The following is a 65,750-nucleotide window of genomic DNA, read 5'->3' as shown; positions in this document are numbered from 1 at the left end:
GTTTCCTTCGCTTGGGGAAGACGAACTCCCAAATCCAACAACGTTGCAGCCTCCTGCACATACAGATCCTCATTCTGGTACAGGTTGAACAGCTGTTCCACCGCGGCAGAGGAAGAGGCAGAGTCGGTGAAGGCAGAAGCCGCTAAGTCAGAGGGCAGGGGAGGCTCCAGGCCGAACTGAGAAAATGTTCGAGAACTCTCGCCAGAGGGATCCCGCAGCCGGTTCACGAAGCGCGCCAGGGTAGCAGAGAACGCAGGCGCATATATGGGAGCAGAAGGTAGCAAGTCAGATCCAATCCCAAGAGAAAAATAGGGAATGACTTTCTCTAGCACCGGGTACCACCACTCTGGCTTCTCTGGAGAATGCGCAGGGATCCCCATCCGCTTATTTATCTCCTCATCCTGGAGGTTATCCATCAGGGCTTTGAAATTCAAAGTGGCAAGTTGCTCCGGGGTGGCCCTCGCCATCTCCAATGCCTTGGAAGCTGTTTGCTCTATCACATAAGCAAAGAGGGGTCCAAAATCCGCCAAATACTCGGGAGTCTTTTTGAAAGCCTCCAGAGTACCTTCCAGCATCAACCCCAGGAAATGTTGACCCCGCGGAGACAAGAAATACTCCAGGCGTTGATCTCGAGCCCCCAGAACGAACGCGCGGTTCTGAGCTTCCACAAGTATCCTCTTCCAACCCCGCCTGGCTTCCCTGTAGTCTCTTTCATAACCAGCTTTGAACTTGGTTAAGCTTTCGTGGCTCTCCTTTGTGGCTCTCAACAACTCGGAGGCCAAGGACGCTCTCTCCACCTCCACCTGAGCTAATTTATCTTTCAAATCAGCGATCTCCGCTTCAGCTTTACTCAGACGCTCTACTACCCCGGCGACATCATCATCACGCTTGGCGATGTCCGCCTGTTCCTTCTCCCGTTCTTTCTCAGCCGTCTCGTAGTCATGGAGGCATTTAACGGCCCCCCACATCCCCGACTCCACCTGCAAGAAGATAAAAGGGGTTCCGACAAAACCGTAAAAAGGTTAGTAATTTAAAAAATTCTTAATAAAGAGCATAAGATGCAGGATACCTGAAGAGCCAACCGGCAGAGCTGAGTAGCTAAAGCCGGTCGGGTCAGCTTCACCATTTTCTCTTGGTCCTTCGAGTGGACACGAGCTATCAAGGCGTCAATCAATTCCTGCCCCGATAAACTCGAAATCGGCCCAGGAACAAGATCCTCTGGTTCGTCAGTCGAGGGCACCACAGCTTTGCCCTTACCCTTTCCACCGGCAGAGGGGAGAGCCTTGGAACTACCAGCTGACTTCTTCGCTGGCCCTTTGCCCTTGTCCCCAGTAGGAGGGAGAATCTTCACACCACCAGCAGACCTCCTCGCTGGCTCTGAGGACTTGCCAACCTTTTTTAGGCCTTCCTGCCTCTCCTTCTCACCCACAGAGATCAGGGAACCTCTCTTCCTCTTCTTCGAAAGGTCGGCAAGGGTGGCATCGGGAGCCGAATCAGGCGAAGGAACCTCATCGGTAATATCCACGACTTGGATATCTTCTTCACGGGTACCAGCGGCATCACCAGCACTGGAGCGCCTACTTCTGTGAACAAGAGCCCCCACATCAACTTCCTCCGCATCAAAGGAGTGCGAGGCTTCCACATTCCCCTCGGGGATTTCAACTACAGGGGGAATGGGGATCAGTTGGGAACCAGCAGGCTGCTCCGAGGGACTTGTTCTGGAGGCAGAACCGCTTGGGCCATGTGCTCCGCTGCCAGCAAGAGAAGGGGTGTCAGGCAAATTGTCCCCACATTTCGATCTCCAAGACATATCTGCAAACCAAAATTTCACGTCATTAAAAGCAGGGTAACAAAAGCTAATGTGTTTTCTAATGTATATTTTTTACCTATTGATCTCGCTGGATACAGGGGAAACAGACCATTATATGCCAGAGAGGAATTGTTCTCGGCCAGGTACTTACAGTCTAGAGTCTGGGCTTTATTCATAGCATTAAGGTGAGTTATAATACTCTGGTCACGGGTAGAAGGGACTTCGGGAGAGGCTGGTTTATAAGTAGTGCGACTTGTATGCCATTCCAGCTCCGAAGCACCATAATCGCGCCAGTTGCCGAAAGGGGTGCGCACATAACAATAATATTCCAGGAAGCCCTTATCCAAGGAATTCAGGGAGGAAAGAAAAGTAGTAGGATATTTAGGGTGAGAGGCAAAACTGTACAAGGGATTGCCTTGCATGCGAAGGGTCTGGGTTTGGCAAAATAGCTTGGCGGTGTCCCCAACACCGTTGGCCCGGCACAAAACATGGAAGGCATATAACCTCCGGATAGCAGAAGGAGCGACTTGAAAAAAGGGGATGTGAAAGTAATTACAAACGTCAACCAGCAAGGTAGGGGGAGGGAGCCTTAAACCAGCCTCTATCTGGGCTTTCCAAACAACTATTAACTTGTGGTGGTGAAGGCTCTCGGGAGGCGTTGAATCCTTAGAGAAGGCCTCGAACTGCAAACCCGCAGGACGCCTACATTTGCTTTTCAATTTTTCCACCTTCGCGACACTAAGGCGGGATAGAGGAACACGTTTGGGGGGTTGGCGGGGCTTTTTCCCTTTTTTCCTAGGTGGAGAAGGAAGGTGTGCAGTTTGAGATTCGTCAGAAGTAGAGGGGGAAGGAAGATTTTCAGGATCTTGCCGCGATGGGGAGGAAGATGAAGGGTCTTGGGCAGAAGGAGAGGGCGAGCGAGAGGGTCGAGGGGCGGAGGTGCAGGCCATGATGGGAGATGTCAACTCTAGGGTTTCTAGCACGCTCAATCAGAGCACCAACAGTTATACCACTACACTACGATTAAATACAAAATTGCAGTGAAGAGGATACGCGAGTTACCTAGACCGGAAAAAGATGGACGGTAAAACCTGGAGCGGAAGGGTCGTGGGAGAATGCCGGAACAGTGAGGAAATCGCCGGAAGATGCAGAAAATTCGCTCGGAAAACTTGGAGAAGAAGAATAGTGAAAAAAGGGGAGTTCGAATCGGCTAAGTAAGATTGTACGCGGGTAACCACCAGCACGCAGGATGAACGACACGTGGCATACGGAAGAAATCAACGGATGGGAATTTATACGGAAAGGCGAAAGGACGCAAAGGTTAAAAAGTAACCTCGGGTACGGGGAAAATACTGTAGACTGGGCAGACATTTAATGCGGATGACGTCATCCACGCGGGCGAGTCCTCTGACTAGTTGCACCTCTCCAGAGTGAACTAGCCAGACCAGGGAGCGGGAGTAATAAAAATGCCAGAGAACAATTTACAGGGCCTCTTTTTACTCTCATAATGTCAAAATGTCAAAATGCTTATGTCTTTATGATTTACAGGGGCCAAGGAAAATAACAAAGCTTTGATGCTGATAACACACCACTGGTTGAACACGAAGAATACCCGGTTCAACCAGACTAGAGGGGGGAGTGGTTGGTGAGGAGCAATATATGCAGAGTAGGGAGAGAGTACAAATCAGAGGAACCACTCTCATCAGAGGAGCCGTACGGGTCAGAAGAACCATTTATACCAGAAGGATTTCATCCATCAGAGGAATGACTCTAGCCAGAGGAGTCATCCGCACCAGAGAAGTCATTCTTGACAGAGGAGCCCTCTCTTCCAGAGAAATCATCCGCGCCGGAAAAATCACCATCATCAGGGAAGCCATCGTCATCAGAAAAGTCAACTCCATCAGAGAAGTCATTACCGCCAGAGGAGACGCCCTTGCCAGAGAAGACGTGTTTACCAGAGGAGTTCTTCATGACAGAGAAAACGTGTTTACCAGAGGAGTCCCTCCTGCCAGAGATGTCAATATCACCGGAGAAGACGCCTTCGCCAGAGAAGACATTTCCATCAGAGGAGCCAATAAACGCGCGGGAAGGTCTCCCGCGTATTATCGAAATTACCAACGTACCCTTCCACCACGCAGGACGCATGCATCAAAGATGTTTTTACTATTTTACCCCTCCGCTTGTAAATCTATAAATAGAGCCCGAGCTCGTGTATTATTTTCTACGCTATCTCATATTTTCGAATACTACAGTTGTTTTCTCTCTTGAGCAAGGTTCCCGATCAACTATTTTTACTCTTTCCAGCCTTCTCGACTAGGTAGAATTTTACGTTTCCTTTTATAGATTTAGGTGTTGGTCCCGTAAACACCAATTAGTACTAGTTTGATTTTAAAGGAAAAGAAAACATTTACATTTGCTTCTGCATTTCTATTTTCAGAAACAGTTTAAAATGTCAATAATATATACTCCCTCCGTCTCATATATATAGACTTATTTTTCTATTTTAGATGTCCCACTTATATAGGCTTATTTCAATAAAAAATAATATTTTTTATTCATTTACTATTGTATCCCTATTTAATACTTTAATTTACTCTAACTTTAATATATCATTGAATAATAAATATGGGCATATTAGGAAGTTTACTTATATATTTTCATTTTTAATAATTTTTCTTAATCCTTGTGAAAATCTCAATCAGCCTATGTATATGGGACGGAGGGAGTAGTAAACTACTAGTCTACAAAGGGAAGAGATTCGGTGTCCCACAATCTCATGTGTGTCACTATGTCCCATGCTATTATTTTAAAAATATTTTTTATAAAAATAAAATTTATTATAATACTAGGAATTATATTTAATTTTTATTTCAAAAGATTAAATTTTTTAGAAAATATATATCATGACTTTGAATTTATCAACCTATTATTAGCTAATAAAAATGAAATTAAATGATAAAAAATAATTATATACCCTAAATTGATGGAATAAACTCTAGTTTATAATCACAAAATTAAACTAAAACATATAAAATTGAAATTGACGAAAATATATATAAGAAATTAAATAAAATTGAAAGTAAAACACAAAGTGGAACATAAAATGTGGCACACTGAATCTCATTCCGTCTACAAAATATGGGGGCTTTAGAATTAAATTGAAGATGCGAAGACTAACACAAAATCTAGGCACATAGATGATAGATGTTACAAGGAGCTAACAATAATAATAATAATAAGTGGTAATAATATCCAAGTTGCAATCGCCAATAGATACGTGTCCTATTTATAGAGATAGAACCCCAGGCAGCAAACAACCACTGAAAACTACAAACTCAAAAAAGAATTGAGCATCCCATCATGTTTTACACTATGGAGTAGAGAGAGGGGAACAAAAACCAATAGCTGCCTCATCCATCATTTCTTGACCATCATCATCCATTGACATGAATCTTGAAGCAACCTGTCCGAGCACCATTGCCGCCATCTTCAAGCTCACCAGAAAACAAGTGCCGAGAAGGCGAGGACTACGGAGAAGCAGAGGAAGACGGCGTTGGGAAGCCGGATCCCTGCATCACTCATGTCAGTGTTCATTCCTGACGGGCCAAGGCCGTTGTTTGGGCCTCCTAGCACACCAGTGTTAGGGTTTGTCATGACCGGTGAGTTGCCGGTGCTGGTGCCGGTTGTCCCGGAGACCGGAGTCGTAGTCCCCGGGGTGGTGGTCGTGGGGGTGCTGGACGCACTGCTCAAATAAACAAGAGGGGGGTGTGCCATGATAAGTTAATACTTGTTTGCAGACACAATCATGTTACTTATGACAAGTGAACTTCTGACAATAGTTCAAAGTTTAAAAAATTGGACAAAAGATTTTCTGACAATATCAACTTCAAAATAATTTGATGGCATAAAACAAACTAATTTTGATAATCTAAAAGGGCATCTTTAATGGTACAATAGTTCAATGTAGGTTAGTAAACTTTGTTCTCTCTCCTAATAATACTCCCATCCTATGCTACACCAGATGTAGAATTCACCACAAGTTTACAGCTCGTGTGAAATTCACTATTAACAAACTTATGGTGGATTTTACATCCGATGTTGTACTTCACTGTTTATAGAACGGAAAGGTTCTCCTAGACCCCTGCACCGAAAGCGTTGCACCCAGTGTGTGCTTTCACCACAAGTTCAGGCAATTGTGAGTGAAAATATGGTGTGAAATATTATCGGGTGCATTGCACTCGTTTATCTCATTCTTGATATTGCATAATATCACAACACGGTTGAGGAACGAAAGGAGAGCTGTCTGGCATTGCAAAAGTGTTGTAGATTCAACACAACGTGCATTCTATCGGGCGTGGCTTCCCACCACATATCTACACACGATCACAAGGATGCACACAGGGTTGTGATTGTGTGCAAAATGTGTGGGTTGGCACCACATCCGGTGGAATACACCTAGCTATAGAATGAATGCTCAATGTAAGGGAACTAGGCATGCACCCAACTCCCTTGAATTTGACCATCATAATACAATATATCCTAGTATTCACACATATGTCGAGATAACATATAAATTGGGCGCACATAATATATCTTTTTTTAAGAAAGGAAAATTATACATTGATTGGTAGTGTAAAAAGTGTAAGCAATTACTGCCATAAATTCTACAATCTGTAGATTCCTGTGGCCTTCTCTGTCTACAGAAATATGGGGCAGATTTGTCCTAGCCCTATTAATCTCGGAATATCCACCACAACTTTTTGACCAAAGGAGTAAAAAGTGTGATGAGAAATGGAGAATAAAAAGTGGAAAACTAAAGCTTTGGATTCTCTTCCATTTGTCAATATAACTCGGAGCATCTTTGAAAGATTGTTCGGTATGTGGTGTATATGCACATTTGAGCTGAAAGAGGATTCAACCTCCCTTAGACTCCTAAATACATGATAATGCAATAATAGCACGACCATGTGAGATGTGAGTGACGAAAGATGAAATTTTTTATTTCATCCAAGTGGGAAACTATGCTAATATAAATATCAAACTCAAATTTCAGCTTCAAACCCTGCATATTCCAAAGTCAAAATATGCATTTGATAATGGTAGAATCATTTAGGGAAAGGAATCTGAAAATGGTCCAAAAAAGCCATTCTTTATGAAGTATACTGGACCTTTTCGAGATGCTCATCTAAGACAAGAACTTATAAAGCAGCCTCCACCTTAATAGAGGAGTCGAGATCCACTGCACCATTTCTTGGTGGGCATACAACAAAAAATGGGATAGAGGATCTAATTTCGGCATGAAAACTACACTTTCAAATGCCTTCACCAACCCTAAATTAATACTCTCTCCGTCTCACTTTAAATAGCACAAATATAGAAATGGGCACGGAGATTAAAAATAAGGTGTTAAGAGTGTAAAGTGGATAAATGCCACTTATTTAATAAGTGTAAAGTAGGTAATGGCCACATACTACTTTTAGAAAATGTCATTATAAATTAGAGAAGTCAAAAGGAAAGTGTGTTATTATAAGTGAGATTATAATAAGTGAGAGGGAGGAGTATTTTTCGCAAAAATCATCATTTAAAGTGCACACACTTAAAGAAAAGGCAAATGTGTAAGGACAAAAAGGGAAAATCAAGTTACATTTAATAAAGTCTCAAACATTTAAACTCTCAAAACGTAAAGTTGCATTATTTAATCAAGTTCAAATTGGATTCCAATGCAGCATAAAATGACAAGAATAGAAAGAAAGAACCCATAATGACCGTTGGTAGATGTATTCTTTTTAGTGAAAAAGGACTAGACATAAAGCAAGAAATTTGAAATGAAGGGTGGGTCCCAAACAACTGGAGGGCAAACACGAGATTTCGCACACCCCCACGACAGCGACAGGTTTTCAGACAATGCATTGATCTGTCATGCTCACACACATAATTATAAATCGGTGCTTAATTTCAATAATTTAAATGACAAATTCATACAGAATTTGTACCAAAAGTGTATTGATATTAATTGGCATTTCCCATAACCAAATTATATACTGACATAATTATATATTCGTGCTTAGTTTGAAGAATTTTAAAGAAGACATTTATACAGAATTGTACGAAAGAGTATTATTATTGGCATTTTCCAATACCAAAAATATATATATATATATATATATATATATATACTAGTATTAAGTATATTACCTTGCAGTTGCAGGATATGCACAACCAGATATGCCTGTAAAAATCCACAAGAAAAAAGACAAAAATACTGAATCAATATTTTTATCCCCCCAAGAATCACAAACCAGATCTAGTGGTTCATTACATGTAACACCAAAAAATAACTATATAAATATAAAAATATAATTCAAACCATGCTACATTCGATTAATAATGTTTCCACATGCTGCTCAGAATCATATGCATATGTAAATGATTGGTAGATACTGCACCACAATGAAATTAACATAATGTAGCATCTTTTATTTTAATTTTTTTTAAAATAAAAAATAAGAAAAAAATAAAACTCACTAGGATCGGAAGCGGAGATGGTAGCAGCGCCGTTAAAATCGCAAGCGGTGGCTTGTTGGCGATTCTTCTGGAAATAGCTGTTGGCGGCGTAGCTGCAGTGAGCCCTAACGGTGTTGGGTTGGAAACAGGGTCCGCTTTGATGGATCGGGTTGCAGTCCGCCCCGGCTCCGCATGCGTAGTCGAGAGCCTTCTGCAGCACTTGATCACTTAACCCGTCCTTGCACACGCACCATGTCGCACCTAAATCAAATTTTAAAATATTTTATTTTATATTTTTCTGAGTTAAAAAAATTATTTTAACTAGGAAGCCAAGTTGGAAAGGAAGAGGGAAAATGCACCTATATAAAGTATAATAGTATTTGCAAGATTTAGTGTTTCAATAATAATTTTCTAATTATGAAATCATAATCAACGAAGGTGATGGAAAACAGACCGCGCCCATGCGGCAGCTAAAATATAGAGTGAGAAAAATAAGAAGCAGATAAAAAAAAATAAGAAAGAAAATAAAATAAGGGTTTGTAACATTTACAACCATTCCATGTTTTGCTCTTTGATCAAAAATAGAAGCATGTTCAAGATTAAGAAAATAAATAAAATAAAAAGTCATAAATCAAAGAGAAGTAAAAAAAGGTAAAATGCTGGAAGAACTACAGATTTTCATTTAGCATTGAGGAAGAATGAGCTACAGTATCTAAAGAAATTAAACCTTTTTTCCTAGAAAAAAAAATAATTATTTGAACCAAAGATTTGCAGCTTTCATCGGAAAATAAAAAATAAAGGTGGTGAAACATATAGCTTACTGGAGTGACCAGCCATGGCCAAAAGGAGAGCCATAAGAACCAAAGAAGCCATTAATTAACACACTGTAACTGGATTCGAGAGGAAAGGGGAGAGAAGAAGAATAAGAGAACGGTCGGTGGAAGTGAAGTGGAGCTGATAGAGTGAGAGAGAGAGGGAAGGAGTGAGAAAATTAAGAGGATTAATTGGTGAAAGTTTCTAATAAGAGAGAGAGAGGAAAAGCGATTGGGAGGAATGCAGAATGTGGGGAAGAAGGTGGCCCAGGCTGGTGCTAGCTAGTGGGTACTGGTGTCGCCTTCTCCGAGTTAAATTTCTTTCTGCGCCTTGGGCACTGTGTGTGTCTTTTTAACCTTGATCTCTGTTTTTATTGTGTCCCTTTTCACGAATTACTGTCATTTGGATTCTTCGAGAGTTTTTTTCCAAATATAAATATGGGAGATTGTATAGACTATAGTGGTTTTTTTAACTTTTTTATCACATATGGAGGCGCATTCAAATTCAAACCTGCAACATACATCATCTCCAGTCCTGCTTTATTTTAGCTCCAAACACATTATTTTAGAGTGTATTTGCTTTCAAGTATAAAACAGGGATAAGTTTCATTTATTATTTTACAAGGGTGTATTTATTTTAATAAAAATGAGAGAAAAATTATATTTTCACTCATTTTTTTATTACTTTAACATGTAAACTATGATGCAAAATTTTCATAGGATAGAATGAAATATTTTTTCGACAACCACTTTTTACTCTTTTTTCTCTCTAATATTGGATAATATTATCCTAAAATAAAAGTATGAAAATATTTTTCAACATTTTCTCATCTTTCCATTTCTAATAAACATATAATAAAAAAATGATAAAATTTTCTCATCTTTTCTTATAAATTTCTTTTCAATGAAAATTTTACAACCAAAGTAAACTCACCTTAAGTATTTTGTTTGATTTGAAGTAAAAACAAATTTGGATGGATGATAATAAATTTTTGGGTAGCAAATCTTTTTCTTGAAAAAGTGATAATTTTATACCGAAGTAGGACAATATTCCCTCCGTCCCAAACGAAATGTCTTATTTCTTTTCGGCACGGAGATTAAGAAATATGTATAAAGTAGATAAAGTGGGTTGGTGGAAATTATTTAAATATTAAGTATAAAGAGAGAGTGTATTGCCAAAAAATGAAACATGACATTTCGTTTGGGACAACCCAAAAAGGAAAACAGGACATTTCATTTGGGACGGAGGGAGTATAATTTAATACTTCATCTGTCTCATTATAAATGGCTCACTTTTCATAATGGGATGTGTCATTACAAATGTCTTATTCCATTTTTGACAATATATTCTCTCTCTATATCTAATATTTAAATAAATTTCCACCAACCAATTTTATTTACTTTCTACACATTCTTAATCCTTATGCCCAAAAGTAATGGACATTTGTAATGGGACGGAGGGAGTATCACTTTATGAGAAGTGGATAAATATATTATAATTCAAATCAAATAGTAATATATAAAAAATATAATCCCCACTTTAAGTGATAAATTTATACTTCATTAAATTATTTCTTTATTCAGAGTGATAAAAAACAAACACACGTTAGAATTTAAAGATGGTAAAAGTCTTATGCTATTCTCTTGTGTTGTTTTGATACAATAAACAATATTGCATTATACAGAGCCAAGTTGTTCACTGTATTATATTTTTGTTTTTCTTTTTCTCATTATTATTATTATTAGAGTTAATTGCATCAAAATATCCCGACCTTATTCCAAAATTTAATTTTTTGACAATCTTTTTAATTGTTGCAAAAATTTCAACGAGCTTTCAATTTGTTGCAATGTCTGTCCGGAGTAATTTTCCTGCCAAATTAAATCTGAGTTGGCAACCGAAATGCCAACATGGCATCAAAAATGCCAAATCATACCCACCCTCCCCCACCCACGTCACCCTCTCTCTCTCTCTTTCCCCTGCGCAAACCCTTCCCCCTCCTCTACCCCAGCGTCGCCGCGTCTTCTCCAACCGGCGAACCCTCCCCCTCCTCCACCACCGCTTCCTCCAGCCGGCGAACAGGCGAGAGAGATCTCGAGAATGGCATCAAAGCAGAGCACTTATGGGCGTATCCGTCGCCCTGTGCACCGGCGCCAAACACCAGCAAAGACGGGGAGATGGGGAAGAGGGGTGGGGGAAGAGAGAGAATGACGTAGGAGGGGAAGCGGCGACGCCGCCCTCAACAAATCCTCGCTAATCCTCTCTCTCTTTCTCTTCGAACAGAACCGCACACAAACACCCACATCTCATCTCTCCACTCCCCTCCGTCCTTGCCTGGGTAGCAGCGGCACCACCGCTGCCGAGCTCAGCCTCCCTCATCCTTTCGACTCTCTCTCTCTATCATTAGCCGTCGCCGCTCGTATTTCAAGCGGCGGCGGCGCCCTCTGCAAATCCTAGGTTCCAAAATTTAACCTCCTTATGGGTGGGGATATGGGGAGGTGACTCCACGCGGTTGTGAAAGCGGATCTGGGCGGATCTTTCAACCACCACCGAGCCCATCGCCTTCAACCGTGGGTTTTCACCCGGCGCTTGAAAATCGGCCACCTGAGAGAGAGGGTGAGAGCCGAGGGGGAAGGGGGATGGGAAATAGAGAGAGAGGTGACGTGGGTGGGAGAAGGGGGGAAGAGAAAGAAAGGGTGACGTGGGTGGGGGAGGGTGGGTGTGATTTGGCATTTCTGATGCCACGTTGGCATTCCGGCTGTCAACTCAGATTTAATTTGGCCTGAAAATTACTCCGGACGGACATTGCAACAAATTGAAAGCTCGTTGAAATTTTTGCAACAATTAAAAAGATTGTCAAAAAACTAAATTTTGGAATAATGTCAGGTATTTTGATGCAATTAACCCTTATAATTCCATCTCCCCAAATAATTTCCTAATTTTTTTTTTTGGGTCATCCCTTGAATAACTTCTCTTTTTCATTTGAGGACACTACTCAACCACTAATAATACATCATTTACTCTTACTTTCATATTTTGGGCTAGGAGAAAAAAAATATAATAATAATAATAATAATAATGAAAGTAGCATTCATAAAGCAAATATGATGATTTTAAGGGAATATCAGTGGATAAATAATAGAAAGTTCGAATCATAAGAAAAAAGTATGTTTTTATAAACCAAAATCTTCTATAATAGATAGAATAAAAAAAGTAACTCCGTTGTTCCTTGTTGTCATTTCACATTTATGTGTTATAGGTAGTTTGTCTATTGTGTTTTTCTTTACCCCATCAACTGAATGATTTTTATAACATGTTATATTCTATTATTTTTTTCCCTAGATTTAATTTAGATTATGGGGTAATTTCTTCTTTTAATGCAATGGTGTAGTAGGAATTGTAGCTTTCAATGATATGATTTTATTAGATCATCAAGAAAAATATAGATAGAGTTTTTTTTAAAAAAACAAAATATACTTCCTAACTTGATGGATAAGTTCAAAATCCAAAAGTTTAGAGTTGTGGTCAACAATTTCTAGTCTCCCAAAAAAAAGGTCTTAAATTACGCGTAAACGAGTAGCCCGATAATTCAATATGAGTGATTTGTTCTGATTGACACAGTATTTAAATATTAAAATTATAGACCATAATTTTGTACTATAATTTTAAAATATTCATGTATAATACAAATGGTATAACAATTGAAGCAAAACACTCCAACGTCATAGAAATATACTCCCTCCGTCCTGTTAATAATGGCACGTTTCTTTTCGGCACGGAGATTAAGAAGAAGCAAGTTAAGTGAATAAGGAGTGTGGTGTTTGTGATTAAGGAATTATTAATTGTTTCTAAAAATTTCAGCAGCAAGACCACAACAAGATTGCAGCAAGACCACAGCAAGATTGCAGCAAGATTAAGGAGAAACAAGTTAAGTGAATTAACAAGATCACAGCAAAGATTGCAGCAAGATCACAGCCGAAAATTTCAAAAAATCTGAAACAAGATTTAGCAACATTTTCGACTTTTATTTCTTCTGCAACAAGATCACAGCAACATAATCTGAAAAATTCAAATTACTCAAAACTAAAAATTCCAACAATTTCTATAACCAAAAATCAACAAATTCCAAAACTAAAAATCGAAATTCAAGAACCATATTCACTAGCTGCTATCCATCCGGCATGATGAGGGAGTGAAAGAGAGAGAGAGGCAGGGGCGCGGCTATCGTCACCTGAAATCGAGTGGGAACATTGGGGATCTAGGGCTCGGTTCTTCTACAGAGAGGGGTGTGAAGTCTGTGAAGTCGTTGGAGTCTGTGGAGCACTCCGCCGTCGCCGCTGCTCCGCCGTCGCCGCTGCTACGATGTGCGCTAGGAGATAGATCTGAGACGGACATGGAGGCGGAGTGAGCGAAGAAGAAAGAGGGAGCTGAGGCAGCGGCGGCGGCGGACGGTGCTGCATGCGCCGCCCCGGCTCGCAGCGGCCGCCGCAAACAAGAGATAAACGGAGATCGAGAGGGAGAGCAGAGAGAGGGCAGGGAGAAATAGATCTCGAAAGAGAGAGAAAGAATGGGGTTACCTGAAATAGGGTGGAGGCGGCGGAGGAGGGTGGGTGGATGCGGATTCGCCGCGCCGTCGCCGTGGAGGAGGGTGAAGCGGCGAGGGTGAGAAAGTGAGAGTAATCGGGAGAGAGAGAGAGAGAGTTAGAGTGAGGGTAGGATTGAAAGTTGTTTTAATTAGGCTTTTAATTAGGTTTTAATTAACATTAATCACTTCCTTATTTTTTCCAAAAAAGGAAACGTGCCATCAATAGCGGGACAACCCAAAAAGGAAAACGTGCCATTATTAACGGGACGGAGGGAGTAATAGGAATAAATAATTGTTTTAAAGAAAACCTTAATTTAATACTATAAAAAAATCACATTAAAAACTTTAAATTACATTAAATCTCAGTTAGTCCCATATAATTATTTTAAAATTACATTAAATCAATTTTAAAATAATCAATCAACAAATTAATTTTGGTAGGGGCGGCGAATTGGATATTAATTATGCCTGATACTGACTCAATACTAAAAAAAATTGTTACTTGGATCGGTATTAAGTATTACTTTTATAGGGACATCGGGTATTGCGTATTAGGTACATCCAATTTTATTTTATTATTTTTATAATAAAATTATTAATTAAAGAAAAAAATTAGAATAGAAATATAAAATTAGAAATTAAAAAAACTAAACAAAAATAAACTTTTTATTATGGGTATAAAAGTATGTATCAGATCAGGTGATGCTCAACCAATTATAAGGCACCCGATTATCAATTAAAAAATCGAAATCAAGGATGAATTTTGTAGTGTTATTAGGTATCACATATAATCAAACTACTAATTTAATTTAAAATAAAAATTAATATTAGTTTGAATATTAATTTAGGGGTTATTGCCGGAAAATACTCATAATTTGCCAATTTCTTATTTATAACACGATCTTATAACTTGACAAGAAAATACACCTATTTGCAATTTAATCGCAATTATAGCATGACCTTGTAATTTAGTATAATAATATCAAAATTTAATATATAAATATTTTAATTTTCTTTTCATCTCACAATATACTATATATATATATATATATACATCTATATTTGATGACATATATAGTTCAAAAAATTTACGTTTCATATTTATTTCATATATGTAAATAATACTCTTTCCGTCCACGAAATAACTTACTATGAGGGAGTGGCACAGACTTTAAGAAAAAAATTGTTAAATATACTAAGAGTGGAGAAAATATTGTTGAGTGTATTGGAAGTAGTGAAAACATGTTTTACTAGTTACTATTGAGAGTGGTGAAAGTGAAAAATAAAATTAAATGAGATATTTATAAGTGGTAGGATATAGTTCAAAAATAGATAGGAAATTCTTTTGTGGACGTCCCAAAAAAGAAAAATATGCAGTTCTTTTGTGGATTGAGAAAGTTATTATTTACTTTTTTTTAACATAGTTCCTATTATATATGTACCTAATTTATTTATTGATCCCAATATTTTTACAATTTAATAATCTAAGTAGATAAATATTTATTATATATGTAATATATGAATAGAATATTAAAATCAAATTTATACTTATATTTGTGTGTTGAAAACGTGGACATATATATATATATATATAATGAAATAATTAATATAAAATAATTAATCATTTAACTTAATCTTTATAAAAATAAATCAATCAATTAAGAATAAATTATACATACCAATTTAATGTGAAATTACAATAAATATCAATATATCTATGATGAACAATTATCTAAATAAAGTCATGTTATAATAGAGATTAAATTGAAACTTGGTGTATTTTATGAGCGGATTATAAGGTCATGTTATAATTGCGATTAAATTAAAAATTGATGTATTTTCTGGTCAAATTATAAAGTAATGTTATAAATCCGAAAAGTGACAAACTATAGGTATTTTTCGACAATAATCTCATTAATTTAATCCAATATAACTTTTATATAAAAAATTAAAAATATGCTTGCATTTTTGTATCAAAATTTAATTACAAATATAAAGTGTATAAATCGTTGTGGACTTCATTTATATCTACAAGTAAATTACTTTTAATAAAATGAATAATTAAAATACAATTTATTAGTACTATTAGAAAAACCGAAAATAGAAATTAGGAAATAGGTTTCTGATTTCTCTTTCTCACCACCGTTCGCTCTCTCTCTCCGTGCGAATTGTTGTACAAACTACGAAGGTTTGCCTTTGTGATTATTCCTATTACATAATGTATCATATCATGTGATTATTCTAAAAAAAAAATGTAGTATCATGTGATCAAGGAATATTAGATTTCTCTTTTTGCCTAAAAAATATTTATATTACGATCCAAAAATCCACCAAAATACTGCTTAAAGCCCAAAAGATTCTCATAAAATACTCGGATCCGAGTCCGACCTATTTATCCAAACCGACTCCCAAATCTATAAATAAGAAAACCCCACTATTTTTAGCGAACAGTCAGTCTCACAGTTTTCCTCAGCTGAAAGAGCACAGTTGCCCAAATTCATCGCACAAAATGTTGGTGGAACTCCCGCGCTTAACCAATTCTCTCAGGTCACCCTTCGATGCCGATCAGGCGTATCTAAACCGTAAATCCTTCCTCCAAAACCTGAATCGCAGTAGGTAAGTATACGTATTAGTGTAGAAGTTGGAACGGTTGTCGTTTCTTAAGAGTGTTTTTGTAATTTGAACGATCATTGCTTGATATCCAATTGGCGTTGTGGATTCTGTTTTGTTCAATAGTTCTGCAGCTGCGGCTGGAGAGTCGGAACTAGCGCGCAAGATCATTTATCGGTGGGATGAAGGTACTCCTGCTGAATTGTATAGCTGTGTGTGGATGAGTATTTTCTTATATCAGTTGCTAAAATTAGACGCATCCTTTTGTTTTTTGGAATTTTGGTGTTCATCTTCTTCTCCATTACTGTATTTGTAATTTTGTTAGTTATGCACTGTTTATATTGATGTGCAGGTTCTTTTGAGGCACGCCAGTTGTACAAGCAATTTGTGGCGGCTGTGGTTGAATTGATGGGTGGTGAAGTGGTATCTGAGGAGTTTCAGGAAGTGGCAATAAAAGCGTATAGGCTATTCAGTGGGACTATTGAATCTGAGGAGTATGAGAGGGACAGAAGAATTTTGTCAAAAAAGTGATGCTTTCTTCTTATTCTTTTATCTGGACAAATTGAGGAATTTACTTATAGTTGGAAGGGTTGAATGTGATATGATCCATATGAGTGTAAATTATTGATGAGCTGAGACATTCTGGTTTATTTTGAAGCTATTTGTTTTCATCTGGATCGTGTTATAATTAATTATGCAATAGATTTTGATTCCGTGCTTGAATAAGCTGCTTGTTAGTTTCTGTTATTTATATCCTTGAATGTATCTAGTTGCACTGACTGCGCGGTCATCATGTTGAGATGACATGGTTATGATGCATACATTCTATGGGCAATTTACATTTATTATAGTTAAACTTAGGAGAGTCTAGAATCTGAAAACTAAATGATCTTTGAAGAAGAAAAAGTGGGAAAAAATGCAATTGACTGCAGGAAGATTTAAAAAAAGAAAAGGAAAGTGTTGACAGAAAACGACAAAATTTTATGGTTCAAGTTTGAGATTTGAACCCAATTTATCAGGGTGGTATTTTTCGAGTGTTACCCTTGTTAATCTTATGCGTGGTTGGAATTCTGTTTTCACATTTACTAGAAAACTTTGGGCTGTATAATAATGGTTATCATGTTAAATATTGTAAAAATGTTATGTGATTCAGGTTTGAGTTGCAAAAAATTGTTGGTCATACTGTTCTGGATGCAAACACACTGAAAGTTGCATCACTGGTGGAGAGGCTTTCTTCTTTACAGAATAAGGAACACGGATCTGACTATTTACCTGAACTGACGAGCGAAGGCAGTGAGGATGTGGAATTTGGAGCAGATCTTGCATTTGAACCTCCTGCTCGCTTTCTAGTGGAGATTTCATTGGATAATGGAGAAGTCTTTCTTGAGGAAACTGGCACATCATCTAGCAATCATGTGGGATGGTCCAATAATGGTGGCTCTGCAAATTCCCATACTTCTATTGGCGCTGGTAGTTATGACCTAGAGTGGTTGAGAGATGCATGCGATAGAATCGTCAGGGCAAGTACTTCACAGCTCCCTCGAGATGAACTAGCAATGACCATTTGCAGGATTCTTGATTCAGAGAAACCTGGAGATGAGGTATTGAAATCTTATTGATAATGCTTTATTCTGAATCTTTGACCCATGACTTTGATAATCTAACTTTTTTTCTGGATTCATATTGAATGATGATCTTATTGGAAGATTGCCGGTGATCTGCTGGATTTTGTTGGTGATAGCTCATTCGAAATTGTTCAGGACCTTATTATGGTAAGGATAGCAACAGTTATCAACTTCCAGTACCATACTCATTTATTCAAAAGAAGCTAATGGAAATGTGAAAGTTGATACTTTTCAGTGGTTGTATGTGTACTTCAAAGACATTGGATTTAGTATTCATCTACATAATATTTTCAGCATACCAATTTTCGTCCCATTAATCAAAAAATAAACTAAGAAATTTTGTGCAAGATATAATTCATATAATTGAACCTAAGTAAACTGGTGGTAACCTACATGCTGATTTTTTATAAAAAAATTATGTTTGGTTTGATTTATCTGCTATTATTGTTTTTCTCGAACTCTCCTGCATCTGGCAGCACAGAAAGGACCTTGTTGAAAGCATCCATCATGGACTTCTCGTCCTGAAATCTGATAGATCAACTTCAAACACACAGATTAAATATCCTAGTTATGCTACTCAGGTGATGACATTATTGTGTTGATATTCATCTTTCAGAGTAGTTGGACTATGGAATTTAACACGTGCAGTTTTATTTGCGCTACATAGGTAACTGTTCAAACAGAGTCTGAGAAACAAATTGATAAACTTCGGCGCAAGGAGGAGAAAAAGAATAGGCGTGGAACAGATCATGGAACTGAGAACGACTTGTCTTCTTTTTCTTTCAGTTCCTTACTCCAAGCAAGTGAGAAGAAAAACATACTTGATGATCTTGTGGGGCATGGTGATGGGGCTCAGTCTGCTGCCACTGCCCTTCCTCAGGGCACAATGAGGAAGCATTACAAGGGATATGAAGAAGTCATTGTTCCTCCTACACCAACTGCACCACTGAAACCTGGGGAGAAGCTGGTATATTTTATTTAAAAAGACGCATAATATTTTTAAGCAGTAAGTTATAGTTTCTTATTTTGTGTGAACTCAGATTCATGTTTATCTAATACTTGTGGTTCTTTTCTTTTGATTGCGTTCTGCACTAGTACTTGATAACATAGAGTTGTTATTTTTTTTTTATCAGAGCTTGCTTGCTTTTCTAGATTTTCTGCTCATTGATCTACTTCAGTTTGTCGCCTTCAGCCTTTTTGTTCGGAAAAGATTGCCTCCTGTGTACTTTGTTATTGTCTGTGGAAGTTCCATTTTCTCACAATTATTAAGTCTTAATGTGTTTATGACAGATTGAAATCAAGGAGCTAGATGACATAGCACAAGCTGCTTTTCAAGGTTACAAGTCCTTAAACCGGATACAGAGCAGAATATTCCAAACGACTTACTACAGCAACACAAATATACTGGTGGAAAAATTACTGTATTATGCAATTTTAATTGGTTACCCAGGATAAAAGAACTTAGATGTATTGGAAATTGAAATTTTCTTGCAGGTCTGTGCGCCAACTGGGGCTGGAAAAACCAACATAGCTATGATTGCTATTCTACATGAGGTGTAAATAATGCCCCCTTTCTTGTATGATGAATGTACTTGTTTGAAATAGAAACTGGCAATGCCATCCTCTACTCTGTTTGAAAACCAAATAAAAAAAAATGAAAAGAAAAAAAATTATTGAATGTATAAGTGTATGTGGAAATGCACATTGTTTGCACTGAAGAAGGTTGCTATAAGATTGGGAAGTAATTAGCAAAAATCATATTAAAAAAGATGCAGTGGATCGGTGAAATACCAATAGTCCATGAGAGAGAGTACAAGATACAATTTGCGTGATATAGATGAGCACACCTTGTATAAGACGGGCAATCATGCTTGTTCTTATGTAGCTCAGCGGATTGAGGGGACAGAAAGCTCCGGATAGTCTCATGTTTTTCTACTTCGATCTGTCGTATTTTTGTGCTCTTCATACAAAACAAATATGACATTCAATGCCTTTGCACTTCAATCTTTTAGTCAAGGAAGTTCCACGACAAGTTGTTTATTCTGTTTGATCCTTGCTTAAATTTTTTGCTACATGCAGACATACTTAATTGGTTTATCTGAATGTTTTCTACCAGATTGGACAACACTTTAAAGATGGTTATTTGCATAAAGATGAATTCAAGATAGTTTATGTTGCTCCTATGAAGGTAATTTCCTTTTTCACATGACTACAAATATCTTATAATAAATATTTAGCAAACTAACTATGACTATCTTGTGATGAGTTCTAATGTTTAGTTAATATTTTCTAGGCGTTAGCTGCGGAGGTCACATCAACCTTCAGCCATCGGTTGGCCCCTCTAAATATAACTGTGAGAGAACTAACTGGTGATATGCAACTCTCAAGAAACGAGCTTGAAGAGACACAGGTTGTGCATTATTCATGTGTCATGGGTTGAATTTAATTGTTTGTGGCATGGGATAATAAAAGAACATAACTTAGTTTTTTTACAAGTGCTTGTTTTTTCTTGTATTTCAGATGATTGTAACAACTCCTGAAAAGTGGGATGTCATTACTCGTAAAAGCAGTGATATGTCACTCTCCATGCTCGTGAAGCTCCTAATAATTGATGAAGTACATTTGTTGAATGATGACAGAGGTCCTGTTATTGAAGCATTAGTAGCTCGCACCCTCCGTCAGGTATGATCTGATGCATTAGTTAGATGATGTTACTGTTAAGTTGTTTGCAAATTATGTATGCTGTACCTCCATCCTTCTATGTAAACCTGGTTCTTTTTTGAGTGTGCTTAAAATACACCAGAGTTGCATTTTGTCGACATAGATAGTACTTGTTTTAGGCTTCCATTGTAATATCAAATAGAGTTCTTATTCCTCATATTGCTTTATTTTTTTTGTCTAAAATATGTAAGTCGATGGTTTGCACAACAGTGTCTCTTATATTTTTCCCATCTCCTATATTAAGAGTTGCCTGTAGATTGTGTGATCAATTTTTTTTATTACAATGAAAAATATTCACCCTCTATTGCTAGAGACAGCTGGAAGTTTAAAATTGGGTATTTTGTATAGAAAGTTATGTTGTAGTGTATAGTTGTTTGCAAAGTTTCACTTGCTATGTTCAATCCCTCACATGCTGATATGCATATAAACATAAATTTGTGGAAATCTGGCGGCAGACCAAAAATTTGAACGAGAAGTTGTTTCATAAAACTTGGTGTCTAGACATTATTTAGGCAATTTGTTTATAGAGACGGATTGCCCCATTGTATATGTCTTCTCGTGGAGAAATCTGGTTAGATAATTCTATTTTGTGTTCTGCAGGTTGAATCTACACAAAGTATGATTCGCATTGTTGGCCTTTCTGCCACTCTACCAAATTATCTGGAGGTAGCGTGCTTTATTTTCTCATTCAATTTTATTTGCAATTATTGATGAAGTGTGTCCTTCCTGATAATGCGTAAATGTTAAAACTATTGCAAAATTAGGTTGCACAATTTCTGAGGGTAAATCCAGAAACTGGCCTATTCTTCTTTGACTCAAGCTATAGGCCGGTACCTCTTCAACAGCATTACATTGGGATTTCTGAACACAACTTTGCAGCTCGTAATGAATTGATGAATGAGATATGCTTCAATAAGGTTCATTCAGTACATTGGTTCTATGCAGTGCAACTCTTTTTGCAATTTTTTCCAGTTTCGTTGTAGTAATGTACTTTTTCCTGCAGGTGGTTGACTCACTAAGACGAGGACATCAGGTTATGGTTTTTGTTCATTCACGTAAAGACACAGGAAAAACTGCTGAAAAGCTGGTAATATGTAACATCAGTAAACGTTTTGCTGGCTTATTGGATGAACAATTTGGAAATCATCTTCTTTCACTAATATTCCATCGAGCTTCGTAACATATAAAGATGTTTTGACTGAACTTTTATGTAAATAAATATATTTGCGTAGACTATAGTCACGATATTCAGGCAAAAGCGAAAAGTGTAGGAGTAAGATGTGATATTTTACTTTGATGTTTTTGCATTACTTGGGGAATTTAAATAGAGTAAATTACTAATTAAGAGTGAGCTCGGCGCTACTTGGGACGTTAGCATCTGGACAAAGTTGTTTATAAGTTGGTGTGCCATATCAAACATATAAAATTATAACTTTAATATTTCTCGTATACTTTCACACTTTAATTAGCGATAAGTAATATATTAATCTAATTAAACTCAATTGTTATAATAAAATGCTGAATTTTAGTAAGAGTATTGTATTTTCTTAGAATCCTAATTTATTTTGTAAAGGAACTAATGAATATTTAAATTTAAATATAAAATCTAGAATACTTGTGTAGGTTTGATTGAGTTCGCACAGGCTCATGAGTCTTTAATGTGTTCAATAAATTTAGCTCGAGTATGCCCCTACATATAATCCTACAGTGTGAAATGGGCCTTACCATACTCATTAGAAGTACAAGTAAAGATTATTCTCTTATTTGATAACAAAGAAATTTTATTCAGAAGTCAAAATGTAAGTATTACAAAGGCATGAGAAATCCCTAAAGGTAAAATCAATATAACTACAAATTCAGCTTCAATCTCTAGCAGTATCGAACACAAAAATGGCCTTAAAATCTTTGTGATTCACTGATTTGAGGCCAACCAAGCAACTCTAAACTTTACTCTATCCCACACATTCTCTGATGATTCTTCTTTATCCTTGAAGTTTCCCTTAATTCTCTCTTAACCACAATGACCAACATAGAGTTGGAACATTGAGTCCCCATGACACTTGGCCTTTTCTAAACTGAAACTGCTAAGATTTGATAAAAATAAATCATTCACCACACGTGGCAGAATCCACTATATGCCTAATTCATTTAGCAATCTTTCCAATGAGTGAGAAAGAGAAATGTAGAAAGACATGGTCAAGATATCTATTTTCCGCATAAGCACACCAGTGTGAGGACAAAAGACCATGAGGGAAGATTATGCCATATTCTTACTTGCGCACATGCACAGATATATTAGTGAGAATATTCAATCTGTATTTTTTAGTGCTTTTATACAGATTGCTTGTTAATTTGCAACTTCATTCATGGCATGTTTAGTGTTAATTACATCTGCTTTATGACCTTATTGCATGATTTAATGTACAGATTGATATGGCCAAATTACATGAGGACTTCGACCTTTTCACAAATGCTTCACATCCTCAGCAGGGACTTATAAAGGCAGGGTTCTGCTGTTGATAACTTTGATATGATGTCAATTCAATGTAAAGTTAGTATTTTTGTTATATTTATCCTTTTCAATGAATTTATGCAACTCAGAAAGATGTATTGAAGTCCAGAAATAAGCAGTTGGTGCAATATTTTGAATATGCTGTTGGCATCCATCACGCTGGGATGCTACGCGCGGACAGAGGTCTGACTGAGCGGCTTTTCTCTGAGGGACTTTTAAAGGTATCTGCTCATAATTTCTCCACTCAGATAATAGGTTTCTCTTATGATTTGGTCTTCCTCTAATATACGTTTTTTGTGCTAGGTCCTCGTTTGCACAGCAACTTTGGCTTGGGGAGTAAATCTACCTGCTCATACTGTGGTGATTAAGGTTGTTCTAATTTAATTATACCTTCAGATAAGTGTGCTACAGAATGTCTTGTTTGTATAGAGGAAAGCAATCAGTGATCTCCATGAGATTTAATAGATCAGATTTTCACGTTTTCGTTTCTTGTAAACTCTTGTCTGTCCAGTTCTTCCTGTCACTCGCTGTCTTTCTGAACCTGCTTCTGGAGGAACTGTTTCCTTTAGTCCATGACATGTGTGCCATACCTTTTAAAGATAAATCTGCTTTTTTAGCTTTATGTAATTGGCTGATTAAGTTCTCAATGTAAAGAAGCATAAAAGAGAGACATCAATTGGAGAAAATATGTTGTGTATTAACAAGTAGAGAGACTCCCATGTATAAACTTGGTTTCAATCTAATCCCAAAATAAGTAGATATGCAAGGAAACCTAAATATACATAAACTCTACAACACTCAACATCTTTCTCTCCCTAACTCTCTTCATGCTCTTCTCGGTAAAGGACCTTTCCGGCTTTCTACTCACATTTTTTGATGCGTCCTTCCTTTCTCTTTGCTTGATAAAGGAAGGGTAGAGAAGTTATTCAAGGACTAAATTGTCTCTCCACTGCCCTTTCCTTGTGAAATTGTATCATTTTTTCCGCCGATGGTGACATGCTATTTTCTTCTATTATTTTGGATTTCTCTTGACATGGTTTAATATGACCTGTGAACTTAAAGTTCTCAAATCCTAATTATTACCCCGTAGGTCATTTTTCAAATTAATGCCTTATGTACTTTGTATCAATTCTTATTGTAGAGCATTTTTTTTTGTCTTTGCTCTTTGTTATAAAAAACCAATTCTGAAATATAATGAGATCTGGGTGAATTTTTTGCTTTGTGCTTTACTCAGCCAGTTCTATTTGTCATGTTTCGCTTCTTGCTTAGTTTAGATGAGCAGTTATGCTGCCTGTGAGGTAATCTAATTGAGGTTTCAATTTTTCCATTGGCTTATTCAACTTGCTAGGAAAATTCTATTGTCTACTTTTGAATCTCAGCAAAGGAATCAAGTACTTTTGCTAGAGTTAAAACATGCTTTAAATGTCTGTTGTAAGAGTTTATAATCACCCTTGTAATGCTGTTTATGCTTGTTATGCCAGGGAACTCAAATTTATGACCCAAAGGCCGGTGGGTGGCGAGATCTCGGCATGCTTGATGTTATGCAGGTGAGAGTTAACATTATGTTTGCTGCTACATAGCTTTTTTTGTAAGTTAATTTTTGATTATAAGCGTTTCTAAGTTCACGGGTGCTCCTATAGATATTTGGGCGTGCTGGTAGACCCCAATTTGATAAAAGTGGTGAAGGCATTATAATCACAAGTCATGAAAAATTAGCCTACTATTTGCGGCTTTTAACGAGTCAACTTCCCATTGAGAGCCAGGTATGTCATTGCTTGTCTCTTGTTTCCACAGATAAACTCGACTGTTTGCAATATTGAATTTTGTCCTTGGAATGTTAAGCCTGTAGAGCTGCAAATCACTGACTTATGTATATGAGCAATTTCACTCAATCCAACTAGATAAAATAATGATTCTGTTAGTCAATCCATTTGTAACAAATTCATTTTCATTCAGTATCAGGTTGTTTATTAAGTCCATCAACTTTCATACCATGAATTAGGTCAGGTTTGCACTGAAGAAAAATATTATCAATTGTGTTAACCACCATGTTGATAATTTATTGGTCTTCTCGTACGACATGACGTGATTGCTTTATCTTTCCAGTAAAGTAAGTAAGACATTACAGATGAATGGCTGTAGTTACCCAAAACATTTCATCTTGGGATTGAAGAATAGATATCTTTTAATACAGTTCAAAATCAGAACAGTGGGATCGAACTAGGTTGATGACAGCGAAGTTCAAATAAGGTTCAAATGTTCATCGCATTACTTTTATTCTGGTCCAATAGTTAGAAATTATATCTCTTACTCTTTTGAAATATTGGTGCATCTTTATATAGAGAAACACATCCTTGTCTTTGCGGGCTCTCTCATCGACCATGATTGTGAAAAACATGACCAAGTGGCCATCAGGAACTAAACAAATGCCTTTAAATTGGCTATGATAGATGTTAATTAATGTTTGATTACTGAATTCATGCTTGATTCCCTGTATTTTAATTTGCAGTTTATAACCTCTTTGAAAGATAACCTGAATGCTGAGGTGGCATTGGGCACTGTGACAAATGTTAAGGAAGCTTGTGCTTGGCTGGGGTACACATATCTTTTCATAAGGATGAAAATGAATCCTCTGGCATATGGTATTGGATGGGATGAGGTATATTCCTGACTTCTATTCTTTTAGGTAGTATGAAGAAACATAGCTGTGTGTGGTCTGAGTGATTCTCACTCATGAAAGTTTTTATTTTTCAATATGAATTTAGTCTCTTCTCCCTGGAGGTCCTCCTTTCTGCTAATACCTTTTAGATTTCTCTTGCGTATGGTAGCGATGTAGATAGCTCTTGTCCACTAATCTCCCCCTCGTATAAATATCCCCCCCCCCCCCCCCGGCTTCAGCTAAATTAAATGTTGAAACCTGACAGGTAGTTGCAGATCCATCACTAGGCCTGAAACAAAGAGCTCTGGTATCGGATGCAGCACGGGCTCTCGACAAGGCAAAAATGATGCGCTTCGATGAGAAAAGTGGGAACTTCTATTGTACTGAGCTTGGTCGCATAGCAAGCCACTTTTACATTCATTATTCTAGTGTCGAAACTTATAATGAATTGTTGAGACGCCACATGAATGATAGTGAGGTAAGTAATCATATTATCTGACCTTTCTACTTTTGTTCGATGGCCAAGAGGTTATTTACCTGTTTTTATGTGCGGCCTTTACCGTTTCATCCTAACATTTTCCCAGTTCTGTATTTCATCTACCTGAATTTTGTGTTTTTGCACCCTTGCCTTTCTTTACTACTTGAAACCATCATAGTTTAATTGGGTATTTACTATTGAATTTCAACATGTCGTGTAAGTTAGGTCAGATAGGGTCCTTGAATACTCTGTTTGATTGCTGTACAGCTTTACTCACATTGTATGTGTTGGTACGAAGAGCTGAATCCTTCTGCTATACTATCCATCTCTAAGAAAGCATTCTAATCAGGAAGACAGCTTGGGAATGTTTCTCTGGTTAAATTTGTCATTTGTCTTGGCAAGATTTTTAGTTCTTACTTCTTGTAGGTGATTGACATGGTTGCACATTCTTCTGAATTTGAAAATATTGTTGTCCGGGAGGAGGAACAAAATGAGCTGGAAACGTTGGCTCGCTCATGTCCTTTGGAAATCAAGGGTGGTCCTTCAAATAAACATGGAAAAGTGTCTATCCTTATTCAGGTCAGTGGCTGTTACTAAATGGTTTGAGGTTCTATCAAATTGAACAATCGATCACCCTTGTCTCACCTATGTCATGCAGCTGTACATATCCAGGGGAGCAATTGATTCTTTTTCACTAGTTTCTGATGCATCGTACATAAGTTCAAGTTTAGCTCGTATTATGCGAGCTTTATTTGAGATTTGTTTGCGGAGAGGATGGAGTGAGATGTCTTCATTCATGCTGGAGTACTGCAAAGCTGTGGATCGTCAGATTTGGCCCCACCAACATCCACTCAGACAATTTGATAGAGATATTTCTGCAGAAGTAAACATCATATTGTTTTTACTGTTTTGAATAATTAAGTTGGACTTTTCTAATTGTCTTCTGCTTCAGATATCGAGAAAGCTTGAAGAAAGAGGGGTGGACTTGGATCACCTATATGAGATGCAGGAGAAAGACATTGGAGCTTTAATTCGCTATGCACCTGGAGGAAAGGTATTGCCATTAGAATTGTTGGTATTTTAAAACTCGCATTAGATTTTCTCTCGTTATCTATTAAGCGTGGAATATTCTGTGACTCCCTTTCTCATTTTCACTGAAGTTGGTGAAGCAATACCTGGGATATTTCCCAATGGTCCAGTTATTTGCTACAGTAAGTCCAATAACAAGAACAGTTCTAAAGGTAAATGCAAGTTGGTGATGCTTCTGTATTCTTGAAGCTAATAATTAGTTATGAGCCAGTAAAACATCATACTAATCAGTGGTATCTGTCCTTATTAGGTTGATTTGACTATTACACCTGAGTTTGTCTGGAAGGATCGTTTTCATGGTACTTCACAGCGCTGGTGGATTTTAGTTGAGGTGCTTCCATGCTCATTTGATTCTTGTTTCCTATTGAAATTAAAACGTATAATGGTTTCTCATTAACCAGTTTTACTTGATGGGTATTGGTGATGTGCATGCAATTTATGTCTTATGGAAGCTTGTTTATAGAAAAGCAAAAGGAAGGCCGTCGTGTCTTTTGATTAACACATTTTGCAGGTCCTTAGGACCGGAGAAGCTATCAAAGTTTTATAAATTCAGTCTTCAGGACCATAAACTATGATATGCTTTATCAATAATATTTTTTTCTTTGAATATGCATGTAGAAGATACCACTATTTATAGTCAAAATTTAAGCCATGGATGCATGAGTGTGAAACAAATTACTGTTATGACTAACTCTTGTAGAGTTCGTGGTCTTTTTCTGGACTAAGAGATGCTATACACATGTGATATATAAGAGTATGTCCAAATCTTGGATCTGGAAATTTTAGCTCTACCCATCCCTTTATTGAATGACCCATTCTTACGTGTTTCAACTTATACACAATGAGCGCTTTCAACTCAGGTAATGTGTTGAGCCAGTGCTAATGGTTTCTACTGCCGAAATCCTTACATCAGTTGATAATTGAAGTGATAACAGTGTGACTGAATAAAAACACATATTTCAAATATGTATAAAATATGAATCAATTAATTTTGAATATGAACTATTTCAAATTGATTCAACCAATATGAAACTCTTAGGATTTCTCGATTTAATTTTCCTTCAAGCTGATTGTCATAAATTATTATTGAAATGTATTTCTCATTTACAAGGTTTTGAGCCTGTCTTTCAAAATGTTTGAGCGTGCTTTGTGCCCTTTGAGAAACTGGGCTGATTATTTTTCTTTGTAGGATTCTGAGAATGACCATATATACCACTCGGAGCTGTTTACATTAACAAAGAAAATGGCCAAAGGGGAACCTCAGAAGCTCTCCTTCACTGTTCCAATATTTGAGCCACATCCTCCCCAGTACTTCATCCGAGCAATTTCTGATTCATGGTTGCATTCAGAGTCTTTCTACACTATATCCTTTCAGAACCTCATGCTCCCAGAGGTGGTTTTTGCAGATTCAATGATATTTTTGTTTTGAACAGTATGAAATGGTTTTAACTGTCAGGTTTTCTTATATTCCTTCAGGCTCATACGACTCATACAGAACTCCTTGACCTGAAACCACTTCCCGTGACTGCACTTGCCAATGGAACTTATGAAGCATTGTACAGATTCACACATTTTAACCCCATACAGACGCAGGTTTCGATGAAACTTGTCATTATTCCTTTGCTTTGCCTGCATAGACTATTTCTTCCCCTTGTTTCCTGTACTTTTCTCCATCTAACGTGAACTTTCGAGTTTTATTTATTCTGACATGATTTATTGGTAACCATGACAGGCTTTTCATGTACTATATCACACAGACCAAAATGTTCTTCTTGGAGCTCCAACAGGAAGTGGTAAAACTATATCAGCTGAGCTTGCCATGCTCCATCTGTTTAATACTCAGCCTGATATGAAGGTATCTCTCTCAATCGTTAGGTATCATCTGTTAACTATGAGGCTTAGAAATTTGAGGTATCTTCGCTCATGCAAACAGTGCCACACAGGCTGTTAGAAGCATGCTATCTGGAAAGACATCACATGAATGCCTAGTAAACTAATGGACATATCAGACTAAGCTTATTTTTAATTAGGCTCGGAACTTGCCGTGATGAACCAACTTATAAGACAAGTCCGTTTTTTAGGTTTACCAATATTGATTACTTCAATGTGATCAGGAGTTAGTCCATAGAGGTTTCTTTTACGTAAAACCCTCCCCATTTGACCAAGCATGACTTAGTCTTGACAGCATAAGCACAGAATATGTATAAGGTCCTTAAAGACGGCTTTATCCTGGAAGAGTCAAGAAATGAGCTAAAGTTAAAACATATAAAAGTTTAAAATCAATAGGGGGATGGGAAACCATGACCATGGGTTTTTAGATTAAAAAACTTTATCAGCCTGAATATCCACAACCGCCAAAACCTGCACTTGCCTTATTGGGCGTGTATTAGGACCCAGCCAATTGAGACTATGTCATCCCTAGAGTTCAAGTCATCAATAGATGCATAAGGTGTGAGAAAATGCTTTTCGGAATAAGGAGTCAGCGTGAAATGAGCTGAGTGTGATTCACTGCAGTTGGAAGTCAAGACAAAAAGTCTTATTTCCAGATTCATTATAGATATAGATGCAAAAAGAAAGATCAAATATTGGATTGCATCAATACAAATGGCAAAACACCAATTATACAATCTCTGAGATTTTCTCCTGTCCCCCAACATGTTTTTGTAGAAAGAATAATTTATCCCTGTAATGTTCCTTGTGTTATCATCTTCTCTGTGCTGATCAATATGTTTGCCAAACCTCAGCACTAGTATGGTATTTTGAAAATTTGAACTTATACTTCTGCCATACAATCATTGTCCTATAACATAGACGCTATGTTTAAATAGCACGCACAGGTACGCACACAATTGGTTGCCTTTGGTCATTTGTGAAACAATATCCGTGCCTTGTCCAGCGTGTTATGTTTGTGTCATTCTCCAATAGTTCATATTTCTTTAATAATTTTGATGATTAAGTTGTTACATTAATGCAGGTTATTTATATTGCACCTTTAAAGGCTCTTGTTCGAGAAAGGATGAATGATTGGAGAAAGCGTCTTGTTTCCCAGCTTGGAAAACATATGGTGCTAGCCTTTTTTTCTCTTGTACACTCAGTCATGCCAAGCATAACTAGTCTAACATGACTTTGTTATTAGGTGGAGTTGACAGGGGAGTATACTCCAGATTTGACAGCTTTGTTATCAGCTGATATAATAATTTCTACTCCAGAAAAATGGGATGGTATCAGTCGGAATTGGCATTCTCGATCCTACGTTACGAAGGTAAAAAATATTTTGTGCAGCACGTCAATTGACAAAAAATGTTTCTTTTCTTTGTTCTGCTGCTTCTCTTTTTTGGCTTCTTAGTTCTGGATTTGCATTTTGAATTTACATTAGATTATTGACTGAACAGTTTGTTGCTCAACATCTCTAGGTTGGGCTAATGATATTGGATGAGATTCATTTACTTGGTGCTGATCGCGGACCCATATTGGAGGTATGCCCTTGGATTTACTTGATATCTTAGATTCCTGTAAATACTGAAGTTTGATGCTTACACAATATATGTAAAATGATCTAGTCAAACAACCAAGAAGATAATTCTCTTGAAAGTTAAACTTATACTCTAGAATGCTATGCATTAGAGGTGGAGTTAATGTACAAATTCTGCTCGCAAATTCTGCAAATCGCATTTGACATTATGCTGGCTTTATACTGCAGAGCAAAGTTATGGGGATTGTACTGATGTATGTGAAACAATATTCATAGTAAATAACTATGAACAAATATTTCTCTCCAATCACCCTGCACTCAAAAGCAGAGCTGAAGCAACAAGCTATGTGCAGCTTTATCCATCATAACCGTCATGAATAATAAGGACGACAAAACAATGATCCTAATTCCTAAATGATTTTCCCCATAATCGCTTAGACTTGGTAAAAAGAAGAAAACTGGGACTCTATGCTTTTGTGTTGTTACTAAAACCCCAGAATTTAGTGTAACATGAACCAAGGGTGAACATAATCGTAGAGGTATTGCGACTCTATGCCTGAACTGTGATAGGTTTTTGGAAATGGAAAAATGTAATCTTCGTCTTGCACAATGAACATTGATGCCAGTACAATACATTTATCATTGATATTAGTCTTCTTTAAGATCAATTCTATGGTCATATTCCAACCTAGAAACTATATTCATCTGAGTGAGGCGATGAACTTCAGTATTCTGGGATGTAGAGATCATAGGATAGTGCTCAATCATAATTTTTGTTCTTGGAGGAAGACATCCTGTAGATGTGAAAATTTACGTTCAACAATATAAATGTTGATGAGAATTTAATGTAATGCTAAAGTAAAAAAATATGAACAGGATTTAGTGGTTAGACACCCAAAACCATTATGCTAATTACAAGAAACTAAATTCTTCTCGAGTCAAAATGATTCCATTTGTCCAAATTCTGTTAGCAAAAGGATAAAAATCAACGATTGTAACATGAAACATAAGAACAGGAAGAAGACTACTCAAATACTTCAAACTCGGGCATCACTATTACATGGAAGAGATGGAAAGAATGAAGGTCGTCAAACCAGTTAGCTTGCATCATTATTTCATGTCCAGATCTTTGACGACAGAAGGGATTAAAGGAAGTGCAAATTAATCTATAAAAAGATGCTTGCTTCTTATGCATGCACTATGAAAATTTAGAGAATGTTTGGTTATAGTTATTCTCTAGGCAGACTTACATAGACTAAGAGACTCTTTGGCTAAGCTTATACGCTCCTACATCTTTTAAGATGTAAGAACTTATAAGACTTTAAATCTTCTTTTAAAATTAAGTTGGAGGGTTTGGATGATTGAACTTGTAAGATGGTTATACATAATTGTATTGACCCCAAATACCAAATTACCTACATGACTTCCTAATGCTATTAGTTTTCTTTTTAAAAGATGGATCTTCTAGTTAAATATGCAATTTTCCTTTTCATTTCTTTTGAAAATTATAGTATTACTTTTGATTTATAGAACAAGTCTTTCAGGAGTTGGGTTTCGTCTCTTCTCTTCCTAAGTGGAGTTTTGATGAGAACATAGAGTTTGAAAATTGTAGAGGGAATTTGTTGTTCGTGGGTTTTGCAAATTTCATGTTTGATTTTGTTTCCTGTGGATTCTTATTCCAGTTCAGTATCCCTGAAAATTTATGATTCGTGATGAAGTTATCCGTCTATATGTTCAAGAACTTTCTTTTTCACATATGCTCATTTCATGTTGGGAAAATCTCTATTACTCAAGCATTTGCTGGAATCTATGGCCTGTAATATTTCATAGATCTTTTATTTTAATATGAAGACAAGAACTTTTTGGAATCTATATCTAGCAGTTAATAGATCTTTTATTTTAATAGGTAATTGTTTCTCGAATGAGATATATATCATCACAAACAGAGCGGCCAGTTCGATTTGTTGGTCTTTCAACAGCTTTAGCAAATGCACAGTAAGTTCTTAACCATCCATTGTTTCAGTAACATAAGGATATAATTAAACGGAGGTTCATCATTCCTTCTTACTCTTGTGCATAGTTGAGCATGTTTTTTGAGTGTTCTTCCACTGCTAAATCTGTTGCACTTGCAACTTTTGGAACAACCAGTCCCATGTTTATGTTGGACAAACAAAATAAAATGACACATCAAAGCAATAGTAGTACGGTTATAATTCTTGTAAATAATAAGGAAAGTAAGCATATCATCAGATACTTGATTAGGGCATTGGCATTAACTTGGAGGCGCAAACTATTTTGGCTTTCCTTCTGTTATTGCTTTGGGGGTGTGTGTTTGAATCTTTCCTTTTCTTTTCGCTCTTTATTTGTTTTATTTTTTGGTTCGATCATGAGTGTTTCTTTGCCGTGAATCTAGTGATTTGGCTGATTGGCTGGGTGTTGAAGAAAATGGCTTATTCAACTTCAAGCCTAGTGTTAGGCCAGTTCCTCTTGAAGTTCATATCCAGGCAAGTGTATTACCTCATTGTTTACTCCTTATAGAACTGCAGAAACTTGCATATGAGATAGTACGATGCTACGCTTTACTTTTTAGTAGTATGCTATTGCAACTGTTGGTGTTGTCTAAAACACACAAAAAGTTACGCAAGATTCCACATGTGGATTAATTTGGCTAACGTTTCACATCAAAATTATCGTTCTTTCATTTTTTATGCCTCTCTTTCACTAACTAATCAGTCTCATGAACTTAACCTCAAATCCCTGCTCTGGAAGAAGTCTCATGAATGTAGGCTGTGACATTGTGAACTTGGAAGGAAATTTTAACGTTGAAGGGACAATGAATAATCACAGAACACTCATTTGAAATTGATAGAGGAAGTTTGGACCTTGGTTGAAGAATTAATTCTGCTAATTTAATCATTTAATGTGTCAAATACTGCCCTCTGGTTTAATTGTAACAGCATATTTTCTTATTGCAGCAGATTATTAAATTTCTACATTTGTGCAGATATGATGGTGGAACATTATGTAGATGTTTTACCTTTTCAGACACTAAGAATTAACATAATAGTTGACAACGTATTAATGTGATCTGGGATTTATGGCTAGCTTCATCTTCAATTCACACAATTCAATAACTATTTGCAATTTTGCTATAAATGTTTTATCATGTTTTATTATTGGGATCCCAATTACCCTCTTTTTTTTTAAACTTTTGTTGGAAAGTAAGTTATATTTTAATTAGTTTGCATTGTTTTGTCATCAGGGATATCCTGGAAAGTTTTACTGCCCAAGAATGAATAGCATGAATAAACCAGCATATGCAGCAATATGTACTCATTCACCAACAAAGCCAGTTCTTATATTTGTGTCATCCCGTCGTCAGACTAGGCTTACTGCCTTGGACCTCATTCAGGTTAGGATCTTTCTGGCGCTCAGTTTCTCTGAGATCTTTCTTAGCGTCTTCATTGACCCCCCCCCCCCCCCCCCCCCGAAAAAAAAATGCAGTATGCAGCTTCAGATGAGCACCCAAGACAATTCCTAGCTATACCTGAAGAATCGCTTCAGATGATAGTCTCCCAAGTAACTGATCAGAACCTTAGACACACTCTGCAGTTTGGTATTGGATTGCACCATGCAGGATTGAATGATAAGGATAGATCACTTGTTGAGGAACTTTTTGCAAACAACAAGATTCAGGCAATTATTTCTCAAACTACAATTTCACGTTCAGAAAAGTACTTGAAATTTTTAACTTTTCAACTTCAATCTAAGACAATAAATGGGTATTTGCCTCTATATCCTTTCAGGTGTTGGTCTGCACCAGTACATTAGCTTGGGGTGTGAACCTTCCAGCTCATTTAGTTATCATAAAGGTCGGCCAAAGTTGCTTATGGATAGCTTGCTTTCTTTCTCCTCCTTTACAAATAATCTTGACAGTATATTTTCTACCAAATTGTTATATCATTCGTGTGCCTTTTCCTAATGACCAATCTGGACCGGCTTTTGAAGTTTTGTGGATTCAATTCTTCAAGGATCTTTCTAGATACTTATTGCACAAGTCCTCTTAGCACAGACTTAGAATAGATGGCAAGAAAATATTTGTGCAAGCTAAAAGAAGCCATGGAGCCATGTTTTCACTGGTTGGAGAAAGTGTCACTCTTTTATCTACTTGTGACCAGGGAACAGAGTTTTTTGAAGCAAAATCAAAGAGATATGTTGATTTTCCAATTACGGATATTTTACAAATGATGGGTCGAGCTGGACGGCCTCAATTCGACCAGCATGGGAAAGCCATTATTCTGGTTCATGAACCCAAAAAGAGCTTCTACAAAAAGGCATGAATATATCTAGTAATTATATGCATATTATTTTTTCGATTCCTTTTTACTGAATTTAGTGAACTAAATCATCCCCCCTCCCTCTTCCCCAGTTTCTTTATGAACCATTTCCAGTTGAAAGCAGCTTGAGAGAACAGTTGCATGATCACATAAATGCAGAGATAGTTTCTGGGACAATTCGTCATAAAGAGGATGCAATACATTATCTCACCTGGACGTATTTATTCCGTAGATTGGTACGTTATTCTATGCCTGATGATTTGAGATAGTTCTCATGTAGAGACTATCTTTTCCTGGTTTTCTTACATTAGTCCTTGATTTATGCTAATCAGTATTCTGTGTTTCTGGCTGTTTGTTGCATTGTCTTTAGCTTTTTTCATCTAGTAGTGTGAGCATGCTAATCAATACAGCTCGTCATCCTATGTTAGATTAGATAAAATGTCTTATGGTAGTATCATGAAATAGTATACTGTTATGAATGATTAAAGAGTCTCAAATAAAATATCATTCATGCAACAGAAATCACATACTAAACTGTAGATTTACATATGATAACGACTTATATTTTTCTTTGCATTAACTAATGATGACATGTGTGCTCAAACATAGATTATATATTCCTATGTTAGAAAAGTGAATCCTTTTTTCTGATCTCAAGTCCTTGGTCTTTGATAAATTACTTCTTCTTCAATATGCTGATAGTTAATGCATTGAATATCATTAATAACTTTTTAACCAATAAATCGCGTTGTTTCTTAGAGGCATTTTGTTTGGGTAGCATTTAGTACCTGTTCACTTGGGGTTGTACTACCTGGTAGAATTGTAACTTTTTTCCTCTCTATCAGGGGGTTAATCCAGCGTATTATGGCGTTGAGGACACAGATCCAGGGACTCTAAGTTCTTACTTGTCAAGGTGGAATGAGTTTTATCTTGAAGTGCTTATGTTAGAGACTGCTTTTCAAATGTTGGTAAATCATTTTCTCCTTCCATATCTTAACAGCTTAGTAGTGAGCACATTTGAGGATCTTGAAGATGGTGGTTGCATTAAAATTGAAGAAGACAGAGTGGAGCCAACGATGTTGGGTTCAATAGCATCTCAATATTATCTGAAATACACAACCGTTTCTATGTTTGCCTCAAATATCGAAGCAGACACATCACTGGAAGTTAGTTGGCTCCTATCCTACAAATCCTATTATTTTTTTCATATGTTATTTGATTCTAATACTTGCAGTTTTTTCTTTTTAGGTTTTCCTCCATGTATTGTCTGGTGCTTCTGAATATGATGAGCTTCCTGTGCGGCACAACGAAGTAAGTTGCACATTTTTACTGTTTTAGCGACACTTAGGATTGGAGGCTTTTCCTCCGCTGTTGTGCTTATGTGCATCACTTGATTTACTGATCTTCAATCAGTCTTTAAATTATTGTTTAGCGACATTTTGAATTTGAGGCTTTTCTTCTGCTGTTGTCTCTATGTCTGTCACTATGATTTAATGATCTTTAATCAATTTTTTAATAAACCTCAGTGGATTTTCTAACTTCTGTTGTTTATCCTTTTAGTCTCATCATCTTAGAAATAGCTATGTCGGGTAAATGATATTGCTACCTATGTTACTACAACTTATTGGGCAACTGTAATGGATATAATTCTGGTTGTTCCATCACAAAGGTCATACTGTTAGTCAGTGTTGGACCAGTCATTCTTATTGGTTTCATTTGTTAATCTATTTTACACATGTCAGACTATTTGTTATGCAACGTAGTGTGACTTATTAAAACTTACTGACCAGCGGGATTCCATACACTATTTATTTTCTTTCTATATGACTTGTAAGTTATGTTTCTTTTCTGTAATTGCCTAGTTGGTATTATATAGAGCTTTTGTTTGTAGGAAAACCACAATGCAGAATTGTCCAGTAAGGTCCAGTACATGGTTGACAAGAATCTTCTTGATGACCCGCATGTGAAGACCAATCTTCTGTTCCAGGTTACTGCTACCTTTCTTTGTCTCATATTAAACCAATTAGGGTGTGATGTCTTTACGTGTTGTACTTCATCTCAAATTACGATACCCATATTTTGTGCTGATACTCACGTGAATTGGATCTGTTTCTGACATGTATTATGGGGATGCAGGCACACTTTTCCCGAGTTGAACTGCCAATCACTGACTACGTAACAGACTTGAAGTCTGTGCTGGATCAAAGTATACGTATTCTTCAGGCAATGATAGATGTATGTGCAAACAGTGGATGGCTCTCTAGTACGATTATTTGTATGCATCTCCTTCAAATGGTCATGCAGGTAATATAATGCAATACCTGACAGATGTCTTTGTTCTTTTCACTTTTCTTCTTTAGTTATAAATCCTCCATTCCTTTTTTTTCACCTATACAAGCAAAATTCAGTTAATATCCTGAGTCTATCGGTTAACATTAATATCACTACTTTTTACTGGTGAAAAGATGCTACATAACTGCTTTCTTGTATATTTCATATTTTTGTTATTAAGATAGGCAAAGGTATGAGAACTTTTGAAGCAGTGCCCTTCCATTTGCAATTACTTTTTGTCGAATAAAGTTTTTTGGTTTGTTATATTGCAGGGTTTATGGTGCAACAAAGATTCATCCTTATGGATGCTCCCATGCATGACGGATGATCTTGTTAGTACATTGAGCCAAAGAGGAATCTCAAATGTCTTGCAGTTATTAGATGCTCCTCTTGACTCCTTTCATTTTCTCACTAAAAGTTCCACTCCCTCGAGGTTACATGAGGTTTGTTGTCTGTGTCACTGAAGAAATTAGAACGAACTTCTTATCTTTATATGATGTTGATTTGACATAATAAATGATTTTAGGGTATCGTCTTTTCTCTTGAATATGTGCAGATTTTCAGTTTTAGGGTATTTGGTAATGTAAAACCAACTTTTTATTTCAAGGATTCTTGTGAGATAGTTAGCATGCCCTAGGAGACTTGCCTAATTATTGAAACTTGTGTAGATGAGTAGAAGTTTCTAAAGTTCTTCCTAAGCAATCATATAGTTCTCTTGAGCAGATGAGATAAGACTGCTTTTCAAATCCATAATTTTAGAGCACATGCTTAGCTTAGCTGATTGAGGACTGAAAACGTAAACAGTATTGTAAGATAAATTACATCTTATGACTCGGATGAGATTCCTATATTTTTTTTCACCATTTGTCAGTCAATTACTTTGTGTTCTGCAGTTTTATGCTTCTTCGACCAGGAAACTATAATTCATGAAATTATATATGTATAATGTCGTGATTATTATAGCATAGCAAATCTGATGAACTGATGCTACTTACATAATGCCCAGAGCTAGGAAAATTTCTTCTTTGCATTGTCAAAGGTGTACCTCGAAAATGACAGGATTACAAGGAAAACACATGATGTTGGATTTTATCGTTGCATGTTTATCAACTCTTGTTTGTCTAGCAACTCCTCACATTCTACTGTCACCCGTGGCTGGTATTTTTCATCTGCACAGGAACTGCAGCATTTTCCTCGCATTCAAGTGCGATTGAAGGTTCAAAAGCGCACTGGCGCTGATAACCCTGGTGTCCGTCTGAATGTTAGATTGGAAAAAACTAATAGGCATAAGAAAACAGCTAGAGCTTTTACTCCTCGCTTTCCAAAGGTCAGCCTCACGTTTTATGGCTGTTGCCAAATGCCAATCATTTAATGAGAAAAGAAAGCTGACCCTCTCCTGCAACAGGTTAAAGATGAAGCTTGGTGGTTGGTCCTGGCAAATACCTCCTCCTCTCATCTATATGCATTGAAGAGAGTTTCTTTCAAGGATGTCTCAGTTACAAACATGGATATCCCGTCAACTGTGAACGACTTCCAGGTTAGAGTTGGTTACTCTGCAGAATAAATCATAATATGTGATGTGCAGCATGTTCTTCGTACTTTTGCCTCTCATCTAATAGACGAGCATCATTTAGACACGAATTTCAGATTTCACGATTTGCAGACTCATCATTGATCCATGATGTTCTTTTCTTCTGTTTTATTCGATTGGTTCTCCCGTGGACATGGACTACTGTTAGTGTCGTTCCAGTATATAAACCAGAATGTTTCTTGTTCATCAGGGTATGAAGTTGATCGTGGTTTCAGATTGTTATCTTGGTTTGGATCAAGAATTCCCTATTGATCAACTCGTGTGATTGGACGACGGTGATTATTGCTACTTGTTTGAAGAGGTATTCTCTAATCACAAGTGTTAGGTGTAGTGGCAAGCCTCTTTTTTGTTTGGATACATTTTTTAAGATCGCTATTGTGCCAAGCCTTCTATAATGCATAATGTGTTATGTGTTATATTTTTGCACCCGTCTTTGTTTTGATTAATAGTCGTTGTAAAGGATATGAAATTTATGTTTAAGAATTATTTAAAGGATTTTGCCAATAAATGACTAAAGCTTCATCAAATTCTTATTTTATACATAAATTTAAATTTTTGATTTTGCCACTAATCAATATTTTGACCAAATTTACTGCGGACATGGTTAGCTGAATAATTGATATGGTATATCATTGGGGGAATAAAACAATGTCGTTTAAATGTCATCTACTCCCTCCGTCTCAATATTGTTGGCCACATTTCCTTTTTGATTTGTCTCACTATTGTTGGCTACTTTCTAAAAATGGAAACATTTAATTTAATTAAACTCAATTAATTAGTAATTTAATTTAAACTTTCTGCCTAAACCTAAACACTCTCTCTTCTCTCTCTCTCCTTTCGTCTCTCCCTCTCTAAAGTCTGGCGACACACACACACACACATTGCCTACCAACTCCAAAAATCCGGCAGCTTCCTTCTCCGGCGAGGGTCACCATCGACGACAACCTTCTCCCCATCTCATTCTCACCCTTTCCCCTGCTCTCTCTCTCTTCTACCGTCGCCTTCTCCCCTCTGGTCAGACAGCAACAGCCCCACAGTCGCTGTCGCTGTCGCTGCCTCCGCCTCTCATCTCCTCTATTACTCTCCATCTACAGCAGCGCCGACTCCATCGAACCAGACCAGCGGCGGCTTCGATTCCGTCAAGAGGGTGGTTCGAAACCCTGCGGCTGCCAAACCCTAGATCTAAGGGGGACGCGATTTGGGGGTGGTTTTCCCTTCTCTCTTCTTCTCCGGCGGGATCTGGTTATTTGATTTTGGGAGGTCGTCCTTGTGAGTTTCTGGTTTTGGGGTCTAGTTTTGGTGAAAATTGGAACAGGGGCGACGTCTGGCTGGAGATGGAGCTGGCCGGTGCACCTTGTGGGTGTCTGGTTGAGGGCCTCCGCCGCCGCCTCTGAAATTTTCGGCAAGGTCGGTCGGCTTCGTCCCCATGGTTCCCTTCCGCAACTCTCTCTCTCACCTCTTTGATTTTGGGGGAAATTTTGAATTTTGGGATTTGGAAAGATGAGATTTTTAGGGTTTGGAGATTGAGTGGAGATTGGCGGTGGTGAGGGTGGTGGTTGTTGGCAAATTTGAGGAAGGCGACGGTGGTGAGGGTTGTGCTCTTGAATCTAAAGGTGGCGGCGGCGAGAATGGAGAAAAAGGTGAGGGTGCGTTCTGGTTTAAGGGTGAGGGTGGCTGATTCCGGCGACTTCGCCGGAGGTGAGGGTGGCTGACTTCGTCGGAGGTGAGGGTGGCTGATGGCAGCGATTTCGCCGGAGGAGGGAGGTGGCCGGAGGAGGGAGGTGGTGGAGGAAGAAAGTCTCTTAATTAATTCATTAATTTTGGTGGGCCACACTCAATTAAAACATAACACTTAAATTCTTAATCTCCGTGCCGAAAAGAACGTGGCCAACAATATTGGGACGGAGGGAGTATAAATTATTAAACTTTGATCAAATTTTGATTTTGCACATTAATAAAAAAATTGTTTTATTTTGCTAACAAGTTGGAAAATTTGAGGCCAAATCAATCGACAAATAAAATAACTTCGGTTAAAAAATTATCGTTTTCGAATGAAAAAATGCACATAATTAATTGAAATCGATTTAAATTTAAGGACAGTTTCAATTGACATCGTATTTTTTTCGGATTTTAGATTTCTCCTTTTCGTCACAAGCCAATGATGCAATCTCACAAAACTCAAAAATCTTATTTTTAGAGCTTGAACCTTCTTCATTGGTAAATTCAGTTAAATTAGAGAAAATAATAATATTAAATTAAAAATCAGCAATTGTCAACTAAAAATGTAAGTTGGTGTACAAAAATAAAATTCGATCAAAATTTAGCAAATTGTATTTCATTATTATCCATACACATTTAACGCCACATGTACACATAGAATTATGCCACGTTAGCTACATGTTATTTTATTGTTTGGTCATAATCTGATCTCATTAAAAAAGTTAGATTAAATCAAATATTCAGTAATTAACACTACATTTTAGAATTTATATGCAAATTATGGTTTCAATAATTTATAAACAATTAATACTACTTTAAAAATGCCTGGACAATTTCAGCTTCTACCGAATGATGTTTGTTTTTTGTAGGTGTGTATGCACTACAACCAAGATAATCGAGACTTCTCAGCTTTATTTCTTTCTCGTAGTTCAATATCTATATTCTAATGTGATGCCAAAATCAAAATGACTTCCGCGAAAACAAAATGCTGTTCAAATATATCCTAATTTTCTCTTAGGTTCATATTCATTTTGCAATTTATTTTTTTATTTTCTAAAAAAAGAACGTTCGTAATCCATACGCCATCAATCCCATCCCTTGGTGAGCTTTTCTCTTTCGGCAAGTTTATCCGGCAGAGGGCATTCAAGACAATATGACAAAATCATTATCACCTGTTGAAGTTAATTTGCAAATGAAACCCTTCTTCTAACTTTTAAAAAGTTGTGAGATTGTTTTATGGGTCAAAATTTCGGATCATTATGCAAATCATTTGGGCATTTTGTTTTAATCAGTGTGCCACGTCAAAAGACAGACCTAAGATATGGCACATTTTTTGCGAATTTTACACCAAATTTTCAAGCATTCTATTCCTATCATTTGAATTTGATAGCATAACTGAACATACCCGTTGCTAACTCAGAATCATCCCAATTCGTGTAGTCTTTTACAGTCATTTACAATTCTACTGCAGCCTCAATAGTTTGCATCAAAACTGCATCAAAAAGATGCAGTTTTAACTGGATATTATTTACAAGCCTAATGTAGCCTTGACGTCTGCATCCACGATATACATCTGCTAATCCCACTCAGTATCGAAAAAACCAGCATCTTTCATCTCTGAGTAATAAGCGTTGTCCAAGAGCCAGTCTTCCTCCTGCAAATACATATCTATATATATTAAAACCAATAATCTAATCGTGCAATTCTCTCGACTGTGTACATATGAAACAACGATTACCTGGAAAAAGTCAGCCAGGAAAGTTGCATAAAGGAAAGGAAGATAAAGGGAGTGACGACAGATGATTAGAAGATTGTACAACCTAAGAGAACGATTTCATTAGATGAATCAAAATGAATCCTTGTACTAGATTGAAGATCCTTTTAAAGGATCAAGGGGAAAAGATACGCACCAAAATCCAACGCCAAAACCAATACCAGACAGTCCACTAGCAATCAACCCCAAAACATTTAGTGCAAACAAGGTGACTACATAGTTGTAGAATGATGGCCTAGCTGCATATGTTGAACATATTTTAGTCCAAGTACGTGATCAAAATAGAAACAGAAGCTTTCAATATGAGAGAAAGTAGCACTAACGTGGCAACTTATCCCTCCACTTTGAGTAGTGAACAAATAGTATGTAGCAGTAGACTGCAGTCAGGACCAAAGTATGAACAAACAGTAAAGTCCACTTTCCCCAATGTGCTGTATCAGCGTTAGTGAATAGGGGCACCCCAAATCCAAATATGAAGATAGCCTACAGAAAAGAGTGATCACATGCTTTTGAGTAAAAACTGATCGGCAGCAAGGGAACTCAACATGCTTCCATAAATAGTAGTACTTCTAAAATTTAGTCCAGTAGAAGTGGAGTTCTTTTGCTTCTGAAAAATGGGTGGTATACTGCTAAATTTGGTTTTAGGAAGAACAGAAAAAACAATACATGAAACTCTATGAAAGGATTTAAGGATGTAAATAGATATGGCTTTGTTACTGCTGTCCATGGTTCTCTATATGTAACTTTTATTGGGATAGTACCTATCATAATATAAGGAAAGAGAGACATTCATTACCTGGATAAGCACATCGACGGCAACAAAGGAACCTGAAACTAGGAAAGTGTGTGCTAGCGCTTCCAATCCATTAGCATAGTTCTCCTGAAGCAGGAATGCCACTATGCTAATTTCTAGAGATAGCATTCCACATTCTGTGAGCAACGACAAAAGGTTCCAAGCAGTCGCCTTCTCAGGAACGCATTCCCATCCCTGATTTTTCACCAAGGAATCACTAAAATGAGAGAGAGAGAGAGAGAGATTCTTTGTGATGCCAACTGTATGTTAATAGTACAATGCAACATTATACGAGCAAACTTTTTTAGGGAAGAGGAAGTTCTAATCTAATATCAATGGAATACAATTTTCAAAATACTCAGGGGACAAATGGAACCTACAAAGCATATCTATAAATGTAGTTTCAAAAAACCAGGTACCATTGTAGTTATTCATTGAACAACCAAATGGAGCAACAAAAACTAATTTTGAGTTTTGACTACAATTCAGTTGGAGTGTGGATAGTCACAGTAAGGCAAATAAAGGATTCTTCGTCAACGCACACATAATAGCATGGCAAAATTTAAAACCCAAACCAGCTATAGCTGTTGCTCCAAAAAAGCCCCTTACCTACAGATGAATGGTGATTTTATAACTTGTTCCATCATGCCAAACAAATCTTATGACTTGTGTATCAATGCATATCTGAGCGCAGTATTCTTATGCTACATTCGCAAATTATCTTGTCAACTCAACTGAAATCGTACTAAAATTCAACAAATAACATGGTACCAAGGCATGCATAAAACACTCCCTAATACGAGATACTCAAGAAGATCAAGCAACTAATTAATCACACTTCAACTTTCGATTTCTGTTAATATCCTTCAAACTAACAAACGCTAAAGCTGCAGACTGATGTACGCATACCAGATATATATTATCCCATCATTACAAACAAATACTGATATCGAAAAATGCAGTATCATAACCAAAACCAATTCTTTAAGACATTTAAAAATGTAGCAGGAAGTTTCCAAAAATCGCGTACATCCACACGACAACAAAGCGAAAAGTAGCTCAATTCACTGATATATAAACAAACACACTCTCAAAAATCCAAAAATCAGAGGACAAAAACTGCACCTGAAGAAGAGCCCACGCCAAATTAAGAAGAGCTGACAACCATAACAGCGCGTAGTACGCAATCATGACGTAAGACTTCCGGTGGCGCAGCTTCTTTACATTACGCCTTGCCTGGAACCCTAAGTACAACACCAACAAAACCGAGGGTACAACAAGGGCCGCCTCGCGCCAGAAACTGTTGCATCCCTCGCTTTGAGAGCTGTACCATTCAGAAATTCTCACGATTTTGGTCCGCACGGGAGGATCCGTTATGTTCTGCCCTGAAGCAATCGAGAGGGTTATATTAGGGTTTGACATTCGCCGAATTCGATTCAATTTAGCGGAGCGACAATCATCCGATCAATCATGGGGGAATCGAAATGCTTCATCGATCATCAAATGCAAATTTGCAGCTTCGGAGATCAGCAATTGCCGATTAGTAGTTTAGTACGATTTGAGAGAGAAAATGCGTGTGTGTGTGTGAGAGAGAGAGAGAGAGCTACGAGTCTATTGAACCATGAGGTGGTGGTGTTTTGTGTGGGTTTAGAGTTTTGATACTTTCACATTTTACCCCTCTTAATTTGGTTATTCGTAGTTTTGCCCCCTAAAACCATTTATTTATTCAATACCGTCCCCCAACTCAAAGAAAATATTGGGCAAAGGGGCAAAAACACCTTTGGAATAAATTACTATCCTTATATTATTTTCAAATATTAGACGGGTCTTCAAAGAATCAAAATTCAATGTTTGAAAAAAAAAATGATTTCTTCTTCTTTTATTCTAGCAAAGTTAATTTAACGGGAAAATTTGACAAAAATACCCCCATAAAGGTTTCAGCCGAAACCCAAATAGAATTCCATTCGCCAAAAAATACTAGTATTATTTCATAATTACTATTGAAAAATGATTTTTTTTTATATAAATTACACAAGTAAATAAAAATATCGTTACAATGCATTTATGAATTCAATAGTAGAAGATAAAACATTGCAAAAGAGAATTTCGTTTCCTATGATTTTTGAACAACCAATAAGATTTACAAATCTCAACATGAAATGAAATGGATCGATATTAGGCTTCATCTCATCATATTAGTTAAAGTTACATTCTAAATTATTTATTACTTTTTTCAAAATACTCATTCTTAGTTTTTAGATAAATACAACATACCAAACAAACAAAAAAGGAAGAAGAAAAACACTCGATAGTAGGGAAAAAAAAAAAGTAAAAGACAAATATCTATCCTCTAAATACATGATTCAAGAGAAAAGAACATACACTAAAATTTGTTAAAACATCAAGTTGATGCACAAACTTAATTAATTGCCTTGTGCTTGTGCATCAGATTTGGGCTTGATAAACATGGCTGGCAAGCCTGGGCCTGGGGTGGACCACCAACGGCTCGGCCCGTTGCAACGTCAACCCGTAAGCTTCCTCCATGCTTAAATTTTGGGCCGAAAGCCCATTACCCAATTCAAAATCAAATGCATGGATCAAAGTAGTAAACATCAACTGCACCATACGTATTCCTAAGCTCATTCCTGCACAAACTCTCCGCCCAGCCCCAAACGGCATCAATTCGAAATCGTTTCCTCTCACGTCCGCATCGGGCCTCTCCCCGCCCCTCAAGAACCGCCCGGGCCGGAATTCGAGTGGATCGGCCCATACATTCGGGTCACGAGCGATGGCCCAAACGTTGACGAGAAGCGTGGAATCTTTGGGGATGAAGTAGCCGTTGATCTCGCAACTCTCTTGCGCGATTCTGGGCAGAGACAGCGGAGTGGAAGGGTGGAGGCGAAAATTCTCCTTGATCACGGCTTGGAGGAACGTCAGTTGGCCTAGGTCGGATTCTTTAACCAACCTATCCTTGCCTATTACTGAGTCCAGCTCCTTTTGGGCTTGGGCCAAAATATCTGGATTGCGGATGAGTTCTGCTATGGCCCATTCTACCGTGCTAGATGTTGTGTCTGTTCCTGCTGTAAATAAATCCTACCATGATATTATCGGAGTTAGTTACAATTCCATGCTTTTAATTGAATAACATGCACTTCTACCCCTTCCCTCTCACAAAAAATATGAATATTTTGTCATTTTAGGTCATTTCACAAAAATATGAACATTTATATTTTTATACACCACTTCACCACAATTCATTTAGTTTTTTTATCTCTATTTTTTATAAAGTGGGATTCATTTTCACTCACAATATATTTTTATCTAATATTTTTTAAAATTTGTGCCACCTACAAATATTCATGTTTTTATGAGACGGATGAAGAATAATAATGAGAAAGATGGTCTTGTGTCATTTATATGGGAAGAAATTATATTCTACATTTATATATAATACATCCACCACTAATTACATAATAATATTTCATTAGTTTAATTTCTATCAATAAAATATAATCATATGAGAGGTGAGTGTACAGTGTACTACGACCTATTATATAGAATGGAAATTCTAGATCCCTAAATCATGCTGATGGTCGACTTAATTGAGTGCAGAGTATTTAACATGAGATTATGTTTTATTGGATAAAACATAAAAGAGTATAAATAATATAGAATTGTAGTAATTAAATTTATTGTGATTGACACAACATTTGAGTATCAACCTTGCTAGTACTAGTTAATTCTTATATAATGTTTAATTATTTATAGATTATATAGGGTTAAGTGATTCACAACTATAATTTAGAATCCACAATTAGATTTTATTAATTCATAATTTGATTTGAATAAGCTATTATTAAGATTCAATTATATATTAGATACCTCTGGTAATTCTAAAAAAAAAACAAAAAACAAATAAGCACTACATGAAATTTTTCAAAAAAACAAAAACAAAAAATACTACAGTCATATTCCATAAAGTATAAGATGATATAAACATTTGCTAAGAAAATAATGATAAAAACACGTACCAAAAGCAACGCCTTAATCTCAATGTCCGTGATCTTCCCTCCCTCACCATTATCAACATCTTTCAAAGAAATCAACGTACTCAGTAAGTCCACGTGGCCCGCAATCATGTCATCAGAGCCGTTGATCTTGTGATCAGCGACGATGTTGTTGAAGAAAGTGTCGAAGCGTTGATGAAGTTTCTTCATCTTAGCCACCACTCCTTGCAAGTCCAACCCCTTGAGCGGTGGAATAAAATCGCCTATGTTGAATACTCCAGCCAACGACATCAATTCCTCCACCATCGCCTTCAACTCTTCCGCCGTGGTGTCTCCACACGCGCCGCCGCCGTTTCCGTGTCCCAACACGCGCCGCCCTAACATCACTCGAGCTATTGCGTTCGTGGCACACACGTGCACCGTTTCACTAATCCGTACAGGCTTATGTCCTGCGTCTGCTAGAGTGCGAACGATAATCCCCACTTCTTCCTGTAAAATTATATATATGCTCAATACTATACCAATAGAAAAACATAATTGATCATATATATTTTGATTTTATTTTTAAATCTTTGTAAATGAATACCAACAATTTTGATTTTTGCCGTTAAAGCTTCTCTAGTTTTTATATGGAGTAAAACGATGTCATTTCCTATATAATTAAACTTAAAAAATGAGCCAGACTATAAAATTTTGCATCTATGTATAAATATATATTTCAAATGCTATCAATCATGTCATATTTTTGAACGATTTTAGTCTATGTGACAATGTCAAATGCAAGAATTTTGGATAGGAGATTGAACTTGTTGAAGTACGATCCGAATGTATTTGCATGGGTTTGGAGAAAGATTTATGAGCCAAATTTTTTTGGGCAGTTCGTACATTTTTTTTAGGCCTAATGGATTTAAAATTATGGGCGAGTTCTTGCTATAATAAATAGTTTTTTCCATTTCCATTAATTTAAAAATAAGTATATTGAAAGCACATCAACAATACATCTGCCCGTTTATTTTTTAAAAATCATTCCACCTTTTAGAAGACTAAACTTATTTTGATTATTAGTAGTTCACGATCTAATTATTTCAACTAGATAATTAATTCAAATTCAACATTGGAAATTAACTAGGATAAGTAAAAATGACAAAAATAACACAAATTTAACAAAGTACTACTGCAACATGTTAAGCAAAGCAATTAACATAGTTGCGAAGAATGTTTCCACTTGATCCATGTCATTTTTTCGATCGTCGATCACAATATAGGAGCAAATTATGTAACTAAAAAGATTTGGTGATTTTCGTTTCACAAATATTTGAAAGTGATGTCGAAATTGCAAAAGACGAACAAATTATTTATTACTCCATATTTTGTAATGATATAGATATAGATATAGATATACGAAGAAAGCACAGAACCTCTCTAACATGGCGGAAGTCATCCAAAGCCTTGGCGGAGAAGAGGTGGAGGGCACAAATCTTGCGAAGCAAACGCCACCGCGGGCCGTATGGCGCAAACACCAAGTCCTGATAGTTGTAAGCGACGTGCTCAGCGCCGGCGTTGGGCGGCCGGCTCAGGAAGTTGGTGTCGTGCACTCTCAAGAACTGCTCCGCCACCCCTGCGGAGGCGGCCACCACCACGTGCACGAACCCCATCTTGAGGTGCAAGAGGGGGCCGTGCACCCGGGCCAAGGCCGCCATCGACTGGTGGGGCTTCGCCCCCAGCTGCGGGAGGTTCCCAACGATCGGCCACGGCCTCGGCCCTGGGGGCAGCCGCCGCCTCTTTTGGAAGAAGAGATAGAAGAGTAACCCTAAAATGGAAGTGCATATGATCAAACTTGCAGTGGCGCTCATTGCATATATGTGATTTTCCTAAGCATGCACCTGGATATAAATTCTTTCTTTTTTGGGTTGTTGCTATTAACTAATTTATATTATGCTATTTGTAATATATATATATGTTATGCATTTTGCAGTGGTGGTTGGCATTTGTATTTCCTGGGGGTTGAGGAGATTAGTCAAAAGTTTTCACGAAGTTAGGTGCTGGGTTCTTTAATTTTTCCTTTTTCGTTTTTGACAGTTTTAACCCATCCTTTTTCTTTAATATTCTACAGCTGTGCACGTATAAGCTTTAAATTTGACTGCATATTATAAATCTCCGTGTTATTGTTATTAAGTTATTATTATTATTATTATTTAAAATTCAAGGGTTTATTAATTACTATAATTAAATATGTGGGTTCTTTGTTACCTTTAGCAGGTGGTACACATAAAGAGGATTTAAGAGGTGTTCGATTTATATGTACGTGTGCGTTGATTTAACGATAGGTGATTAATGCCCAAAGACTGAGGTTTTGGGTTTGAGTCCATCGTCATATGATCTTTAAATTTATTTATTTATTTATGTAATTTATAAAAAAAAAAAGTGATCAATTTATCATTTTAATTTATTTTAAGTTATAAATAAAAGTAAAAGACCATTAAGCATTACTTTTGATATAAGTTATCAAATCAATTATGCTAGTAATATTAATTTATTTGAAGTTACAAAAAAAAAGTAAAAGACCATTAAGCATTAATTTTCACATAAGTTATCAAATGAATTATGATAGTTATAATATTTTTCATCGTATCTCACTCTTAATTTCTCTGTTTTATAATTATTTATTATAAAAAAAATATTATTATCTAATCAACTCTAATTAATCTTTATCGTTAAAAATTGAACTTTAGAAAAGTTATATGTCCTGAATTAATAATTAATCCAAATAATTTATTATTAACCCAACAAATAATAACCACAAATATAATTGTGGTTATTATTTGCAAATATGATCCAATTGTAAGCGGTGCTAAAGAAAAAGTATTTAACCACAAATATGTGTCTATGTCGGGCAAATTTACACAGAAGTGGTAGGTTGCGATATCTTCAGTCGCACGTGAAGAGCTAGTCAACTCTTGAACGTTTGCTACTTTCAGTTAGCTGTATCTGGAAATTGGTTTTGTTCATTCTCAAAAAAGAAAGAATGAATTTTGCGAACTAATAAATATATTACGTCTCTATCATTTGAATTTCATGTGAGGTCATCCCAAGTGTGACCAGTGAAGTCAATATCTACAGCTTCAATCGCCAGCAAAAGATTCACGCAATATCTATAACTTGTGTGCTGCAAAGAAAATCAAAATAGCCCAAGAAATTAACAGAAGATAGGAAATGAGGGTGAAAAAGTAGTTACATTTACAAAATAGTACATTTATCACCAGTTTTTTAACAAATGAGGCATGAAACATGTGGTGACCTAAGTCACCTAGCCCACATTTGATAGCACAAACTTTTGCAACCAAAAAAACACAGCCAAAAACACCATTACATCCAGAAAGAAAACCAGACCTTTATTTAAATATATTACGTCTCTATCATTTGAATTTAAATGTGAGGTCATCCCAAGTGCGACCAGTGAAGTCAATATCTACAGCTTAAATCGCCAGCAAAAGATTCACGCAATATCTATAACTTGTGTGCTGTAAAGAAAATCAAAATAGCCCAAGAAATTAACAGAAGATAGGAAATGAGGGTGAAAAAGTAGTTACATTTACAAAATATTACATTTATCACCTGTTTATTAACAAATGAGGCATGAAACATGTGGTGACCTAAGTCACCTAGCCCACATTTGATAGCACAAACTTTTGCAACCAAAAAAACACAGCCAAAAACACCATTACATCCAGAAAGAAAACCAGACCTTTATTTTAACAACTTCATTCCATAACCTCATCGTCATCATCCAACTCTTGGATCTTCATCCTCTTCACAGCTTGAGCAGCATCCGACCGCACCCCGTTAGGAATCTGAATCAATACATCCGACTTCTCCCCAGTCGCTGCATTCACGAGCCCTCCATTCTTCTCAACCCGGTACGTTAGCCCTGCTCCATCAATTGCAGCATCGATAAACACAGTCGAGTTCTCATCTATCTCCTCTCTCACAAGCATCTTGGATAGCTCCGTCACCACCCTCTTCTCCAGCCACCTCCGAATAGGTCGTGCACCGTATACGGGATCATAACTCTCGGCCAATATGACATCCAGTGCTGCCTCGGTCACACCCATGGCAATGCCCCTCTCTGCCAGCCGACTCGCCACATCTCTCAGCTGGAGGCGGCACACCTTCCTCAGCTGGTCGTGCGACAGAGGGTCAAACACCACTATCTCGTCTAGTCGGTTGAGCAGCTCCGGCTTAAAGTGTTTTCTCACCTGTTGAACGATGATATGTCAGTCACTAAATCGTTCAAATATTTAATAATGTATATTACAAATCATGTATATTAAAAGTTCAATTTACCTCTTGCATCACCATTTCACGAGCGCTTTCCATGGAGCTCTTCCCGCTCAATCCTCTTAGAAGATACTCAGCTCCGAGATTCGAGGTCATGATGATCACAGAGTTCGTGAAGTCCACCGTCCGGCCTTGGCCATCCGTCAGCCTGCCATCGTCCAGAACTTGCAGCAAAGTGTTGAACACCGTCGGATGCGCTTTCTCCACCTCATCAAACAGAATAACGCTATAAGGCCGTCTCCTCACGGACTCCGTCAGCTGCCCGCCCTCCTCATGCCCAACATACCTGAACAACAAGCAAACAGCAACAAACAATCAGCACCGCGATCATCAACCAATTGAGTAGTTGAACTGAACTCCGCTAGGAGCTCGTACTTACCCAGGTGGAGCGCCAATCAGTCGAGCAACAGAGTGTTGCTCCATGTACTCGGACATATCAATCCTCACCATCAAGTTGTCATCATCAAAGAGCTGCTCCGCCAATGCCTTGGCAAGCTCCGTCTTTCCCACACCCGTTGGGCCAAGAAACAAGAAAGAACCGGTCGGCTGCTGAGGTCGACCAAGGCCAGCTCTTGATCTCAAGACAGCCTCGGCAACAGCAGTGACCGCTTGATCCTGCCCCACAACACGCTGGTGCAGCCTCTCGCCAAGACCAATCAATCTCTCCTTGTCATTCTGACCGAGCCTCGTCACGGGTATACCAGTCCAGCGGCTCACAACCTCTGCGATCTGATCTGGCCCCACAGTCTCCGTAAGCATCCCATCCTCTGTAGCACCACCTTCGAGCTTGACAATGGCAGCCTCAACATCCTGGATCGCTCCATACCTCAAATCTGCAGCCCTAGCAAGATCGTATCGCCTTTCAGCTTCTTGCAAGGCATACATGAGCTCATCTCTCTTCTGCTTCAGCCTCCTGAGCTCGTCGATCCTCTCCTTCTCTTTTCTGTACTTCATCATCAACGGTTGCAGCTTATCCCTCAGGTCATCGAGCTCTTTCCGCACCTCAACGAGACGAGCTTTGCTAGCTTTGTCTTTCTCCTTCTCGAGAGCATGGAGCTCGACTTCCAACTGTATCCTCTTCCTCTGCAGATTGTCGATTTCTTCAGGCTGGCTGTCGAGCTGGACTCTCACATTCGCGCAGGCCTCATCAACTAGATCAATCGCCTTATCCGGGAGATGCCGCCCTGCACCACACTCAAAAACGTTAGGTAACTCCATCACTTCAAGAAAACAATCCAAGAAAACGAAACAATCACAACCTACATACCGGTGATGTAGCGAGACGACAGCTGCGCCGCAACCACGAGTGCCCTATCCTGTATCTTAACACCGTGATGCCCTTCATACTTCTCCTTCAAGCCCCTCAAGATGCTAACCGTGTCGACAACGCTCGGCTCTGCCACAAACACCTGCTGGAAACGCCTCTCGAATGCAGCGTCCTTCTCGACATACTTCCTATACTCCTCCAGCGTTGTCGCACCTATGCACCTCAGCTGGCCCCTCGCAAGCATCGGCTTGAAGAGATTCGCGGCATCCATCGACCCCTCAGTCCGTCCAGCACCCAAAACCAAATGAACCTCATCGATAAACAAGATAACCTTCCCTTCAGCTTCTTCAACCTCCTTCAAAACAGACTTCAATCTCTCCTCGAATTCCCCTCTGTACTTGGCTCCAGCGATCAGCGCCCCCATGTCCAGCGCTATAAGCCTCACATCAGCGAGATTGCTGGGAACATCGCCTGCAACGATCCTTTGCGCCAATCCCTCCACAACCGCAGTCTTGCCAACACCCGGTTCTCCAATGAGGACCGGGTTATTCTTCGTCCTCCTCGAGAGGATCCTAACCACTCGCCGAATCTCCTCATCTCTGCCTATCACGGGATCAAGCTTCCCGGCCTGCTCCACGAGATCACGGCCATAGGTCTTCAACGCCTGGAATGTGGTGTCTCCGGATGCGCTCTCTACCTTCCTCCCTTCCTTACCGCGCAGCTTCTCGACCTCTGATTTCACCTTAGCGGCATGTACGCCAGCCTCCTTCAAGAGGTCTTGAATCTGGGAATCTTCCAGAAGGCCTAGAATCAGCTGATCGACTGCTAGGTGCGTGTCGCCGCGCGATTTCTGCAGCGATTGAGCTCGCCGGATGACCTTGATAAGAGAGGTGCTGGCGGGGATCTCGTCAGGAGGCGGCGTCTGCGAGGGGATCTTCTTCATGGCTTGCTTGATCACCCTTTCCACCGCATTCACGGAATCTTCGCCGGCGCCGGCGCCGGCCACCGCCTGCCGGAAAATGCCGTTTGCATCGGACATTAAAGCTGATGCGAAGTGTAGAGGAGTGAATTGGGCGTGGCCGGAGCTCATTGCGAGCTCGTGGGCCGCGGCGAGGGTTTCATTTGTCTTGTGGGTGAATTTTTCGGGATTCATCACTGGATTATATTCTTAATCGGAAAATTCTGCGACAAAATTCAATAACACAATAATCAAATTTGAGAAAACATTGCGACATAACCGAAGAATCATCAAATCAATATAATGCATATCTGATCATAGTCATGACAAACATTTGAAATATAAGTAGCGACGAAAATTAGGGGAATACACTGCATTACGCAATGCACAATTTCCGCTTATTCGAAGAAAGTCGTTGATAAAATGATGAAAGATCATAATAGTGCCATAGTAAAAAACAGAGCATCGATACAGCATGACACCAGAACTAGAATCTAGAAATGCAAAACCCATGAAAATACACGCGGAAATTACAACAGAAATAATATTCAAGAATGCACGAGTGATCAACAGAAATCCACGAAAATGCAACAGAACTAAAAAATAAATTAGCATTCGAGATCATACCTGCAAGAACACTGGCCAACGCTCAGTACGATTTCGTATTCAAGGAATTTTGCGTCGAAAGATAATTTGTTTTTGCTAAAGAATGTGATGTATGCTGTGTGATGATTGATGTGTGTGTTGAAAGTGAAGCGTCGGTTTTGATAAGGCAAGAGAAATATCTGGAATTGGAAAGCCTCCACTGGAAACTACTAGAACTTATTTATCCCTCTTTTTTTCTTTTTGGTTTTTTGGAATTTTCCTTTTTCGGGAACTTTCTGGATTTACGTGACGTGTTCTGTGGCTACATTAACGGATTCAGATATTTTTATTGTCGGAGCACAAAATAGTTATAGATATAAAATACGTTAAAAAAGGTTATTTGTGTGTAAAACGAATTTTCAGTATTTTTTATTTTTTCATAAATTTTATTTTTTTAATATAAATATATAAATTTTATGATCGTCTCATTTTTTCCATAAAATTTATTTTTGCTTGTTGACGTGTGCGTCGAAACTATCACCGTAGAATACCGGTCGACGGTCTTAATTATTTTTTTTGAGTCATTTAAGTGTAACATACACAAACTTTCAATATTTTCTAATTTTTTCCCACGAAATTCATGTTTTTCTTAATTTTTTCCACGAACTTCAAGATTTTTCCCATGAAGTTCATTATTCTTTTCCTTCATTTTTACTTTCTCTTCTCCTAACAATTTTTTTATTATTTTTTCTCTTTTTTTGTAATTTTAATTATTTTTTTCAAATTTAATTTATAAATAAATATTCAATATGTATCTTAAGTTTAAGTTTGTAACAATAAATTTTTTCATTATTTTTTCTTTTTTTTAGTAATTTTAATTCTTTTTTCAAATTTAATTTATAAAGAAATATTCAATATGTATCTTAAGTTTAAGTTCGTAACAAAATCTTTAATATGGTATAAAAAGCATTAAAAATGAATTTCAAAATGACTATGTTATTAAAATTTTAAAATATTTTATTTTCTTTCTGTTTGTTAAAATTTTGCAACTTGTTTATTTTTGTCTGTGTATGAAAAAAAAATTATTTATTTATTATGTGAAATATTCTATAATAATATTGTGTATATTAATTTTCTTATCAAATAATTTAAAATTATTTATTAACTATAATTATCATTACACATTACACACAGTTGAAAATTACGTTTTTAAATTTAAAATTGCATTTATTTGTATTTTGATTCTGTTTAATATTTATATTTATTTATTTAAAATGTCATTTAATTTCGATTTCATCGTGCATCGCAAGGATGGTTGCACGAATGGACGTATTAGTTTTTCATTCAATGTATAATTTTTGGATCCAAATATCATATTAAAGCTTTTTAATTTCTTAACACAATCAAAAATTAAAATTAACATTTTAACCATAACTAATTAAGTGCAAACTCGTTGAGAAATATGTCATGATAGAAATTTTGGATCCAAATACTATATTAGAGATTTTAAATTTCTCGACACAATAAAAAAATTTAAACTAACCAAATATTGCAAAACAATTTAATTGACAAATATAAGGAAAATGATTTTTGTGAGAAAAAAAATGTGGGAAAAATAGAAAAGTTTTAAGTTCGTGGGAAAAATCAGAAAAGTATTAAATTCGTGGGAAAAATTAGAAAATGTTTAAAGTTCGTGTATTTACTTGCAAATGACTTAAACTAAAAATTCACACGTGTACGTGATAACACTCTTGTTTCTATGGTTTTTAATGTTTATATGATATCAATTTTATTGGAAATTGAGTGTTGAATAGTTGTTTTTGTGTTTAAATTGTTTTATCTTGTGAAATATGATACTTGCTCGTACTTTGGTGATTTTTATAGAAATATTGAGTCTGCATTTAGACAAATGGTCTTAATGAAAGTTGTAGATCATCGCGATACGAGTTTGTATGCGCAAATGGATTGCAAATCGGAGTTCGAACGAGAATTTCCGGGAATTTTCAGGATTTTCAGTATTTTTCGAGCTCTAACTGTATTTTTTTCCTCTGTGCCTATATTTACGTCATTTTCCTAACCTATTAGACACCTCTCTTCACATCTTTTCTCCATCGTTTCATATTTTTAAATTTTAGACTTATAATTTTATTGCTTTCATAGATTAAATTTATTTTCCTAGATTGAAGATTTCAAGATTCAAGCTGTCATTCTTTTCGGGTTTTATCATTTTTAATTATTTTATTGCTTTCTTCTTTATTTCCTAATGTCTAGCTAGTTTTCTTTTCTAGACTAAGATTTGTAAATAGTTAATTAGATCTATGTGATTGACTTGTTGTTGCCTTTTTGCTTTTTAATTTTTGATAATTAATTCCTCGTGCTTGATTTCTTGTGGATTATCTGACCAATAATTTGCATGTTTAGTTATTCAGTTTGAGATCTAGTGGAGATAATTGTTTAACGGATTCAGGAATGTGTGATATGTTTTTAACCTTGAGACTTAGTGGGAATATGTGAATCATAAGGAGCTATTCTTATGAACTGTTGGGAGTTAGCAGAATTTATTGAGGCTTAGCGGAGATAGATAATTTATTAATCTATTATCATATGCTGCTCTAATGAGAGTGTTTGATTATATTTGTGATCTATCATCAGGATGGATTAAACTGGTAATTATGATTAATAGGTTGATTATGTGAATTTGATTCATGAATTTACATCCCTAGGATCAGTATTTATTTATCTGAGTTATTTCTTTTTGTTTATTTATTTTATTAGAGTATTTTATTATTTAGTTTATTCTCCTATTTTTATTTGTTTTGTCATGCGTTTAGTTTTCATTTTTCTATCTTATTTGTGTTTGTCTGAATATTGCTATAGGATTTATTAGGATTAGGTTTAGCTTATCAGTCCATGTGGATATGATACTTGTTTGCTGTTTATTTGCTACAATTACACTGTATTAGTTGCAGTTTTGTTGTTAATAAAATAGCGATTAATACGCCACGTAGACAATAATATGCCACGTAAAAGTCAAGTTAGTTACAATTTGATCGGAATTGCTCACTGTGGAAAAAATCAGACAAACACAAAGTTGGGATAATTGCATGTAATATCATCAACTATAATAAAATTCCATTTTTCCCATAATTTCCCAAAATTCCATTTTTTACCATAGAACAGAAAAGTCATCCATTTTTCCCATAACTAACTTTATGAAAATATCAAAATAACCCCACAGTTATGCAAAATATTGCAGCAATCCCCACAACTTATTCTTTTCAATAAAATTACCCCAAAGAGTATTCTTATAATTATAACAACAGTAAAACATAAAATAGGCCCAACATGCTTCCGTAACACTTCAAAATAAATCTTAAATTTAAACCAACATTATACCTTTATCGACTGGTCTTCTTTAGGAGTCGGTCTTGTTGCGTTTTACGGCTCGTCTGCCCACCTGGCACGCACCAACCACGCACTCGCAAGAGATGGTTGCAACCCTTCTCCTTCACTAAGTGTCGACTTAATATTTTTGTTGGAAAAAATAAAGAAAATATTTTTACTCAACCCGGAATAGTTGAACAAAACTAAGCGTTTATAGAGGAATTATATAAAATTTAATTTATTTCATAAAATAATCCCCAATGGAGGAGACTAACTTGTTTTAGCTACACATGGTAGCTAATCCTTGTGTACATAAAAATAAAAAGGAACTAAACTTAAAACGAAAAAACTTTGAAAAACAAATTAAAATACAAAGATAATTCTAGAGAGAGGAAGTGGTGTTGTGAAAATGTTGTGTATTTTCCGGATGATCTTCTTCTCTCCAGCACTTGTGATTATATAGAGGTCTGATACCCTCTATTATTGCTTGGTGGTTGGCCTCGGATGCTATCTTCGTGGCCAGCTTGCTTGAAATTGACAGCCACCTTCTTTTGTTGGCCATTATTTCCGACACTTGTTGGTGTTGTCACATGTGATGGGCCCTTGCTTTATCGCTTTGTGATAATGCTGGTAGGGGCCGGCTGCTTTACCTTCCACTCACATTTGTCCTGGAGCGCTGAGTGGTCCTCCTGTCATTCCACCCACTTTTGGCGTTTCTTTTGTGGGTGCGATCCTTGCTGTGAATCACATGATTCACTTTGTTCTGTCGGCCACCTTACTTTTTTGGTGCCCGCGGTGTTCTTCCCTTTGGGGTCTGACGCTCGTCATGCTCATCAGACCGGAACCTCCTTCTGTCAGGTTTCGGAAGGAAACCTTTGCCGAATTCTGGTTCCTTCTGCGACGAACATTGGTCGCAGATTCTCTCGATCCAATGGCTCACATGAGCCATATTGCAGAATTTGCGACGAGTCTCTTTGCTCCCCGCGATCTTGTTTCCCCAAATAGTTTGCCTCTTATTCTCGAAAGAATTTTCAGCAAACTGAGTTGTTGTTCCTGTCATTGTGTTAACCAGGAACGTTCCCAGATCTGAGCTCTGAAAGAACTTGAATCTGGACTTCATTTTGTCCATCTCTGTAAGACAGACCCAAAGACCCCATGCTCGTCTCGTGGAGATTTGATCCTCCGTAAATGTTGAGACGATTGCGGCATTAAACTCAGGAACTTTGATCCGGTTCAAGGCTCCCGTATCTGGTCTCCGAAGCTTAATGAAATGGAAGGCTTCGTAGATTCCTTTACCCACTGGCTCTGGAGCTGCACTGAAGAAGTACAATTCCAGAACGTCTCCCCTTTTGAGGGACTCGTTGTTCTCCCATGCGTCGAATACCGTTTTCTGGATCCATTTGGGTAGACCCTTGATTTCGGTGAATGCCGGAGAAGTGGTATAAACTGAAGCTAATGCCCCAAATTCATACCATTCTTTAACATCGTTGGGATTGGCTCCTGGCGTGAACCAAACCCTTGGATACTTTCCTGCAACATCAACCCGACAATTTCCCGGATTAATGCCCCTTCTCGTCAGAAGTTTCTCCCACCTGTCTTGATAATTTTGCCAAGAAGGAGAAGAAATGATAAGATTAGTATCAGCCTTAACTTGGCCTGTCATGGGCCTAAGGCTGATCTCTCCCTCTTTTACCCCAGAGGTGGAGGGTTGACATGTTGATTCAGGGAGTGACCCCTTAACAACATCTTTTCCTCGAGCGTCCGGCTGTGAAGCCATTCTCTCAGGACTTGGGCTAGGGGTACTTGAATCCCCTGCTACAGGTAATCCGCCCTGTACGGAAAGCATTGCTTTAGCCCGATTTTCACGGACTGCGCGCAAGAGCGGCTTTTCAGTTGCTTCCTGAAGATTGAACATTTTCATGAAACAGACATCAATTTGGCTAGATACTTTGGCTTCATCAGCCGCTTGCATCTTTCCTGCTTGTTTAGTGTGTAGTACACACTTCTGCCATTCTTGTTGTAGCAGCTCTAAGCTTTCAAAGAGCTGCCCCTGTATTGCCTCGATGGCCTCCGCTTCAGGGAGCTCCATCCCTTGTGAGGAAATCTGCAAGAACATTTTGCTCAGATTTCAAAACGACAATATCATAATCATAATATTGGCATTCTGCTTGCCATCTAATTAATCTAGCCTTTTCAGGTTTAGATTCAAACTTTTTTGTTAAGAAAGCTTTAACGTTAGTGTTATCAACTTTCAAAACGAATTTTTTAGCAAGTAAGAAAAGCGGCCATTTTTTAAACGCCTTTCGCACTGCAAAGAATTCCTTTTCGTTGATGTGCCATCGCACAGCTTCATCGTTGGAGAATAGACCGCTACAGTATCTGCAAGGTTCTTCTCCATATGGGGTGATCTTTGTGAGTACTGCTGCCCACCAGAAATCACTCGCGTCGGTATAGAGGACCAAATCATCCTCATCTTGTGGTATTGAAAGTTTTGGGAGATTTCTGCAAATCTCTTTCAACTTCTTCATACCCTCTCGATGTTCCTCCTTCCAAATAAATGGAACATCTTTCTTCAGGAGTGGACTGAAGACCTTTCTGTATTCTGCAAGGTTTTTGATGAACATCCCTGCAAAATTGACAACTCCGAGAAAACTTTGGAGCTGCTTCTTCTCTTTGAGATCCTCCGGGAAACCCTGGACCTTTTCCACAATATGATCTTGTAGAATAATCCCGGATTCATCAATCTCGATCCCCAGAAACTCCATCTTCTGGGTGGCTATGACTGCCTTCTTTTCTGACAGCACTAGTCCTTCTTGTTGACAAACATCCGCAAAGATCTCCAGATGCCTGACATGTTCATGAATGTTTTTTGATGCAATAAGGATGTCATCAATATAAACAAACATAAACGAAGAATAATCTTTAAAGAGATTATCCATCTTTCTTTGGAATATCTGAGGCGCGTTGGCTAACCCCATTGGCATGACATTCCAGACATAATGTCCTTGAGGAGTTGAGAAGGCTGTGAACTTCTTACTCCCTTCCTCCATGCGAATCTGGTAGAAACCTGATTTGCAATCGAACTTTGAGAATACCCTTGCACTTCTGATGCAGTTGATAAGGTGTTCTCTGCTTGGAATGAAGTATCCGTCAAACTCAAGAATGTCATTAATCCCTTTATAATTAATGACCAATCTTGGTTTTCCTCGCTTGATCTCCCCATGATTTCTTACCAGAAATCCAGGACTGTTGTAGGGTGATCTTCCATCTTCGATAAGTTTTAAATCAAGGTGTTCCTTGATTATACTCATCATATCCTGTTGATCTTGAGGGTTCATCAGGATAGGCTTGTATCTTACGAACTCATGCTCCTTTCCAGTTTTGACTTTCAAGGTTGCTCTGAGCTGGTTCTTATCCCACCATGCCAAGGGATCCTCGTGATAACACTTTTGGATTCTCCTTTTGACGTCGGCTATGGACACCTGTTCGTCTTCCTTGATATCTTTGTGTGATATCAAGGATACTTTGAGGATTTGAATTTCCTCCTCAGAGAGATCTGGAAATCCCTCAATTCTGCATTTGAGCAAAACTTCGCCGAATCTCCTTTGATCCTTCATTTGAGGTCGCCGGAGTCTGCCATCATCACCACGCTTGCTGCGGAACTTGATGGGCATTGAACGATGAAAAGCTCCTTGGAGCCTTTGCACGATGATTTTGTGGTCACAATTTGTTGTGAACACAAGCCTCCTGGCTTCATTGTCTTGTATAAATCTCTTGAAGCTTTGCAGAAAATTATTTCCCAATAATATATCTGCTCCGGTATCATGGAAATAGATTGGTGGAGTCTTGACCTTGTACCAAGGTGTCTGTCCTGCTCCGCCGATCAGTATTTCCGTTTGTTTTACTCCTTTCGATAGAAGTAAAATCTTTTTGGAGAAATCCCTTCCTGCAATTCGAGGTAGATCTTCTTCCACTTCTGCTGGAAAGACTCCTCGTTTTGCTGTACAGATTCCTGCTCCCGAATCCACATAAGCAGCAAAATATTCTGCTTTGAATTTCTCGTATAACATCCCAACAGAGATGTATATTGAGAATGGACTTGTCATTAGATCATCAACCTCTGACGCCCGATTGTGATCTCCATTCCTCCTGATTTCCATGACCATGGTTTATATTTGTCAAGGAAATCTCGTCCTAAGATCAGGACATCTGCTTCTTGTCCGGCTTGGCCTTCGGTCTGGATTTCAAAACCGCCAACCTCCAGAATTCCGATATATCGGTTGTCTCCTGGATTTGCCAAATAATACAACGAGCTACAAGGAAATTTGTTCTCCTTGTTAGTTGTATCAAATCTCGTGGAAACCTGTCTCCATCCTTCGGGACATTTAAGCTTGACTTTCCTGTCCAGAACTGGGGTTTCCTGAATCGCCATTCTCTCATATGAATGAGAGAAACTTCTTGTAATAGGCCCTGAAGTTAGCCTATTTCCTTGGAATGATAGCCTTGGTGCTCCTAGTCTGAGACTTTGGGTATGGCTAAGCACCATCTTGTCTCCAATATCGATGTCGATTTCTCCGATCTGAGGAATCTCCACTCGGTTTGGTTTGACTGCCTTGGCTACCTCCTTGAATATTTCTGGAATTTCAATGAACTCTTTTCCCAGAAATAATTCTGTGTGATGGGAATTTGATAAGGCATACGAGACTTGATAAGTCAGTGAGTATGGCCTATTCCCTTCTGTCAACAGCTCCTTCTTTTTGTAGTCCTGATAGAGGGTCAGGGCTCTGCTGAAGGATGAATCCTGTAGATTATAAGCGATCTGTGGATAGAACTCGGTTATAATCGTCTTGGCATAGAGATTGCCTGAAAAGGCTCCCAGAACTGATGCTCTAGTATCTCTGATTCTTTTGTCGCAAAGTGCGACATCAATTGGTTGGTCTGTCCCTGGGGATAGGGATGATTTGATCACCAACTGAATTGCTCCAATATGAATCCATTTCATCGTACTTGCGACTTCTGGCTTCATTTTCTTAAGATCCTGCCTAATATCTTCAGCAGGAACCAGCTGGATTTCCACCTGATTACTTGTAATCTCCATCGGAAGCGCCATTTCTCGGTTTGTGACACCAAAATAGACATGATGCTTCCTTTTGGATGGAATCAAGCTATTGAAAACTCGATTCAATCTCCCATTGGAAAACCCTTGGTATGTCTGTACCTCTCCGGTTTCCCTATTGAGTTTCTTTACGAGCTTTTTCACCACTTCTTCCTGTGGAATCAGAAAATGGCTAGTGAATCCATTCTGATCCTCCTTCTGGATGTGGTGGACCTCGTGTTCCTCTTTAGTCTGACTCGTCTCCGGTTGATCCATCGGACATCTCCGAATCTTCAGAGCTAAAGACCTCTTCTTGCTCATATATACTCTCATCAGAGGATATATCTTCGAATTGATACACGGGTATCAATTTCTGGTGGTAGATAGCGTCTTCGATATCCGGTGTGGATTCGAATTTTCTTATCTGCCTTTTCTCGTTGTCTGGGCAATTGGTTGAAATATGCCCCTTTGCACCGCACGACCAGCAGTTGCAATCCTTGAAACTTTCATTTGCTTTGGCCTGAGTGCGCCTGAAAGTTTTTCTCGCCGGGATTCTCTTTTGATTTGAGAATCGGTTTCTTGATGGTCCGCTCCGTTGGCCTGACTTGTAGGAGCGCGCCTTCTGTCTGGTCCACATAGTTCTTGGCTTCCAAGAACTCCTTCTGGACTTTCTTTCATAGGGTTGGTACCTATGTTTCTTTCTGCTCTTCCGTTGATACAGCAACTCAGCACCAATCTCTGTTGGAAGATCAATGTTGTCGCACATCAATGGAGATTTCTTGTTGAGCCTTCTCAATTTCTTGAGATTTCTCAGGTCCGCCGCCTTCTGGCACCATTCGGACAGCTTCTTGTGAACGTAGGACATCCTTCTTGATGCACTATCAAGTGGATATTCTCCCGGTGACACGTACTCGTTGATGAGCATTTCCCTCCATGGACTTGGAAACTTTGTGAAAAAGAGGTCCTTGGCGGTTTGAGCATCAACTACCCCCATATGAACATATAGGGTATAAAGACGTAGAAATTCATCAAGAGCTTTTGGCTCTAGCACCATTAATCGTAGATTGTAGAGTGCCTGATGATATTTCTTGCGCTTCTCCTCTGCAGATCCCTCGAAAAAACCCATTCCCAAGAAATGGATCTTGATCTGTTTAGTAGCTTCCTTAATGATGTCATAAGGTTTTGTGCTAGTAAACAGTTCTTCCCTTGCTGTGATGTCTATTTTATCCCAGTATTGTTTTGCCATTCCTGCAAGGCTTGCTTCGAAGATTTTGGCAAACTCCTTTTTATCGTACTCTATTGTGGTGACTACGATATTCAATGATGAAGCCCATTCGTCGATCAGATCCTCCCAATCTTTGAAACTGGCTTCGTCGATGTTGAGAATCAATCCATAGGGATGGATTGGTTCAAGTGTGGCCTTTCCTACAGGAGTATCCCGCATCTGTGGCCTGCGTCTTTTGGTTCGTTGATAGTGGCTGGCATCATCTGAAGCCCCACCCCTTTTTGACGAACTTTCTTCTTGGTGCTCGGTTTTGGGCACCTCGTCTTCTTGGTTCATCTTTAGATCAACCATGTTGAGGTTAGCAAAAGATTCTGCTAACTCCTGTAGATCATCTAATCCGATTCTGTCAAGGCTATTCATAATATTTGCCTTTCATGATTCGGATTATGTCCTTCGGCTGCAACTCCTTGGGTGCTGCATCAAATAGAGATGGATTCGTCGGGTCGTTGGACCATTGCTTTCGAATTTTTCCGGAACATGGTTTTCGCCTTTCGATCTCCTCCATTCTTTTCTGGATATCACGCAAGAGGGTTAATATTTCCTCTTGTTTGAGTGATATTCTGCTCAGCTCCATCGGTAGATCGTATAGCTTGACGCCATAATATTCTACCGTCTTTTGGATCTCCCGCAAGTTGACGTTGTCGGAAGAGCTTGGCTCGATCTTGTGGTAGCCTGGGTAGACTACTCCTGCTTTGTCTTTTGGTTCCATTAGTCGTGTGACCAATGGGCTTCGTACATGTTTTGTTCAATGGTCGCTCTGGCTGCGGCCATTCTCATGAGATGCTCATGATAGTTTTGGATACTCGCGATGATATCACGAATAAGCTCGATATCTCCTCCTCGTCGTAGGTTGGTTACGAGGGCTCGATTGTTCCATCTGAGGTCACTAATAAAGTGACTGATTTCTATCTCCAAATTCTGGAGAGAGTTCCTGTAGTGTACACATCTCGGACACTCGTCCGGATCCATAAACTTTAGATGGAGTCTCCTCCCACATGGGTTAATAATAAAATAAATTAAATATTACATAATTCCTCTATAAAAACCCGCTCTGATACCATTTTCAACAAGGATCTTTAAACTGTTTTTTGCTTAAAAGTACGTGGCATTGTCTCACAGTCCAGACCCAGATTACAAAGTAATCTATCGGGCACGAGGAAAGTTTCCAGCCGATATACCATTTAAGCATAATTATAAGAAAATTTAATTTCTTTTCTGGGGTTTTTGGTACCTTTTGTAAAATAGTTGGGGTTTTGCGCAATAAAATTTTTTGAGGGGGTCAATTTTGAATTTCAGCAAATTGAAATCGTGGGAAATTTGGACAACAAATTCATTTCGTGGTAAATTTTGGAAAATTTAGAATTCGTGGGAAAAATGGAAAATTGTCATAGTTGGTGATATTATACGAAAC

General features: G+C 37.7%; 5 protein-coding genes across 6 annotated transcripts; 1 reads left to right on the top strand and 4 right to left on the bottom strand.

Moving 5' to 3' along the window:
• Positions 1–5,015: 5,015 nt before the first annotated feature.
• On the bottom strand, positions 5,016–9,641 carry LOC131008847 (PLASMODESMATA CALLOSE-BINDING PROTEIN 3-like). The gene is made up of 4 exons (XM_057935928.1): positions 9,136–9,641; positions 8,336–8,575; positions 8,006–8,039; positions 5,016–5,552 (listed from the first exon to the last, which is right to left on the bottom strand). Exons 1-4 carry the CDS (start codon positions 9,185–9,187, stop codon positions 5,306–5,308), a joined length of 573 nt encoding a protein of 190 aa, XP_057791911.1. The 5' UTR covers positions 9,188–9,641; the 3' UTR covers positions 5,016–5,305.
• A 6,491-nt stretch (positions 9,642–16,132) lies between these two features.
• Positions 16,133–39,661, top strand: LOC131008846 (DExH-box ATP-dependent RNA helicase DExH14). Its single transcript, XM_057935927.1, has 49 exons — positions 16,133–16,325; positions 16,446–16,507; positions 16,672–16,846; positions 17,473–17,920; positions 18,026–18,091; positions 18,421–18,525; positions 18,612–18,911; positions 19,235–19,351; positions 19,439–19,498; positions 20,061–20,132; positions 20,238–20,354; positions 20,465–20,626; positions 21,266–21,331; positions 21,430–21,582; positions 21,669–21,752; positions 23,093–23,167; positions 23,267–23,398; positions 23,481–23,546; positions 24,659–24,724; positions 24,818–24,940; positions 25,687–25,836; positions 26,102–26,314; positions 26,741–26,893; positions 26,973–27,197; positions 27,267–27,368; positions 27,475–27,555; positions 27,654–27,734; positions 28,593–28,796; positions 28,880–28,996; positions 29,136–29,258; positions 30,378–30,467; positions 30,540–30,665; positions 30,817–30,879; positions 32,782–32,870; positions 33,289–33,379; positions 34,138–34,287; positions 34,380–34,571; positions 34,682–34,747; positions 35,054–35,209; positions 35,305–35,448; positions 36,058–36,125; positions 36,213–36,378; positions 36,461–36,523; positions 37,104–37,199; positions 37,349–37,516; positions 37,816–37,986; positions 38,721–38,870; positions 38,949–39,080; positions 39,325–39,661. Exons 1-49 carry the CDS (start codon positions 16,219–16,221, stop codon positions 39,397–39,399), a joined length of 6,261 nt encoding a protein of 2,086 aa, XP_057791910.1. The 5' UTR covers positions 16,133–16,218; the 3' UTR covers positions 39,400–39,661.
• A 2,532-nt stretch (positions 39,662–42,193) lies between these two features.
• On the bottom strand, positions 42,194–45,177 carry LOC131008845 (protein CANDIDATE G-PROTEIN COUPLED RECEPTOR 8-like). 2 transcript variants are annotated; one of them, XM_057935926.1, is made up of 6 exons: positions 44,546–45,177; positions 43,424–43,615; positions 42,951–43,110; positions 42,764–42,866; positions 42,592–42,673; positions 42,194–42,507 (listed from the first exon to the last, which is right to left on the bottom strand). In XM_057935926.1, the coding sequence occupies exons 1-6, from the start codon at positions 44,840–44,842 to the stop codon at positions 42,430–42,432; spliced, it is 912 nt and encodes a 303-aa protein (XP_057791909.1). In that variant the 5' UTR covers positions 44,843–45,177; the 3' UTR covers positions 42,194–42,429. The 2 variants fall into 2 exon arrangements, with proteins under 2 accessions (XP_057791909.1, XP_057791908.1); XM_057935925.1 differs by having other exon boundaries at positions 42,194–42,673; positions 44,546–45,060.
• A 438-nt stretch (positions 45,178–45,615) lies between these two features.
• On the bottom strand, positions 45,616–49,365 carry LOC131008844 (flavonoid 3'-monooxygenase-like). The gene is made up of 3 exons (XM_057935924.1): positions 48,846–49,365; positions 47,452–47,916; positions 45,616–46,513 (listed from the first exon to the last, which is right to left on the bottom strand). Exons 1-3 carry the CDS (start codon positions 49,278–49,280, stop codon positions 45,866–45,868), a joined length of 1,548 nt encoding a protein of 515 aa, XP_057791907.1. The 5' UTR covers positions 49,281–49,365; the 3' UTR covers positions 45,616–45,865.
• Positions 49,366–50,996: 1,631 nt separating this feature from the next.
• LOC131008843 (chaperone protein ClpB1) lies at positions 50,997–54,792 on the bottom strand. The gene is made up of 5 exons (XM_057935923.1): positions 54,618–54,792; positions 53,033–54,214; positions 52,145–52,949; positions 51,772–52,051; positions 50,997–51,683 (listed from the first exon to the last, which is right to left on the bottom strand). Exons 2-5 carry the CDS (start codon positions 54,183–54,185, stop codon positions 51,189–51,191), a joined length of 2,733 nt encoding a protein of 910 aa, XP_057791906.1. The 5' UTR covers positions 54,186–54,214; positions 54,618–54,792; the 3' UTR covers positions 50,997–51,188.
• Positions 54,793–65,750: the final 10,958 nt, after the last annotated feature.

Source organism: Salvia miltiorrhiza, chromosome 2, assembly GCF_028751815.1.
Source record: "Salvia miltiorrhiza cultivar Shanhuang (shh) chromosome 2, IMPLAD_Smil_shh, whole genome shotgun sequence".
In the NCBI taxonomy this organism is placed as follows: Eukaryota; Viridiplantae; Streptophyta; class Magnoliopsida; order Lamiales; family Lamiaceae; genus Salvia; species Salvia miltiorrhiza.
The sequence above is the reverse complement of the archived record's forward strand: the minus strand, read 5'-3'. Positions and strand labels throughout refer to the sequence as shown.

Bases quoted from the DNA above. Each gene is read 5' to 3' on its own strand.
- LOC131008844 (XM_057935924.1), bottom strand. From the start codon at position 49,280: ATGAGCGCCACTGCAAGTTTGATCATATGCACTTCCATTTTAGGGTTA. The intron at 47,917-48,845 runs GTTCTGTGCTTT...ATAATTTTACAG, and splicing joins ACTTCCGCCATGTTAGAGAG to GAAGAAGTGGGGATTATCGT. The intron at 46,514-47,451 runs GTACGTGTTTTT...ATATCATGGTAG, and splicing joins AGATTAAGGCGTTGCTTTTG to GATTTATTTACAGCAGGAAC.
- LOC131008847 (XM_057935928.1), bottom strand. From the start codon at position 9,187: ATGGCTTCTTTGGTTCTTATGGCTCTCCTTTTGGCCATGGCTGGTCAC. The intron at 8,040-8,335 runs GTGAGTTTTATT...GGATTTTTACAG, and splicing joins CATCTCCGCTTCCGATCCTA to GCATATCTGGTTGTGCATAT. The intron at 5,553-8,005 runs GTAATATACTTA...TTATTTGAGCAG, and splicing joins GCATATCCTGCAACTGCAAG to TGCGTCCAGCACCCCCACGA.
- LOC131008843 (XM_057935923.1), bottom strand. From the start codon at position 54,185: ATGAATCCCGAAAAATTCACCCACAAGACAAATGAAACCCTCGCCGCG. The intron at 52,950-53,032 runs GTATGTAGGTTG...AGTGTGGTGCAG, and splicing joins GTCGTCTCGCTACATCACCG to GGCGGCATCTCCCGGATAAG. The intron at 52,052-52,144 runs GTAAGTACGAGC...CTTGTTGTTCAG, and splicing joins CTGATTGGCGCTCCACCTGG to GTATGTTGGGCATGAGGAGG.
- LOC131008846 (XM_057935927.1), top strand. From the start codon at position 16,219: ATGTTGGTGGAACTCCCGCGCTTAACCAATTCTCTCAGGTCACCCTTC. The intron at 25,837-26,101 runs GTATATTCCTGA...GAAACCTGACAG, and splicing joins ATGGTATTGGATGGGATGAG to GTAGTTGCAGATCCATCACT. The intron at 29,259-30,377 runs GTATCTCTCTCA...ACATTAATGCAG, and splicing joins ATACTCAGCCTGATATGAAG to GTTATTTATATTGCACCTTT.
- LOC131008845 (XM_057935925.1), bottom strand. From the start codon at position 44,842: ATGTCAAACCCTAATATAACCCTCTCGATTGCTTCAGGGCAGAACATA. The intron at 43,111-43,423 runs GTAATGAATGTC...TCTTTTCTGTAG, and splicing joins CCGTCGATGTGCTTATCCAG to GCTATCTTCATATTTGGATT. The intron at 42,867-42,950 runs GTTAGTGCTACT...CAACATATGCAG, and splicing joins GTGGAGGGATAAGTTGCCAC to CTAGGCCATCATTCTACAAC.